The following is a 72089-nucleotide window of genomic DNA, read 5'->3' as shown; positions in this document are numbered from 1 at the left end:
TAGTTCATGTCTCTTCACTTTAAGGCTTGAATTATATTTATGATGATATTTCTATAAATTAATGGTTTTCTTGGCTGCTAGTAACTTGCATTCAGATTATTCAAATTTTGATGGCAAGCTAGCTCTTTATAAATGGTTTGATTAAATACAAGAAAACAAGGGGAAAGAAAAAGCATCATAATTTGTTTACTCATTGGTATTTTGTTTTCCTTCATCCCAAGAAAGAAGAAACCTGCTTAGGTTCTGATAATGCCATTTATCTGTCAGATGCTGCAGGCAGGAGCCAGCTGTTTCCTATAAAGATATCTTGGGAAATGGGAATGGTGCTTTCTACAATGGCAGATGCTATCTGACACCATTTCTAGAGGACAGTTCCTGTTGAAATGTTGTGGGAGGGTTTTCTAAAGAACACACAAAGATGTCAAAAATGGTTAGTGCTGATACATGCCAAAGTCAATGCAAAATAAGTAGAGAGGAAAGTGAAATCCTCTTTGAAGGAGGAAGGAAAGGTTCGGAAGATATTTAAAAGCAGGCAATGTCCACAACGTGCTGAGAGGGGGATTGGTAAAACTGTCTGGAACCGGGGCTGAAAGTTGAAACCTGTGGCCACAGGCACTGGTACCCAGATCTTAGCCAATGTTTTCATAACAGAGGTTAGGGATCTGAGCTTGGTGATGGAAGGAAGAGAAAGCAAAGCTCAGAAGTCCTCACACGCTTGGAGCTGGGTCATTTTACCTAGGTTGATCTTCCATTGGAGAAGATTAAGAATTCTCCTCACACTCAAAGAGAAATAAAACCTCCACATATAGAGTGCTGGACCTAGGCCTGGGCTCCACAGATGAGCGGCAAGTCAAATGGCAGCAGTTCCAGGGGAGGGGGCCCAGGGTGGAGGGAACTGTGAAGCTCTGGTCCATGAGAAATGATCATGGCGAAAAGGAGTTCAGGGTACACAGGACAAGCCTCCATCAAACGTTTTAAGAACTGTCAAGTAGAGTCTTGGTCTGTGAATTCCTGAAGCCTGGGCTAGAATACTTAGGAAAAAGTCACAAAGTGTATAATTCATCTGAAGATAAGCAAAACCAATATGTTGGACAAGCAAAGTGCGTGGGTATAAGCATAAACAAAAGTTGCCTTTTTCTCACAGTCTCTTTAAACCTGCTCTTTGAGAGTAGTCTTTCCCTATCCTGGATGAAACCTTGGGCGAGCCCATGACTTTCTGTTCTCTTTTAGGTAAAAGAAAGTTTTACAGCTACTTAAAGTCAAAAACATAGCCTCAAACCAGTACTTCAAGGTGACAGCGATGTCGAAGGGGATGGCCCTTCTCTGTTTCCCTGCCTCTTGTTGCTTCTCCTCCCCCAGCTTGCTCACTGTGATTTCTGACCTTTCCGGGTAGAAGCAAAGGAAGGAAGAAGAGATGAGCTGGGGCGGGGGTGGGGTGGGGTCGGGGGACGGCCGTACTTGGCTGCTCTGCTGTATGGTCTCACGTCCACAGGTCTCTCGACCTGGATGAATGTAATCTAGTCTGACAGTTGCTCCTTTCCCCTCTGACCCTAGAAATCTTCCTCCAGCTTCTCTTCTCCTGAGGCTTTAGTGCCCTTTGGGTGGCCATCTTTGGGTGGCCACCCAACGATGGCTTGCTTTTACACGTACATAACTTAGAAGTGCAGGCCCTGGCAAAGCAGCTGTTCAAGCAGTTCCTTCTCTCTTCATCCTCCCTTGCTTCCTGTGCCCACCAAGGAGAGGAGGTGAGTATCCAGCTTTCCAAGTGGACCCCCAAAGCCCCTTTCCCTCGAATTGAGATCATCGTAAGGAAGGGACTCTCCAACCTTCACCCACAGATCATTTCCAGTCTCCAACAGCATGACTCTTCTATATCCTGTATGTTGCAGATAAGTCTTCTAACTATTTCTCAGCCATAGCGGTCTGTCTCTTAATCCATTTTGGAATTTGGTGTTTATTGTCAACAGAAACCGCAATGAGAAGAGTTCCGTGTTAACACCTTATGATCCAAGGGAGGACTTTTTCACCTAAATAGTATACTATTTCTCATGCTAAGGTGGGGACCGGAGTCAGTGGGCAGTTTCCAAATGTCCAAGACTTTGGACTTGTTTTACACTTTTACGGCGGTGCCTCGGGGGCCATAGGTGGAGACAAGAGGGACATCTCGTGTGGTGCTCGGCCTCCTCCACCCTTCAAGCATCAGCTGCAGCAGCTTCACTACTATGTTCCTTACACGCTGAGTCTTTGTGTAAGATTTCATTGATTTCAGTCAAATAAAAGGTGGCTTACCCAGTAAAAGCATCTTGACTGGTGACATTCACTCATTCGCCTACTCTAAGCAAGACACCAATCTAGGCAGGTTCATCCCGATCCTAGGCGTCCAGAACTACTATCACGGTTAATCAGCAGCTTCCAATTCCAATTCCAATGAAAAACACCTCTTTTTAGTTCAGCCATTTACTCATTGGAGGAACTTGGGGGAGTAACTGAAATTCTATGTATCTCAATTTTCTCATCTGTTAAATACCTATCTGTTAGTATTGTTTTTAATCCTGTATGTCAAGTGCCTAATGCGATATTGCAATCACTGTTGGTACGCAGGAAATCACAGCTGTACAGCCTTTCAAAGCTTCCTTGGAAGATAACGTGCAATTGTCCCCCACAACCATCCTCTACTACGTCATCAGTTTGAAGAACTTTGCTCTGTGCCAAAAGGATATGATGTCCTCTCAAACCATTTCCTTCTCCTACTCTCTAAGTAAAAGGTTTAAACCTCTCAGAGAGTTTCCTTGAAGCCTTTATTATGGGTACAGGCATAAAGAGCCCATCTGGGAAGCTGTACCTAAACAGAAACCTGAGCAAACCTCATTACTGGATAGCCCCATAAATGTCCTCCCCACCTTGAATGGAGACCCGCCACAAGGCACTGGAAAGAAGCTTTATAAAAATAGAAGAATGAATAACTGTTGTGTAATTCTGCTTGGAACTTGCAGTCACCTCTAGTCTACTAACTTCCAACATCTCTCAGTGCCCACAGGGAGTAATTTTCAATATCATGATTTCCAGATGAAGAATGGATCCCGTGATGGTTAATTTTATGCATCAACTTGGCTAGGCTATGGTGCCCAGTTGTTTGGCTTAGGTGTTGTTGTGAAAGTATTTTTACATGTGACTAATATTTAATCAGTAGACTCTGAATAAAGTCCATGATGTTGTGGGCCTCACCCAATAAACTGAAGGCCTTATGAGCAAAAACTGAAGTTTCCTGAAAAAGAAGAATTTCAGTCTCAAGACTGCAACACAGAAACCCTGCCTCAATTTCCAGTCTGCCTGTCCTGCCCTGCAGATCTCAGACTCCAGTCTGCAACATCAACTTATTTGAATTTCCAAACTGCTGGCCTCCCCTATAGTTTTCAGGCTTGCCAGCCCACACAATCATGTGTGCCAATTCCTTAAAATAAATCTCTCTATATATCCCACTGGTTGTTTCTCTGAAGAACCCTGACTGATAAAGATCCCATCTTGGTACTCCTCACAGTACCCAGCACAGTGTTGAAGTGAGTTTTCTTGAATGGGGTTGGTTATTCCTTGAACATGAACTAGAGCATAAGTGGCCACAGATTGGGCTGCACTGGGGAAAGCACTACCCTGGATTTGATTCTGCCCTGCCACTTATTACTGTACTGTATCGTCTTCTGTACTCAGCCCTGCAACCTTCTTGGCAACTCAGTCACATAAAGCCCAGGTCATTCCCTCTGACACCACCTGTGGTCCCTGCCTGCACTGAGCCCTTTGTGGTAGAAGTCACAATGACTGCAGCACTGAGCCCCAGCTGACGAGACCCACGAGACTCTGTCTTTTCCAAATGGTTGCCCAGAGGGAACAGGTGATAAACTGGAAGTACAGGAAAATTAATGCCACATGGGACAGATGTTGATAAAAAGAAAGGAGCCAGCAGATAAACTGCGTGCTCACTCTCTCCATGACGGGATTTGGGATTCAGTGGTTTTGCATGGAAAGACCATGGGGTTCTTTCTCTCCAAAGAACCCCATGTGACCAAGCAGAATGCTCTGAATAAAAGCCCACAGCAAAGCACCACCTGGAATTTGCTTTCCCTCTGTCCTTGCCTCATTTCTTCTTTTCCTACATTTACGATTCACTGGAATTGTACCCCACTCCCCAACAGTGTTGGCATGTAAGTTTTGTTTAAGTTTTGTTTTTTCAAGACCTGGGTGAAGACACTAGCTGTGTGACTTTGGTAAATCACTTGACCAATCTAAGCTCCAATCCCCTCATCTGTAATGTAGAAACAGGAAGAGTATTTTCTTCAAAGATGTTTTGAGGACTGGACGAGACAATGCACAGGTCTTGGGGACACTTTTGATAAATGACAACTATAGCTTTTGCTGCCTCTTGCAGTAAACGTACAGGAGCAGCCCCACATGGGGGAGGGCTAAAGCTTTCCAGTGACGCCTGTGACTGAGCGGCCCAATCTGTCTAATTCTGGGGCCTATTACTAGGAAGACTGTTGCTGTTGCACATATAACCCAAGTTCTCTAATGACAACAGAACAGAATGCCTGTTCCCTAAGGGCAGCTGGCTCCCAAGTGAAAACCATCCCCAGCACTCCTCCTAACATCATTCATCTAGAATCCCTACTTCTGTAGGGAGGAGTAAAGGGTGGGGCATTCGGTCAGAAGAATATAGAAAAAGTTCCTTCACATGAAAACCAGGAATGGTGAAAAAGAAAAAAGAAAGAAAGGAAGGGAGGGAGGGAGGGAGGAAGGTAGGAGGGAGAGAGGGAGGGAGGAAGGAAGGAAAATCAGGAATGGTGAAGACACATTCTATCTGCTGCCATGTGCTATAGCACTTTATCATGTCCCACCTTGAATAAGGAGTTGCTGGGGTAGAGTTGGGGGGATTTCTCTAGAGGAAATGTCATTTATCCTGAAACAAGAAATAGGATGGATTTTGAATCTGAGATTTCAGGGCTAGAGTGCAGAGTTAGGGGAAGGAGCTGGCTCTAGGCTCCAGGACGTTGTAGACATGCTTTGGGGAAAATGGCTATAGGGTATATATATATATATATATATATGTATGTGTGTGTGTGTGTGTGTGTGTGTGTGTGTGTGTGTGTGTGTGTGTGTAAAATAGAGAAGCTATTGAACCAGGCATATAAAATGATTTAGAATCTGCTTTATGGGGGCAGGGAGATTCTATCACTGAGTACACCCAGAGTGGGGGATCAGGAGGCATCCTCTTCTCCTCTATACTGGGAGAACCCCCAGCTGCACCAGGGACAGGAGCAGGGGCCTGATGTCACCGCCCTTCTTCAGTGCACAGGGGTTGTGTGAGGCTCCAGGACTACCGGGCTCGGGGTGGGAGTTCACGACCAAATCACTAGGCTTCAATGTTTCAGTGATGTCATGTGGCACAGCAGCCAAAAGAATGGGAGTTTTCAACAGAACAAAAAGTGTTCTCTCTCCAGAGCCATACTAATAGAGAACTCCTTAGACTGAGGAAGTGTAACTGAGATTCTAGAAGCTACCATGATAGGAAGGAAGAAGGACACACTTGTTGTAGTTAGGATGAGGTATCAGAGTTATTTCATTTGGATACTTAAAAGATCAGATCCTTTTTTTTAAGTTCCCTGAGTTGGTAACTTAGGATGGTTTCTTATTTACACCTCAGTATTTTGGAGACAGGAAAGCATAATGATTAAGAATATATATTCTGGAGCTAAACTGCCTGGATTTAAACCCTGGTTCTGTCACTTACAAGCATTGTGACTTGTGCTTCAGTCTCCTCAAATGTGAAATCAGGCTGGTAATACTGAACTCATGGGATGTAGGGAGGAGTGAAGAAAGCTAATGTATATAGTGCCTGACACATAATAAGTGCTCACTAAATGTCAGGTAGTAATATTGCCTTTTTTTTTTTCCCTAGAGATCTTGCTTCCTCAGTGGAAACGGAGGCTCCCAAAAGGTTCCCAGAACAGGCTGAGTATGCTTACAATCAACTCTTAATGATGGAGCCCTTTCTTCAAAAGAAAGAGACTGAGATGAAAAGAAACAGAATGCCAGAATTCAGAGTTTGATATTAGTGTTTCCAGCTGAGGGTTATTTTGAAGTACGAGCAGATAGTGTCACAAAGACTTGGGAGCAGCTCAGTGATCTCCCAGAGACATCACTGGCAAGTACATTATTGAGCAGAACCTGGGTGTTTCTCCGAGATCCAGGCGGGGGCCCCAAGCTAGATTATTTTTGTTTCCATTTCTGAGGTGAAGCTGGAAGGGAGGGGAACTTGGATTCAGAGAGTAAAATGAGGGCACTGGATGGGATGATCTCTAAAGACTGTTCCAGAATTCTGCAAGGCACTGAGTCTGCGATCATGACTAAAAGAAGGGAGATTAAAAAATATTCAAGGCAGGAGAATTCAGGCAGATGCTCAGGAAAATATGTCCCTACCAAATTCCTGCTGAGCCTCAGAATACCCTTGTAAGGGAAATGATGGGACTTTCATACTCGGCGTTACGGAAAATAAAGTGAAGCACATAAAGTTGGGGGGAAAACTTACACTGGTAGAGATAAGATTTTTATCCAGCTAGTCTCTCCTCATTTCACCATGGCTTAAAGTTATGTTCTATCAAAGGAAGCTTTCAAAGAATTTGGATGGACACGCTCAACAGTGGCTATAATCAAATTATTCCTATTGTCTTTTCAAATCCCCTGTTTGAGCGATAGTTATTAGGCCTAGACTTACAAGGGTAAAATAATTCATGAAATATATTCAAGTGTGACTGTCAGAAGATCTTAGGACTAATGTAATGGTCCCACATGTCTCTAAAAAGCAGTCCAAATAGTTGTGATATGCAGTATAGTTTGTGCACTATAAGGTAATGAAGTTAGACTGTAAAACTCCATTTGATGGATAAGGATCTTAAAATGGAATTAAAGTATTGTTGCAAGAGAGGAATTCTTGTGCTTCAAGAGATGAAAGATGGGGGAAGCTTTGGCAAGTCCAGGGGTGAGACAAGCAGCTGCTGTACAAATCTCTTCGCTATTACTCTATCAGAGCAACCCTAAAGTTTCCAGTTCAGGATCTCTTGCCCTACACAAACACCAATAATTCTGCCAAGATGTTGGCTCAACATTCAATGTAAGAGCTGAAGCCTCTCAATTTGGTCCATCAGCAAAGCCTCAGATTCATCATGCTCCTTCTCTCTTAGCCATTCTGTGTCCCTAAGATGGTCTTTGTCACCCTGCTTATCATTCTTTCTTTGGAGGAAAGGAGGGAAAGGAAGAGAAACCTTATAAGGTATCAACTGAAATCTGAGATAAGATAGTAGTCTTTTCCTAGTGCTGGCTTTCTACTCATACCAAACTTCAGCATCTTAAAGCACAGCACAGTTTTAAAAAGCAAAGTAAAATTGTTCATTGTTAAGCATTAATGTTATAACTCCAGCTTGGGCAATCTTGAGGCACAGAGGACATGCCTGTTAACACAGATTCCCTTTATCTCCAGCTATCAGCCTCTTTGGGAAAGGGATTCTCATGTGAGAATGACCTCTGACAAGACCAACTATACTGGTTCCTTACCATTTTGGAAGAAGTGGTTACACCCATGCAGGTTAGCACACCAGGTAGAGAAAATATACATTAAAAACAAAAATGGGCCCCACCTCTCAGTCACTTAGTGACTCCGATTTCTTACCTGAAAATTACAAAACTGGCACGAGCCAGTGTCTCTGACTCACCAAAATGTTTGAATATTTGAAAATATGTGGATGTGGGGTACCAAGTGCACTCATCCAGAGGACTGACTCACATTTTTGGCAGCTGGGTAATGCCAAATAGCATCTCGGTCAAAGATTTCATGGAATTAAAAAAAAGTCAGCAAAAGTAATTTTTGGCGTAAACAAAACAGACCCAATTGTTTGTTATAATTTTGTGAACCCCCGGGGCTGATTTAGCTCTGACTGTGCCTTGGTTGGTTTGCTTCCAGGACACCTGTCTCACTTCCTCAACCTTTACTATAACACGTGCAGTAAAAAAAAAAAAAAAACATCTAAAAGCTGGGCTCAAATTCCAGCTTACTAGGAAAGTTTTTGGCCACCCTGAACCTCAGCTGTATCATCTGTAAAGTGGGAATGAGAATAACTTACCCTGTGGTATTGTTGTGAGGAGTAAACCCACAACACAGCTTTCCCCCTCACAGCATACCCACAATAAATAAATAGTAGCTTAATGAGGGCAAACACAGTGTGAATTAGCACCTGCAGAGGCAGAATCAGTTATCAGGAACCTGCTGTTTAAAGTCCCTCCTACTGTCCCAGGGCTTGTCAAAAGTGTGATCTCTGACCATTTGCTGCAGAAACCCTCAGGGTGCGTATAAGAGAGACTTCCGGTCTCCATCCCAGATGTGGGATGTATAAGAGAGACTTCCGGTCCCCATCCCAGATGTGGCAAATCAGAATCCCTGGGAATCACCATTTCTAACGTCTCCCTAGTCTTCAGATGATTGTTTAGCATCTTAAAATTTGAGAACCACTGAATTAGAGTGCTAGTTAAAATGTATTACTCTTTTTAGTTATTGGTTGTTAAAGAAATAGACGAGTTATAAGTTTCAATGATTTTAAAGCACTCTCTGCAGTTCCTGAGTCCTGAGGTCCACAGATCCTCTGAAAGATTAGATAATATGGTCAATTGGGGGATGTTAAAAGCTAGTCAAGGTAGTTTATAGGGAAGTTTTTTATTTTTCCTTGACTTGCTGGTCAACTGAGTAATTCTGGGCTATTATTTAGGCCCAATGGGCAGCACTTACCCAATTCCCTGGACTATTAACCACAGTTTTATATTATTTGCTCATTTAGCTTGCTTAATAAAACTCCAACTACTGGAGACGATGCCTGGTCTAAAATCCACTTACTCTTAGACTCAATAGTCCTAAAGAAACTCTTGACCCAGGATCACTGAAGTCTTGAACTTACAGTTGAACAGAGAAAAATTATTTAGCAGCCATGAGACACTGGGCTAGTGCAGATACATGTCAGCACAAAGGTGAGAGTCTGAACAGCAAACACTAGCCATTTTGGTTGGCCATGGATAAGTGTGGCCCTGGAGTCTCTGCTGAAAAAGTAAAAATAGAGTTGGCAGAGCTGTCAGGCTACCACTGTTCGTCTAGCAGTGAAACCAGGGAAGAACCATGAAGCCTGAAAAGTGAGCCAGTTTCACTGGCAAAGACTAGGAGCTCCCCCTCAGCATTAGTGGAGCCTTTATTAAATGGGCCCCACAGCTGAGTAGTGATATGGAGAATTTGGAGAAGGGCCATGAAGAGCAATCAAGATCAATCAGGCATCAGAGGAATAAATTCTTTGAGGGTCTGTCTTCCTTTAGACCACAGTGAAGGAGTCGTGGGCTGGGAGGGTGAGTGCGAGGGGGAGATTAACAGTGCATTTAGATGGCTAAGTGGTAGTTAGGAGTGAAAATATTTCTACTAAGAAGATCAAAAGAAAAAGCTTGGGGTGGACTTCAGCAGAAATTGGGCCAAAAATTGAAGACCTGGCTGTGAGGGAGAGGGTTATTCTCTTTGAGTGTGTTAGGGAAAGCTCTAATGCTGCTTTCCCACTTCAGAGCACCCTCTCTCCTCCGCCCCCCTCTTGCCTCGTCCCCTCACTCCAGTAGCTGCCACCTGTTCTTCATTTAGGGCCAAAAATATGCCAAATATGGGGCTAACTGCCTTACATTTCCATCTCATTTAATCTTCACAGACACCCTGCAAGGAGGGGAGCAGAGCGCTCATTTATAGAAGAGAAAACAGGTTCCTTGAGATTAAGCAACTTTCTCAGAGTCATACAGTCAGAAAGTGGCAGACCCCGATGTGTCTTATTCCAAATCTCTAAGCACTGTTTTACCCTGTCCACTTGCCCATAGCCCAGAAGGCTAGTGTGGCTGGAAGCAAGAGAGTGAGGCAAGGGTTGGAAATGAGGACAGAAATATGATGGGGTGGGTGTGGCCACCTGATGGTAAGTGCCCTACAAGGCCATGGAGGATGCTGGATTTTCTTCTGAATATGAAAGGAAGCCACTGGAGGGTTTTGCATGGAAAAAACACTAATCTAGGTTTTAAATAGATCTGTATTTTAGGGGAGAAGGGGCAAAAACCAGGAAAATAGTTGTGTATATACTTTAATAGTCCAGAAGTGAGAAGGTGGCTTGCACTAGGTGTGAGTGGTAAAGACGTAGGGAAGTGGGTGGATTCTGGAGACATTTCGAGAGTAAAAACAGCATGTGATGAATTGGTAAGTGATATGCCCAAGATCACATAGGTAATAAGGCTGGACTAGGCTGGAGTTGGAACAAGGCTCTATCTGACACCAAACCCTGTGATCTTTTCCTAACTATAGTGAGCCATGCCACAGGTTCCTGAGAAAGGGATTTCCTGAACCTGAGGCCAAAATGTAGATAGTTTCTAGCATGTAAAACTTACGACTCAGTTGTGTGTGAGTGTCTGTGTATGTATCCTGTATGTCCATGGTCTCTTCTCTTCACATACCAAAAAAGAGGAGAGGTGACAGCAGATTATCCAGAACACAGATAAAGAAACAATTACCACCCCTCTATCCAAACGTTCTAGCCCACTCTGATGACTACTTAGAGCAAGGTCAGCTGACGCCTAGAATAGCTACCATGGGCATGGTGAAAGGTAAATGTTATGTTTTAAGCTGTACTAGGTAGAGGATGGGAGGAGCCACTTAACAGAAATGAAGAGACCCTGTGGCCACATTTACACAGCAAAAGCCAAGTGGAAGATTGAGCAATTACTCAGTAAGTGCAGGCTGGGGAGTCAGCCAACTTGGGTAACTCCGATAAAAGCATGTGCTTTGGATGCTTTCTCTTGCCTGAATTACTCGATAATGGTCCAACTGTCTATTCTGCTTAGTTGAAGAGAACAAGAAACAGGTCCATCTGAGTCAGAGACCTTCCGTGGACCATGGTGCAGCCCAGGCTGAGGAGCCAGCAGGGGAAGGCTGCCCACAGGAGCCCGCCTCCAAGCTGGGACAATGTAGCGAGCCTTGATAAAGAGCTTGCTCTGTCAGTGCCTTCTGCGAGGTTCTACAGACCCTAAAACGAACAGTCTTTATTCTGATGTTTCTCAAAGTCTAGTCTTGAGACAAACTTGAGAAAGAATAATTGTAATAATATGTGTGAAGTATAGAGGTAGTCTTTTAGGAAATGATAGGAACACAAAGGCGGCAACTGACCTGCACTGGGATGGGCTGGGGAACAGTCGGGAAGGCTCCCTGGAGGACATGATGCCGGGGAGGTGGGAGGGTCCTGCAAGATGAAGAGTTAGTAGCTAGGAAGAGAGAAATGGAGAAGGGAGAGGGAAGGCTAATGTGAAAGCTGGTCGCATTTTTTCCTCTGGTGATAAGAGTTTACCCCAAAATAATATTCAATAGATAATATTCAGGCTTTACTATGCAGCAGACACCTTACTAAGCACTTTATAGGCATTGTCTTATTGCATCTTCACGATAACCATTTGGGAATGGCACTGTTACAATCTTATTCTGTCTTGTGTATGAGAAAACTGAGGCACAGAACAGTTCAATCACTTCCCCACAGTCACACCAGTGGGGTGTGGCAAAACCAGGACTTCAGGCTATATGACTTCAGAGTTTTTGCAATGCTTCTCCCTGTCCTGGTTTTGTCTGTAACATGGCTTCTGTAGCCCTCGGTGCTGCCCATGCAGTTTCCACACATGTCCATGACAGATCAGAATAAACTCATGCTTCTCTGAGGCCAGAAGTCTGCTCTCAGGGTAGAACTCTAGCAGGCAAATGACATGCAGAGGCAGCAACTTCGCCTTTGACCTGCCTGCTCAGCACCGCCTCAACTCTGCCCTCTTTGCTGCCTGGCACCTTGTCCCCTGCCTTATGTGAGCTCAGGATGCTCCTCAGAACCCATGAATTCCTGGCAGACTCGGGCTCCCTCCACTTAGTTTTACCACAGTCTCCTTCCTTCCATCCTAACAGGAATACAAGCCCATCGGAGGGTGGGATCTATGTCTTGGTTAGAATTTTCCTGATTCCTCTCTCACCTTCCTTCCATTACTGATCTCCTACAAGTGCCATGCTCTGCTAAGGAGTCTGTGAAGCCAGCTTTGCCCACCAAGACTCCTGAGACATGTTTTTATCATTGTCATAAAAAGCACCAGACCATGTTCCGAAAGATAAACGATTAAGAATTGCACATGGTCTCACTTGGAGGAGTTTCAACCAAAGATGAAATTTTGTGGTTCAGAACCATGCTGGCAAAGTAACAGACTTATTCCAGTGCATCTCAAAGAAATGAGCTAATAACTAGTAGTGGTTCTCTAGAGACTTTACCCTTGTTCCAGGAAATACATATTCTGAAATTGAATTTGTAGCAATGATTTCCATTTTCACATATAGCATCATCATTCCTTTAGATTTAAAAACTATTTTTGGAAACATTCACATCACCTCTGCAAGATAAATTATATATAGATTTTATCTACCCGAATCACAGAAGGTGACACCTCTACTTGCCTGAAAAGCTTTCTAAGATGAAGGAAGGATTCATGTGGACAATGAAAGATGTTTTCCATTTGAACTGAGGTTAAGAGGAAAACTTCATTTGAGAACATGGAACTCATTACCAGTATAGATGCTCCACCTCTGACTTTATTTAAAGAAATGGATAGGGCACTGTCCTTCTGGGGTTGCTTGGGGTTGGGCAGTGCTTGCCAGACTTCTGGTGCTCTAATAGCCCAGCCTCAGTTTGCCTGATCTCCTGCTACTAGTCCCACCCTACTAAATTAATAGATCATGTTTTTACCATGTCTTTTCCATTTATCATCTCACGTTAGTCTCATAAAAATCTTCCTTTTACTGTTGAGGAAAGCGGCATCCAGGGAGGCTAAGTGTCCTTGTTCTACAGTTCACTGGTGTCAGAAATTGCTAAAACCGGGTGTCCCACACCTTAAGCTAAATGGTGTAAAAAGAATATAAAATGCAAAAGGTATACAAAAAATATTTGTTGAAGGAAGAATATTTCGAGAATTTAAGAAGAGTTCTTTCGGAATTTGAAGTTATTCTAGGATGCTCAAGCATGAGTATTATGCTAATTATTTTCCTACCCACCTCATTCAATCAATGAATTCAGTGAATGTTTACTCCATTACACTGTGAATGCAATGGGAAAGCAAGTCCCTCGCAGGACTCACTATCCCTTAATTCTTAACATACTCCCTACTTTTGTCCTGTGATATCCCCCACCACACACACACACACACACACACACACACACACACGGTCCACCCCTAAACTCTGCTCTTAGCCCCCACCAAGTACAGACCCTTGGTAGATCCTTAGTAAGTACTGTTGATACAATTAGAGAGGGAGAAGGGCATTTCCTGCATGGGGCTTCACATCCTCTCAGCCTATCAAAGTCTATCTTCCTTGGAGCTGCTTATGAAACTCAAGCAATTGGGAACCACTTACAAATTTATTCTCCTGAGATCTCTACAGAGTTCTAAAAATAATCTGATGCTCTGGAGAACTCTTGCCTATTAAATCTAAAGGCCTAATTATGTTAATCAAAGTTCCCTAAATTTTAATTCCCTCGTCTGCTGAATGGGGACACGATGTACAGAAAAACATTTGAAAAGCATGAAGGGCTTTGTAAAAAAAAAAAAAAGATACCAATAAAATCATCAACAAAGCTAATAAAATATGTTATAGAGTTCCAGGTGCTAAAGTAAAATATTTGATGTCAAGTAAACGATACCTCAGCTGAACAAATGCTAAAGAATGTTCACTTAACCGTGTATGCAGAACAACTGAAGGAAGAAAGGTCATAAAAGTGGTTGCTTGTGTTTAACTTTACCCCTTTTACAAGAAACTAGATCTCTGAAATGTTAATTAAAATTTCTTATCAAGTAATAAAGCTTTAAAAATTATCTTTTTGACTATCATATTGGAAAAATAATCGATATTAATTCCACTGGCAGGTAAGATGGACAAGTGCTCTGGAAAACACCTCAAACACAGCTGGTGGAGATGTAAATTAGTATAGCATTCTGGAAACAATGAATTTCAAGAGTCTTAAAACTATTCATGCACATCTATTCCACTTCTAAGAATTCATAGTGGGGAAATAAGAATATGAATAAAAGGGTGGCTATCGAATGCTCATCATGGTGTTACCTAACATATAGTGAATGCGTCAAGTACGGAAGTTAAGAAGATGGTCTCTGGAGTCACTCTGCAGCTAGATTCAAATCCTGGCTTTGTTACGTCTCACTGATATACTGGACGTACTACTTTTAATTTCCACAATCGTAAAATAAGGGTTATAGTAACAAAAACTGTTTCATGAGCTGGTTGTGAATACTGAACAAAATATATTTAAGGCTCTCAGGACAAACTGAAAGTGCTCACAATGTTAGATTATGTTCATTATAATGAAAAATTAAAAACAATCTACATATATAATTGTTTTCTCCAAGTAATGTAGTGCTATGTATCAATTAAAATGATGTTGCAGATGAGTAGTTCGCTTTGAAAGATTATTATATTAAAGGGGAAAAGCAGGCTATAAAATAGTTTCTACTATGTGACTGAATCCAAGCAGATATTTATTAGACATTATCCAGTGTACTTGTTTTGAATTCAGGTCCATTTCTTCTCTAAAAATTTGGCTGTATTTCAAAAGAACAAAATCAAATAGTGCTAATTTCAGTTCCTTTATCTCCTGGAATGGAGATCACTGAGAATTTTTCCTGGGCTAATATACTTTTGGTACTTAGCGTATTGCAATCCAAATGACTTCTGTTCTAAATAATAAAGTAGAATCATTTCTTTCACTAACAGGTAAAGTCCTTCATGCCACAACACAGTCCCAAGATCCCATTTAGTCTCATATAGCTACTAGAGTAATTATATACATAATTAACCAAGTCAAGAAATACTATAGCTATAAGTTTTCAAATGCTTATAACAATTTTTAACAGCATGAACTATAATTCTAACAATATGTATTATGAGATATTCAAAACACATGTACTTTAAAGTAATGTGGAATTTAAGAATGACATTTGCATAATGTACAATTACTGCTAAATGTTAAAGCTACCCTGAATCTAAGAAGAATCACTTAAGGGTATAGACTTAGTGTGACTTCATTTTTAATGTCTGAATTGATGAATTCAATTGATTGCAGAGCAAGAAAGTTATCTTTACCCTCTTACAGCTCATGAATCTCTGAATGCCTAAGAGATAACTTATTTGTTACCCAGGTCTTTGCTAGTCCAACAATAAAACGTCTTCCTCCAAGCCTCACAATAGTCGTTTGATCACCCCCTAATTTCAAGCAAATAAGTACTGTGCCTACATGCTTACACTGAGTATTACTAATATATAAATAATTCAGTTTTTCCCTAATTTAAAGTTATAAATTAGGACCTCTGACTTCCACTGACAGAAATGAAAACATAGTCATATATTTGTAACACATGCAAAATTTTTTTTAGTATTTTCTTATCTATCATATTTTATTATTAACAACTTTATATGCTGGATATATAAGTCTCATTCATTTTGACAGCTTTGAACCTTTCTGTTATGGAAAGTTTACTTCAACTTTGGGCATTCATCCTTGGAACTAAAAAGGGTAGTGATGTGGTTCGTAAAATTTCTCTGAACACTCAGAGGGTGGTGAGTATAGGAAAAACACAAGAGAGAGGAGGAGGAACATTCACAATCAAGCACCTCCCAAGATAAATGGTGCCAATTATATGCAGCTGGGAAATGCTATAAGCTGCTAACAGTGCAGAGGTTGGCTAGACTACAAGTGCTTTCCTCCACATCTGGTAAAGGTAAAGCTGACCTCACCACTTTGTGCCTGGGACAGGTAAACAAAAACACAAGGAGATTAGCATCAATTTCACAAGATCGGATGGAGTGACTACTGGCTATGTTTTTTGTTTTTTGGCCAGAAGGATTCTAACTGGAGTAGAAAGTTTAAAAAAAAAACAAAACACTTTATTTCCTCCTTTCTCCCATAGTGAAACTTAGGATTGTTGCTTCTGGTTTGAGGTAGATAGTAAGTTACTGACATCCACGTGACTGCTTTCTGGTTGCTTTTATGATTACTAGAATAGAATTACAAATACTCCACTATTACTTCCAGTCCTCAGCCAGATGTGAATCCGCCAAGTTAAAGATGCAAACTTAAGATTCTTAAGAATTTTTTCTCACTACCTTTTTTTTCCCTGATTGGTATATAAAAGACAAGAAGTGAGTACTGATTCAATTCTTTAAACCCCAAAATTAGTGAGGGTGGCACTACTTACTTTTGTATTTCCGAGACAAGTGTCCACTGCTACATAGGATAAAGTCCTGAGGTTTAGATTTCAGCTCTCAGAATCACAATCCCTAAAGAGGGTTCACTAGGAAGAAAAAGTAAAGAGTCTCTGCTCTAGAAGCATTGATCACAAACTCCAAATATTTCTAGTCCTCCTTTTTCAACCCTGAAGAAAAATATTCCTATGGCCCACATTTCATTTCTGATTTGGGACACCCCAAAAGGTCATTTTGAAAAGTGCTCTGCCTTTTCTTTCATATTAATTTTATTAGATAGTTCAAAAGGGACAATCTGCCAAATTAGATATTTTCATGTATTCTTTTGTTGAGTAAGTGCAATCATCTACAAATAAGTTTTCTATTAAAATGTACTCACAACGCAGCTCAAAACAAAATGACTTTTTAAAATTAAGAATTGTTATATTTGAAAGAGGCTAACGTCAACTTACTGCTGAAAACACACACACACACACACAAAGGATTAATTGGTTGAAACTTTCACAAGAATGGAAAATGTTTAATAAACTTAGAATGATGGGCTTATTAAACTATAGTGTTATTTACAGCCATAGTTCATCAACCACAAACACAATAATGTGTTTGCATGGCATGCTACAACAGAAGCTTTATTCAGTTCATTCAGAAAACATTGGCAAAATAAATTTCAGTTGCAAATTCACAGATACAAGCTTCAAAGTATAAAGCTGTATATAACAAAAAATACAGGTAATATTTATAACAATAACTTACAGATACAAACTAATGATACACTACAATTTCACAAAGGATTGTAAACATTTTGCACACTTGTCAGTCCTTTCTTTTAGGCAAAGTGCTCTTTTGATGACAAATAAATTAACAGATACACACTCGAGTGAACTATTTCCATACAATACAAAAAAAAGTTTTGATTTGTTTTCTTCTTGTAAACATAAGTTTTACAAAAAAATGAAGAATCAATAAAAGTGTCTTGCAGGCCAACTAGAGATACATACCTGGGCAGCAAAGTGATGTTGGAAATGCTTTGGATGTTAAATAAAAAATTAACATTAATATATTTTCAATGGTATTTTATACATAATAAATGACAAGTTTATATCCTTAATCATTTCTATCCCTGAAAAAAGGAATTAGGTATGACTTATTGGCAGTTGTGTCATTGAATGGGGTAACAAGGGCTGGAGTCCAAGGGTTGTTGGTGAATGAGCTACAAAATAGAAAGAAATTTGTGGATCAGTTTTGTAGGGTAAATAAAACTGATTTAAAAAACAAACAAAAAACAATCCAAGGCAATGTTCTCTCACTACTGATTTTATAGCTGAGGGCACCAAGCTACACTCATTCCACTGACCTCAGCAGGAGCATTAGCTTATTCAGCACAGTGAGTATAGTATTAAATGAGAATCCAGGAATGGTTTACCCCAAAATCTTTACTTGGGGTCACAAGCTTTTGCCACTTTACTGTCCTCCATCCATACCCCATTCACTGCACTTTACCCTGCAGCTAGAAACACGTGAGCTTTGCCTGCATACACGTTGCTAGCTTTCATACGAAGGTGCCTCTATAGGGTGACCCCTGCCCCAAATTCTCATTTATGAATGCTGAACTGCCTCGTCCCTAAACATACATCAAAACACATTTGACTTGGGCAACACTATAGTCATTCATGTGAACACACACAACTTTAATCCTAGTGTAGGTAAATGCATCAATGGTACAGGCTCTGATTTTTTCTTTAATCAAACCTTAAAATGAACTTTCCACTCTCAGTAAGAACTATGTTGCTTCAAACCAAATGTCCCTCTAAGAGCAATTAAGAAAGCTGGACAAAATTTTTAGAAATCTATTTGAAGACATCTGAAAGATACCCAGGTAGTGAGAGCTTGCAAAGTCAAGTCCCAGAGAAGGAGAGAAATAAAATGAGGCTACATTTCCTCCACAAGTTTGGTAACAATTTTAAAAGAAAAGGAGTGTGAGAGGCTGAGACATTTAGCAAAGTTTTCAGGAGTTAGACTTTGGGTAGTGGGGAATAAATATGAAAGGTCAGGGACCACTGAAGAGAAGCCCTCGTTAAAAATGACAGACACAAAAACAAAACAAAATGTAAGATTTTCTGGGGATCCCAAAAAGCTAGTTCCAAGGAGTAGTGACCCCGAAATACACCAGTCCTTGTGAGGACTGACGCCTGATTGGATATACAATGGAGAAAAGACAGTCTCTTCAATAAGTGGTGCTGGGAAAACTGGACAGCTACATGTAAAAGAATGAAATTAGAACACTCCCTAACACCATACACAAAAATAAACTCAAAATGGATTAGAGACCTAAATGTAAGACCGGACACTATAAAACCCTTAGAGGAAAACATAGGAAGAACACGCTTTGACATAAATCACAGCAAGATCTTTTTTGATCCACCTCCTGGAGTAATGGGAATAAAACCAAAAATAAACAAATGGGACCTAATGAAACTTAAAAGCTTTTGCACAGCAAAGGAAACCATAAACAAGATGAAAAGACAACCCTCAGAATGGGAGAAAATATTTGCAAACAAATCAACGGACAAAGGATTAATCTCCAAAATATATAAAGAGCTCATGCATCTCAATATTAAAAAAACAAACAACCCAATCCAAAAATGGGCAGAAGACCTAAATAGACATTTCTCCAAACAAGACATACAGATGGCCAAGAAGCACATGAAAAGCTGCTCAACAACACTAATTATTAGAGAAATGCAAATCAAAACTACAATGAGGTATCACCTCACACCAGTTAGAATGGGCATCATCTGAAAATCAACAAACAACAAGTGCTGGAGAGGGTGTGGAGGAAAGGGAACCCTCTTGCACTGTTTGTGGGAATGTAAATTGACACAGCCACTATGGAGAACAGTATGGAGGTTCCTTAAAAAACTAAAAAAAGAATTACCATATGGCCCAGCAATCCCACTACTGGGCATATACCCAGAGAAAACCATAATTCAAAAAGACACATGCACCCCAATGTTCACTGCAGCACTATTTACAATAGCCAGGTCATGGAAGCAACCTAAATGCCCATCGACAGACAAATGGATAAAGATGTGGTACATATATACAATGGAATACTACTCAGCCGTCAAAAGGAATGAAATTGGGTCATTTGTAGAGACGTGGATGGATCTAGAGACTGTCATACAGAGTGAAGTAAGTCAGAAAGAGAAAAACAAATATCATATATTAACACATATATGTGGAACCTAGAAAAACGGTACAGATGACCGGTTTGCAGGGCAGAAATTGAGACACAGATGTAGAGAACAAACGTATGGACACCAACGGGGGAAAGCAGCAGGGGGTGGGGGTGGGGGTGTGAATTGGGAAATTGGGATTGATATGTATACACTGATGTGTATAAAATGGATGACTAATAAGAACCTGCTGTATAAAAAAATAAATAAAATAAAATTCAAAAATTCAAAAAAAAATGACACAAAACAAAACAAAATGTAAGCTTTTTTGGGGGATCCCAAAAGGCTAGTTCCAAGGAGTAGTGACCCCGAAATACACCAGCCCTTGTGAGGACTGATGCCTGATTGGATTAAGTTGATCTCCCTCTGACCTAACCACCTGCCAAAGGCAAAACTAAATCCTTTCTGGTGGAAGATATTAACCAGAGCCTCAAATCATTTATAGTTTTCATACCTAACATCTGAAGTGCAATAAAAAAACAACAAGGCAAATAAGACATGACTTGAATGAAAACAAAGAGGAAAAAACAATAGAACAGACCCACGAAATACTGGAGTTGTCAGATATGTCCTTAAGTGTAACTATAATTAATATAACAATTTTGTTAAGGAATAAAGTGATAAAATAGATAATTCTGGCACAGAAGTGGAAACTATATAAAAGAATGAAATGGAAATTCTAAAAATTGAAAACACAATAACTGAAATTAAGAACTCAGTGGATGAGTTTTACAGCCTAGACAGAGAGAGAATTAGTGAACTGGAAGACAGGTCAGAAGAATATCTAGACTGGAACATGGACGGTCAAAATGCTGGAAAATATGGACTTTTTCAATAAGGGTAGAAACCATACTTGAAGAGACAAAATCTGATCCTTTTGCATGGTGAAATACATCAAACTACCTATTCAAGAAGCATATTTAGGCACACTATACTAAAACTGAAAACCAAACATAAAGAGAAAAGCTGGGGAAAAAAAGAGATTCACTTTTAAAGGAGCAAGAATAAGACCAACAGCTGACTTCAACAATAAGTGGTATCAAGTTAGTTAACTATCTATAGTCTAAACAACAGAAACAATGGAAGCAAGAAGACAATGTAATTCATACTGCCAAAGTGCTGAAAGGAAACAGCTGCCAACCTAGATTTCCACATACAGAGGAAAAACCATTTACAACTGCATCAAAACAAAAACTTACGAATAAATCTAACAAAACATGTGCAAGATTACTAAACAGAAAACTCTAGGATATAAGAGAGCATTTGAAGATGACCTAAATAAACAGAAAGACAGACTAAGATCATGGTATGGAAGACAATATTATTAAGATAGCAGTTTCCCACAAATGGATCTAATAGATATCAAAATCTCAATTGTTTTCTCTTTTTTGGTGGAAAAATTTATGGCAATACAAATGAACAACAAAGTAGGACAAGGTTGTATTACTGGATATCAAGAATATAGGCCTAGCATTATTTAAACAATTAGGTATTGATATAAAAATAAATAGACCAATAAAACAGAACAGAGGGTACAGAAATTGACACATAAATTATATGGACACTTGATTTATGATAAGTGTGGCACAGCAAAGCCGCTGAGAAATTGGTACTTTCATAAGCATAACAAAAACTTTGCTCCGTATTTTACACCACATACAAAATTCAATTGTAGATGGACTGTAAATCTAAATGTCAAAGGTAAAACAAATTTAACAAAATTTCTAGAAGATAACATAGGAGAAATATCTTCATTATCTTTGAGTAGGAACAATTTCTTGAACAGGTCACAAGAAAAGCACTCCCCATGAAGGAAAAAAACTGATGAAATGAACTACATTAAAATTAGGAACTTGTGCTCAATAAAACATACTCTTAAGAGAGGAGAAAAAGCAAACCACTGAATAGGAGATATCTGCAACACATACAATCATCAAAAAACTTATTTATATTCAATATATAGCCAAAACTAGAACAAATCAAGGAAAAAACAAAACAGACAAGCCAACAGACCAACAAGCAAAAGACATGAATAAGCTCTTCACAAAAAGAATATACAAATGCCCAATGAAAAAATGCTCAGTCTCATCAGTGATGAGGGAAAAGCAAATGAAAATAATGAGATAACACTACACAACTAAATTGGCTAAATTAAGAAGTCACACTATACCAAGTGTTAGCAAGGATGTGAAGCACCTTGAACTCTCATGTGCTGCTGGTCTCAGTGTAAACTGGTTCAACCACTATTGGAAACTTTTTGGCAGAATCAACTAAAATTGAACATATGTGTAGCCAGGATCCTATGTTCTACTCCCAAGTATATACCAAATCAAACTGTGAATTAATGGGCACCAAAAGGCATGTACAATAAGCTCCATCACAGCATATGCATAACTGGAAATAACGCAAATGTCTATCAACCCTAAAGTGGATTGTGGTATATTCCTACAGTGGAATTCTGTATAACAATGAAAACAAACAAATCACTCATTCTTGCAACAATACAGATGAATCTCACAAACACTGTAATTGAAGGAAGTGAGACACAAGAATACATTCTGCATGGTTCGATTCATATAAAGCTCAAAAACAGGCAAAACTAGAACATGATTTTAGAGGTCAACACAATATTACTTTGGAGGAGGAGGAAAATGATTGGGAGGGGACATAAGAGAGGCTTCCAGGGTGCTAACTGCGTTTTACTACTTCATCTGGCTAGTACTTACATGGATATGTTCATTTTATTAATTCATCAAGCTGAATACTTATGTGTGCACTTTTCTATATGTATGTTTTGCTTCAATAAAAAAGTTTCTTTAACAAAACTCAGTAAACCCCAATCTAAAAATCTGGGTGTGAATACTTTCTCTGACCATAGGAAAATAAATTATTTAAATAGTTATCAGGAGAAAACAAAGAGAATGTTTTTCCTAAGTTAAAATCAAGCACTATGAGTCATTATCAATATTTGTATTTTAGCCGTAAGGTGAGTGTTAAACTTGTCCCTTAAAAGGCAGTCACCGAAATAAGAATGTTGGGTAGTTCTCCCTACTACACCCACCCCCGACAATATTTTTCAGCTCCTACTGAGGTAATAGTTAAAAATGTGAATAGTATATCAATAATATACTAGTAGAAGGTACCAGAAATTGATTGCTTGGGAGGCAGCTGTTAAATATTAGGATACCTACCATCCATGTAACTATGCAGCGCGGTTAACATTGTCCCATCTTGGGGCACATAGGCAGAATAAGCCATTTCTTCTAACATGGGTGGAGACAGCCTGGAGGGCGGGACTGCTGTGACTGGGGCAGAGGAGGAGTGATTAGGACTGACGTGTTTCTTGTGGCGTGCTCTACAGTTCTGAAACCACACCTGAGGGAGGAGAAAAGCAATGTAGCTATGTCACATCATCAGTTGAGTACATTACCAGTTCAGTTTACCAAGGAATGCAACCTCACTCTACCATATAAGCGCAGCATAAATCTAAATAAGCTTTCTAAAAAAGAATTCTGTGGACACAAGAGAAACAATTTTGCACAGTTATCAATGGTCATTTTCTTTGCCCAAATAATAATTATTTGTTGATTTACTTAAAACCTGATTCTATACTAAGCCAGCATCTTCCAAAATAAAAATGGGGTAAGGGATTCAAAATTCCAGAAAAGTTTCCTGGGTTTTACTACTGGCATTTAGGACAAAAAGGAAAACAGAAAAAGTCCTTTCATCAGAAAACTTTAAAAAATGCACTACTAAATGTATTCTCAGACACCTGCTGGACTTACTTTAAATCTTTTTTCAAATGACTAAAATCCCTACTGAGAGTTTAAAGCTTTCTACAAACCTCTTGATTCAGTTATTCCAGTCACACTGTAACCTGCTGAGTTCAATTTCTCTTAGTAAATACATAGGCTATTCTCTAAGAAGCAGGTTAAGGTTAGGCTTATAATAAGAAACAACTAGTGATATTTAAGCAGAATAAAATAACAAACACATCCACTGGTGAAACAGTTCACCGAATGTAAAGAGCTAACCAGCCTGTTGTCCACTCTACCACAGAAATAAAGGAAGCATATTCTGGGTAAGCAGAGTTTTATGTGCAGGTCAGGGTAAGTAAGGCTAGACTGCCCAGATTGCTTCCAGTATCTAAGCTACATGCATTTGAACTCCCTGCTCTTAGATAAAACTTGTCTACAGAGTGTTTCTCTATTAAAATATTATAGTATTTATTTGCTATCACTCAGAACAAGTCTGTCATAAGAAGACAGAGAAGTGGAGGGATAAAAACATTAAGGAAATTAGGGTAAGAACATTTGGGGATCAAGAAGGCTAGGGGCATAAGTCTCTACCTAGGGCTGGTAGGTAGGTACTTGATGGCACTAGGGAATCAGGGCTAAATAATGTGGAACAGAAGGAAGCTGCAAAAAAGATTTATGTGAAAAAGTTGCCCTGATATCAAAAGGCACACCTTGTCCTTGGGACTCACAAACAGAAGTCTGCAAAGTATAAACTCAAGGGGTTAAAACCAAAGGAACAGAAACCAATAATACAATGGCGTCTGAGCACGTGGCTGAGTGGTAGCACCTGAGGTATATTTCAGGAACAAGCTTAGGCATGTATCAAGGAAAAGGAGTGAGAAGTCACAGTCTTCTCCCCCTTCTTCTGGAGCGTTAGTTAGACTCTTAGGTACCTATACAGAGACTTTACCCAAAGTCTTCAATCACAGTTCCTCCTTAACAGGTGCCACTGCTGTCACCCACCCAGCCAAGAAGACACACTCACACATTCTCCAACTTGTAAGCAGGAACTGCTGCCACCTGCCTTTTCCCCTGACAGTGCCCGGAAGACAAGCACCCAGAGGACTACATATAACCTAAAACACATGGTGCTATGATTCCCAGAGTTTCTTCAAAGTATCTTATGTCTCCAATAAATTATATATTGGATGGAAACTGTTCAGTTATTTTTAAAAATCTCAGACTTTTTAAATAAAGATGAAGAAAGCATGACATAAACAGTAGAATGACTACCTTAATGTTAATTCAAATAGCTCCTTGGAAAGATCAACAGGTAATTAAGCAGAGAGAGGTTTGAAAACACAAAGTGTCATGTAACTTGCACAGCAAAATATAGTTGAAGATTCCAGACATCAGAAAACAACTTCTGACATGAGGGCTACCTAGCTTCAGGAATAAAATGCAGTCCTTTTGACTCTCCTCACTGACTTAAAATTTCCTCCTTCTGCTTTCAAACCTCTAACAAGGGTTAAAATTTCTTATGAGCAACATACTCTTTTAAAAAATTTGAGTTCTAAATTGTAAAATACATAAGCTGAAAGCAGGCCATGTAGACATTCTGCAAAAGAAAAGACTAATGCATAAGATGAATCTCTCAGAAAACCCAAAGAGTCAAATATGAGAATTTAATGTATGAAAAAGACGGAATTTTAAATTATTGGGAAATCAGTATTGGCATAATATTTAGAGGAAGCTGGCTAATAGTTTGGGAGAAAAGAAATAGAAAAATCCCTACTTTACAACATGTAACCAAAAGTCAATTCCAGATAAATTAGGGTTTAGGTGTAAATAATTGCGACCATAAATGTTTAAGGAAACAAAAGCCAATGTTGATATACTCTCTAGGTGGAGCCAAAGCTATGAGAAAAAAATATTAAGAGATTTGAATACAAAACCATGTAAAATTTCTATGTGGAAAAAATAAGTGAAAGGGAAACTGATAAACTATGAAAGTTTAACTATGATAAACAATAAACATCAGTACGATAAAGAGAAAAGAAATAACCCAATAGAAAAGAGCACTAAAAAATACAAATTTTATTTTCAAAATAAGCACACGTTAAGGTTTACTGACAATAAAAGAAATATACATGAAAACAATGACATTTTCTGACTGCCAAATTGGAAAGGATGTAAAAGAATGACAGTTTTTAGGATTTACGTGCGTTGGGGAAAGGGAAATTTCACACATAGGTCCTGGTAGAATAAATTGGTTATGAACTTTCTGCAAGGCGATTTTTGTACTATCAGTCAAAGGCCCAAAAATGTTTTATCTTTTGACTCAACAATCCCACTTTTAGAAATTTATCCTACGGACACTACCGAACAAACATGCAAGGTATACACACAATGTTGTTCACTACAGCATTTTTATGATAGTAAAAAATTGGAAATAAACTAAATAAATTGTGCTATGCTCAATATGTGTAGCAATAAAAATGATGTAGATCTTAATATGGAAAGCCAACTTCGAGCACACTGACTGGAAGAAATAGCAGTGTTTTATCATGTTTCTGTAAGATACACAATTCATAATTCACCTCTCTGAAAGGGTATGTTAACAGTGATTGTATCTGAATGCAGAGTGTGAAAAGTAAAATCATCCATCTTTTTTCTGTGATTTCAGCTCAATGACGATCTGCTCTGTTATAATGTCTCACTATGCAGACTTTAGCTAGTAAAGGTGAGACCTGTACTTACACCCTGTATAAGAACATTACTTCTACCTAATCTTTGGGTAGCCTAGTTTGCATATCAGAATCAAGGCCTAGTAATCAAATCTCTTTTCTTTAAGTTTTCTAAAGTGTGCCCAATGCTAGGAAGTAGGCTAGGCGAAGAGGTTATGACTACGATTTGAGATCACTGTAATTAATCCTTCAAAAATACTGTGACGGACTATATATTCGAATTGCTAGTACTCCTTCCTTTGCCATCTTATCAAAAATATTTAAATTCAATCCTCACATATTAAAAGCCACCATCCAACAGCATATTCTCCAAGTTCTAGTGCTTGAAATGAAGTTAACTTGCTCATAGTACTGGTGACCTAAATACCTGGAAATTACATGACAGATGTCTGTCTGCGGTCCTTATTTCTTCAAATAATAAGAAAAGCTCTCAGAAAACCCTCTGTTTTCCTTTCCTTCCAACTTCTAAATAATCTAAAACATAATAATCATGAATCTGACTTAGCTACAGCAGTCACTGTCATTGAACGTATAGAGTCTTAGATTACAAGGACCCCTCAGACCATTAAGTTTGAACTACCTCAACAAAGGAAGCTTCACTTCCAGGTACAGGGGCTCACTACCTTGATGGTAGCCTATGCCATTTTTGTAGACTTACATACTGAGAAAATTCTTGATAGTGAGTGAAATCTGTTTCTTTCCTACATTCCCTTGCAGATACCCAATCCCACTGCCTGTGGGACAGCCTTTCACATACGTTTAAAGACACCTATTCTGTTTATACTGTTTATATTCCTTCCCTTACCATCTCTGGATCTTTTTTCCAGATAAATATCCCTGTTGCTGTTAATACCAGCACATAATTTCTAGACTTTCATGACCTTAACCTTCCTGTAAAGGGAGCACTCTTTTCACATTGGTTCCCTGTTAGTCCCTTTCTAAAATTTGGCACTCTGAAACAAACACAATACCCTGGACATTTGAAAAATACTGAGGTCACGGCAGTTGCCTCTTCAGAGAGCCTCATTACACTGCACTCAACCAAATCCACTGGGAATCTAGGTCTTTGGAGAAGATACAATATCATCAGGTCTTTCCCACTGACTTCTTGGTATAAATGATTTTTTAATTATGAAATACTTCAGGCTTAATAAACTAAAGAATAAATACCTGTTTACCAATCACCCAATTTAAGAAGTAAAACATTATATGTGCAGTGTTGGACTTAACCTTTTTTCTCCCCACTGAACTTCATCTCGATAGTTACAGTCACTAGCATTATTAATTCTTTACACCTTTTTTAACCTTAAATATTATTTTAAATTATTTTCCACTTCCCTGATCTGAAGGTAGTAGAAAATCTTGACACAGTTGACCACTTCCATCTTGAACCCACCTAACTCCTCGGCCCTCCATGATGCTTCTATACCAGATTCATTCCTTGATTCTGCCTGTAATGGCCCAATTCAAACAGCTCTCTCCATAAAGTCTGTTCTTCCCTTTTTATTGTCCGTGATATCTTTTGAAAGGATCTTACCCAATTTCATGGGACTGGATCTCTCTGTTTGAGTCCTGTTCATCCTTAAAATACCTGTTTATGTGCTCAACTGCTACCATCGTTATCTGATTATCACAGCTAGAAGGGAATTCATCTCCCTCCCAACTACCAAACCCGTTATTAAAAACACCTATAATATTTCTGTCAATAGCACCATTCCCATGGATACTTTGACTTCAAATTTAAGAGTCACCTTTGATGTCTCTCTGCTTCCCCATTACAGTATCCAGGTCCTTTTCTTGTCTCTCTAGCATCCAGTACCTGCCATCAGTGTTCAGTCAATAAAACGTTTTCGGATGAATTCTAGGCCACTACCTCAGTTAAATCTCTTTTCAAAAAAAATTACTATTTTGCTGGGCATCACACCTAATGTGTCAATTTCTATGCAGCCTCTCCCAACTCTAATTCTCACATACTGTCACCAGACCTTTCTTCTTAAAATCACGTAAAATCTCTTCCTGCTCAGAAGAGAACTCTACATGTACAGCCTCTCCAAGTTCAGCTCCAATAATTCCATCACCCACAGTTTGCAAACATAAATCTTATCTGTCAACAGATTTGCTCTAACTCATCCTTCCCTAGTTTTGTTTACATCACTCCCTCTACCACGATCTTTAACAAAGGCCATAGATATCCCACCTCTTGCCCACCCCTCCCCCACTCACTCACATACACAATAATAGAAAAGTAGAAAAAAATTCTGGCCTCAAAACCAGATCTAGCTTGGAACCACAGCTGTCTTTTCAGCCCGAGGATCCTTAGGGTTGCTCTGAGCAATGAATGAATGGTCAACAAATGGAAGCCTAGACCAAGCAGGCTAATTATCAGGTTTTTAAAAAATTGATTCGAGTGTGAAGAGACCTAAAATGGCAAGCTAATGCTTTCACATTTCTTCACAAAACAAAACAATGACAACAACAAAAAACAAAACAAACCCCCCCCCACAACAATTTACACTTTTAAAGACCTAGAATAACTGGATTGTTTGTCTTCTTGATACTGAGCTCCATGAGCTGTTTGTATACTTTGGAGATTAATCCTTTGTCTGTTGTTTCATTATGCTAACACGCATATATGGAATCTTAAAAAAAAAATGGTACTGATAAACCTAGTTGCAGGGCAGGAATAAAGATGTAGACATAGAAAATGGACTTGAGGACGTGGGGTGGCAGGGCGAAGCTGGGGTGAAGTGAGAGTAGCATCGACATACATACACTATCGAATGTAAAATAGTTGGCTGGTGGGAAGCAGCAGCATAGCACAGGGAGATAGGCTTGGTGCTTTGCGATGACCTAGACGGGTGGGATAGGGAGGGTGGGAGGGAGGCTCAAGAGGGAGGGGATATGGGGACATGTGTATGCATATGGCTGATTCGCTTTGTTGTGCAACAGAAACTAACACAGTATTGTGAAGTAACTATACTCCAATAAAGATCTATTAAAAAAAAAAGCTAAACACAGAATTACCATATGATCCAGCAATTCCATTCCTAGGTATACATCTAAAGGAACCGAAAGCAAGCGTTCAAACAGATACTTGTGTGCTGATATGTATAGCAGCATTATTCATAATAGCCAAAAAGTGGAAACGACCCAAATATTCGTCCATGGACAAATAAAATGTGGTACATACACTGGAATATTATCCAACCATAAAAAGGAACGAAGTACTGATACATGTTACAACCTGGCTGAACATTATGCTAAGTGAAATAAACCAGATACCAAAAGGGGGAAAAAAAAAGACCTAGAACTTTTAACATCTCTTGATTAACCTTTAAAATAATCACCTGTATCACACGTCTGCTCAAGCCTGTCCTTTCTGCCAGTTTCTGGAGGGTCTGTGCATCTGGGTTGTTGTCCTGAGCAAATTGTGCTTGCATAACCTGTTTTTTAAAAAAGTGTAGGTGGTAAATAGCTAAAAATAAGAAGCTCAATCTTATGCATTTTGATGACAGGAGAGATAAGACATGCACAAGAAAATGGGATACTTGCATTTTATTACTTGAAAATCAATATGGGGAAGTATGTATAAAAAAAGAATGCATACTGTGTACATTTATGCACAAGTTGCTATGTTGAAATCTTAAAAAAAATCTATTTCAACATAAAAACTTGTCTCAACTATGCTGTTAAAAATAAGCTCATCTTTTCTTCCATTCTGACAACCCACAAATGCATAATAGTATAAGTCTCTTTACTATTTTTTTCCGTTTTGTTAAAAACTGCTAGCATTAAAAAACTTAAAAAAATATTTTTTTAATCTTCAGCTTCTACTGAGCAAAACAGGTTCAAGGCCCCTACCACAATTTTTATCAGTCTGCAAAAGCAGACAGTGCAACAGATGGATTCCACTTAATTGTAATGACTCCATCATTAATTGTTTTGAGCACTTGCTCTATGCAAAGGAACATCTGGGATCTTAAAAAGAGACACCCATCAGCCCATTGAATAAGAATTTCCTGAGATCTAAACATTTATAGATGGAAAAGCTCCCAAGTGATTCTGGTCTCAACTTCCTAGGAGAAGATATCCGCATGCCAATAATTAGCAACAATACAAGCTAAAGTGAGAGGTGAGGAGTGGGGGTGGGGGGGAGGGAGGAGTACCAGAATAAAAGCACACACCAAGGGCTTTGGATTCTTTCAGAAAAGGAAATCACGGAAATCAAGTGGGATATTTGAATTTTATTACTTAAAAGTCAATAGAGGGAAGTATTATAAAATATAAAGAAAGTATTATAAGAATGAGAAAGGGGAGTCTGGCACCCAACATGATTGTGCATGTCTGTGGGCATGTGATGGGGGTAATCTACCTAATGACCTAAGTCCTGCTGACCTCGACACCATTTCCAGGAGGCAAGATTAACTGCGTTCTCCACTATGCTCCTCATGTAATACTATCTTTTGCCACTGCACTTGTCACTGGGTAGCTAACTAATGTGTTAGCAAGTCGAGCTCTCCATAGCAGATAGTGAGTTTCTTGAGGGCAAAGGGACTGTCTTATTCTTCATATCCGCAGGAGTTAATCCCCCTTCCTGTCACACAGTGAAAACTTTGTGACAGAATGAACCTCGACAATGTGAGGAAAATCTGAAGATAGCGTGGAGAAAAAGACCGATGTTGTTCCAGGAAACCTTATGAAGTTTACAAATTATATAATTTTTTTCAGTTAAGTTCTTGCTGATAGTGACTCTTCCAGAATAAGGTATTCCTGGCTTCCTATCCAACTACACTTGTCCACACACTCGCTGTAAACAGCACATGTATTTTTTCTTTAAAAAAATGGGCAGAATCAGCCTAAAAGTTTATAATCTCGCCCAGCTCACTTCTTTCTTCCTCTCCTACTCCAAATGTGTTAACTTTAACATCTTCATGTACAAAGAGTTGTGTTTATACGTAGTTGAGCATGTAACATCCCAAAGAGAAAAAAGAATGAACAAATTAATTATGTCTTTGTTTTTTAATTTTTCAAGCAGAAAAGCTGAACAGATATTTGAAGATTTGTTTGTAAGGCCATTATTGATAATTTATAAAACAAAAAACAGCATGCTTTTCACAAATGCATTTCAAATTCACAAGTTTAATAATGGAAGTAAATTACATTTACTAAAGCAATTTCTCATTAAGGAATAAAGGAAAACTTAAATCAACACTGATGGTTTAAAGCTAGAATATGCTAAAGGAGAAGTAAGATGTGTTCATCAGTGTTTAGTCTCACAAAAGAACCCTTCTAATTTTAACTTGGTTTCATTACTCTCTGGTCACTAATGATGCCAAAACCTACCCTACTCCTTTTCTGAGCTCTTTTAACATGGTCAAGGAGCAAGCCTCTGTAGACACATCATTTTAAGGCCAGAATGTCTACCAGAAATGTGAGGAGTCTGCATAGTAGCAGCTGACCAACTTGATCTGAAAGCAGATTAAAGTAGGTGCTAACCCTGGCATGTTTAACATTAATAATCATTGAGCAAATACTTCCAATTACAATAAGCAAACCATAGTATTGCCAGAACTTTTAAAATACAATTTATACAAATGAGACAATATTTGAAATATTTTTGCTAACACAAAATAGCACTCTATTCTGAAAGTCAAACTACTTTTTCTTCCCATAAGCTTCTAAAGAAGAATTTGGGAAATTTGTTTGTTCCTCTCATTTTAAGTCGTATAAGTCCAAACCAGGTAGTCTATGAATAGTCTTGACTTACTGATCACCTATATTTTATTGTTTTGCTAAATTCAAGCACTACTTAAATATATTCAGCTGTCTGAAAAGTAGGACAATTTGACAATGAGGTACACTGCCTGATTTATTAGAGGTTCTGGCAACGTATAATGATTCAACTTATCCTAGATTCCTAAGCTACAAAGAACACTTGAGGACAAGGATTGTGTCTCATTTGTTTCAGCCATTCCTGGCACAGATAGATGCTAATAAATACTGAATAAATGAGAACATGCTTTGAAAGTATATAATTTCTGCTTTCATTTTAAAAAACCTATGATCCTGATATAAATTTTTAAAACATGATTCAGATCACATTTTCATATAATAATGCATGGCTTAAATAGTTTATGCACATTTGCAATTTAAAACTATAAGGCTATCTACAAGATTCAGAATCTCACTCTTGTTTTAGCTGCCACTGCCATTAAGTGGACCTTTGTTAAGGCACAGTTCTACTCATGGTCTCCTGGGAGGCCAAGCAAAATGAAAAGACCAGAGGTTTGGGGAGCAGGGTCCAAATCTCTTCTCTGCCATTCCCTTGGTGGTCTGCTCTGGGGGAGTCCCTACACTTCTTGGATGAAGCTACCTATATCAAGGAATTGTAAGAGATAAAAGAAGATAATGTAGAGAAAATATCTGGCATAAGACTTGGTATACAAAGACCTCCACAAATATTATTCCCTTTCTAGTTAATTAGTGCCTCTATCTTCCTATATGAGACTGTATATCTACCTAAAGTGGTTTCAAATTTTCAGTATCCTTTTACTAATAAATTTTTATATCAAACTAAAGCTATCAACCTTATGATTATTAAAGTTACAGCCAGGCTTTCATGGAAACCGCCCACTTTATAAACAGAACATATTTATATTAGAGATTATATTTTAACTCAGACACCTTTTAACTACTGGTATTTTGCTGCCAGATCTCCCACAGCTATTCATATCTCCTAACCTGGGGCTTTACGTGATCTTCATTACAACCAAATGAGGCACCCAGAAAAGCAAGGTTCAAACAGATATCTCTTTCAACTGCCTTATCTTTCATTTCCTACTTACTGACCATGCAGTCTATGCCTAAATTAAGAAATCAAAAACAATCTTTTGGAAATTTTTTAGAATAGATCTAGATTTTAATGCTAGATTGCTTCCAATGCCATTAAGTTCCCTTGGAATATTTGTGTCATATCAAGGCTTCTTTCTTAATCATTTTCAAAATAAAAATCCTCTCTTTTACTGCATTCATCTTAAATACTGCCAAGTATTAGAATACTATAAGTGAGTTTTCAAAATATTACCTTCATTTCTTAACATTGTATAAATATCCTTACAAGTCTGAGCTAAGATGGATACTATGTGTAAAGCACCCAGCTATATACATGGTAGGTGCTTTACAGATGTTACCTCTCCTTAACATAAAACAAATATTTCAGTCACATTAATCTTTTAGAAAATGTGATTTCTTTATCTGAAAAAAAATGCCAGAAAGAATCATTGTATGCGTAGACTTAAATATAAAGCAAGGAGTAATTATTTCATTACTTTCAAGACAATTTGTATAAACAGAACTTACGACAATTATATTAAGGGCAACTAAGCTGAAAATAATCCCTCCCTTTTCAGGGAACATAATGAACCTCTAGCATCAAATTATAGAATTACTCCCTCTACCCTCTTTAAAAACAAGAAGGGTCTACTTGATTGGAGTCAATCGGTAGACTCCTAGTTATGGTAAAGCGTTTACAATTCTTTCCTACTCAGAAAATGTACAATCTTGTCCATTAAAAGACTCAATGTGGTTTGTTAAAAAGATGAACACATTAGTGTCCCACAGACCTACACACTGAGCGTCTCTTTCTGTTAAGAGTCCCCAAATATTTTATCTTCTAGCACAATTACATGTAGTAATGTAAATGCCTGGGTTAAAGTAATTTTTATCAGGAAGTCAGAACAGATCAACATTTTGTTTCCACTTTGATGTAAATGCTAACAGACCCCAGGGAGACGAACTTGAATGACGAGTTCATATCACATCATGACTCTCAAAATATTGATAAACAATATTTAGGGCAATGTTTTCATACATCTAACAAGTTAGTTTTCACAAAAAGCACAGGCTAACCTTTTTGAAAACAAAAATGTTTTAAGACACCATAGAGATTATTTTTTGTTTGGCTTTGTTAGTTTGGGTTTGGTGGTTTTTGTGTTTTTTTTTAGGTGGGGAAGGGCTTCAAAAACTCATAAATTCATTGTCATGTCTACCTGGAGCTGATCTGCTGTAAAGCTTGTTCGAGCTCTTTTTGCTGGTTTTGGATGATTGACATCTTGCTCTGTGAGGAGGGCGCCTTCGACACTAATCCCATTACCTGCATTTAAAAAACACACCATTCATACAATAATAGGTTGTTGTATGAACAATCATACAATAATAGGTTTCTTGCATCTCTTGGCTTGGTATGAAACTGTATACATCTAGTTTGCCAAATCCCTTAAGTTTTAGAACATACTAGAAACATACTGTGGAAACAATATTCCATCTGTAGGCTTGTATATTTAGTCAAAAGTGTACCAATTTGGAAGTGCACATCTAAGGCTCATCCTTACGAAGGCAAATACAAGGAAACAAATGGTTACAAAAGCAAAACAGAACCCTAAACTCAAGGTTGCTTCCTGAGAATATGGCACAAGGCGAATACATATGCCATGGCTTTTCTTGTAAATAAACAGATGGAGACCATCACTAACAGTAGAGGGCTTAATGAGTTTCACCACAATTACACTGCACAAAGTAATGCTTTAAGACGACCTTAGGAAAAATCGTTATTGTCCCTGTGTTCACTGTCCCAAAAGATTCAAAAGTATTTTAAGTATATATTTACCATTTTCCACTTCTCTTTTTAAATTATCCAGCATGCAGTCATAATGCACTCTGCAGAGGACTTTCTCTTCCACCAAAGCAAACTCCTCTCCTGTGGAAAGTTGCCTTTTGCAAGAAAAGCAGGCAAAGCACGCCAAGTGATAGACATTCCCCTTGGCCCTCCGGACCCAGTCAGTAGAATGGATGTGCCTCCCACAGCGAGAGCAGCGAGTTCCATACCTTCTACATAAATAGAAGGGTGGGAGGTGAAGATTTTAATGCTTGGTGAGATATTCATCAGTCTAAGATTAAATTAACACATTATTTACTCATTGGATTAACCCAAGTATTTAAATCTTTTGAAAAGGAAACAGGAATCAATTATTTTTTAAAAGTCATATGGTACACAATCGAGACTTGAGATGGGATCATAATTCAAACCTGTTTATAAAATAAAACCTTCTCATTGTTACTCTAAAGGAGAAAAGGATTTTTTTTCTTTTAAAATAAATGACATAGGAGTTTCAGTATCCTTCTTGTAACAAATATCAGTGCATTTATAAATTACCTAGAGACTCAACATAACACACACACACACACACACACACACACACACACACACACTCGAGACTGAAACCTAAAAATACAAAAGCATACCATTGAAGATATAAATAATGACGTCTTAAAACCAAGTTGAGATAATTAGAAAATGCTCTAAATATTTTTTTAAAGTTAAAACATTTTAAATTGATATTATCAAAGAATGAATAGAACAGAAATTGTTCACTCTGGTGTGAGGAAACCTCAGAAACCTCAGTGAAGGAAAACTCAGAAATGTTTCCTTTGGTGAACAAACTGTTGCAATACCATCCACAAGAGAAGGGGAAATATTACCTAAAACTTTTAGACACATATCTGGACATTAAATGCAAGTTAATCTTAACAAAATGCCAGATGTAAAGATTTCTTTTTTCTCTCAGTCCTAGTGACCAGACACTCTCTGTCATATCTCCTACCACAATTGCAGTCATAACCTGGCATATCCACATTAAACTAGATAAGTATAGAGGTATTGCCAGTTTTTAAGTTAATCTGAAAAACTGTATCATAAAAATAAATTTCAGAATATAATAAAATATGAAGTATAAAAAAAAATCCTGAAGAACTAGACTTTCAATAAGTCTCTGAAACCAAACATTTCAAGGGGCTTTAAATTACCAAAAAAAAAAAAAAAAAATTAAGATTAGCATATCTTAAGTGAAAGAGGAGGCAAACTGCTACTATTTTTGAGGAAACAGAGAGAAATGAGAAATATATGAGAAATATATGAGAAATATATATTTTGGGTAATTATAAAATTCTATGACTTTATAAAATAAAGGACTCTGGATTTCATGAAGTGCTTTAAATTACCTAGCAATTTTATTCAAATCAATCACTAAACTCTCTTAAATCAGTTTTTGAAATTGAGTATAAATAACATAATTAGTATTACAAACTTCAGTATGTACTATTAACTTCCCAATTTCACAATGAACATTCTTCTTCATTTGGAAATGCAAATAGGGAAAAAATGTGATAATTTTCAAAAGTCATGCTTAAGGATGATTTCAATTTCAAGATAGAATTTAATTCTTAGTGGAGAGCTATCTTAGAAGAAACTTTACATTTAAACTATTATAAAGAGACCATGTGGAGAAAATGTTACATTTAACATCCTAGGCAAATACAGTCTCACAAAGCAAAGATCAAAGAACGGACAAAAGAAACAGGATTTTTAGGCAGAATACGTAATTAGACTTGGTGTATTTCCGATACTGGAATGGTCACTTCTTCTGAATAATATGGTTTAATCAGTTTCCAAACTGCTGGCATTTTATAGGTATATTACGAGGGGTCATTCTATAGTAAACTGGAAAAAGCACAACAAAACCTTGATTGTTCTTCCCCCATAATTACTTCATTTTTGTCTTGCTACTCCCCCTGAACAAAGGGCTTTGTTATAATAAGTCATCTTATATTTCATACTTTATATCTCTGCACAGCAAAGAAGTTCCCTGTTTTTAATACCTAAAACTTTCATTCGCCAAAGTGGAAATAATTATTTAAAATTAATTTTTGTATACTGAGTTCCTAAAACACATAAGCATGCTAATTTTATTTGTTTTAATACAAATTATACCTCAAAAATATGAAGCATTCTCATTTTGAAATCCATTGTATAAGAAAAAGTGGGCTTCAGTAAATAAAACTGGACAAGAAAGGCTATTTACAAAATTCTCTTTGTGTAATACCTTCTTGGAGTATCTACTTACTAAAAAAAAAAGTTTCGGTGTACCTGAAATAATCAAGTTTGCAGAAAATGTCTTTGTCTTTAATATAACAGCTGGTATGCCTTCCTAAGGAGGTCCTGCAGACACTACAGGAGAGACACCGAACATGCCAGCACAGGTCATTCACCTGTGAAGAAGAAGGGGTTAGGATGAAAAGCCATTCTAATACCACACACTTAAGAGTATCCTTCATTGGTTTTCTGTATCAGGCAATTTTAAAAGCTGGCCTCTTAATATTTTAACACATGCTCTGAATGTTTCTATCTAAGAGGTGTCATTTACACAAATACGCATCTAGATATATTCTCTTTTAGACCTCAACCAGAAAATCACAGCAGCATGTTATACACTTTGTGTTTAATTTTTAAAATATACTTTTGAAAAATTCAGGTTTTTTTTTTAATTGAGTGTCTATTCAGGGTTTTTTTGTTTGTTTTTGTTTTGTTTTGTTATCGAACGTATATGAACACAGGGAAAATTTTGGCCACTTTAAAGTCCTACATACTGGTTTTATATTTTTTTCCTTGACCAAATTCTTCCCACCGTGAAACATGGTAGCTAAACAATTCAAGCCACATCACTTCTCAATTTACTTTTTAGTTAAAGTGAGAAAGAAAATGGAAAAGAAGCTTTGTAAGAAATACTTACCCGTGTAAAGAAGCCAGGCAATCCATTTTACTTACAAAACAGAAATTCCTAAGGTAGATTTAAATGTTGAAATGGCCAAAGCCCTGGCTCCCGTCTAACATTAAATAATCAAAACAAAAAGCATTGGTAACCCTACTTTAATGATTTGGTTACTAGAGGAAAAAAATAAATCTATTATAAGCAGTTCTAAAAAGGTACCCAACTATTTGCCATTTATACTTCAGGAAGTAAGACATTAAATGCTTTGATTTAATTTAATAAATCACAGCACTTTATATTCTATATAGGAGCATGAAACATTGTCAAATCAGGGGACAAATCATAAATAGCCTTACCTTAAACTGTTGCTATCATAGTATAAGCGGCACACCTTTAGCCTTCAAAAACGAAGATGTGTATTGAATTCAATTTGCCTGTAATGCAGGCTCCTAAATTTTGCTCTTGTTAAATGGACACAAGAACTAGGCTTATGCTTAATTAAATTTCATTTAAAACAACGGCAATGATGCAAAAACACCAGTTATACTCTACAAATGGATCTAATGCCTAATATAAGAATTAGGAAATTGGAAAAACGGGAAATTGTGAAATACGGCTTTTCCTAAACTATTTCATAATAAAGACTACCTTGTCCAATGATTCTATCATATTAGCGTTACTGTTCAACATATTTTTCTGTGATATGAAATATAAAGGGTCCTTCGAAGCTGAAGAAAGTTTCACTGGCTTCTAATTACAGTTATGTGTCTCTTTCCAAAGCACTAATGAGAGTATCATTTTAGTGAAATTTTAAGTTTTGGTCTTGCTATAAAAGAACTACATGCTCACCATACAAGAAAACAGGGAAAATAGCAATAGGAAACAATAGGGAAAAAAATCTGAGGAAATCGAAATAAAAAAAATTAACAATGGTGAATGCTGTCCTATTAATTAGAGATGCATTTTCTTTCTATTTTTTCCCTCAAACAGGCCCAATTAAGTTAAAGTGTAGAAATACAGGTTTCCTTTAGTATTCCACTGTTTAAGGCCTTCTGCATTTTGATGTTATCCAGGCTCTTTTTTTTTTTTTTTTAAGCAAGGCTAGATGCAGGCTTCAGGGCAAGAGTCATGGCCATTCTCTAGTTCCCTAAAGCCAGATGTAACGCCTGGTTTGCCACCCTTCCTCAAAGTTTACTTAAAAAAAAAAATCTCCTTCATCTTCCATTTCTTTTCCAGAGATGAAAGTAAGGTGAACAGAGAAAATTCTGGCGACTATAAACCTTTCCTGATGGCTACATTGATCCAGTCTCTGTATGTATACGTATATAGGACCAAGCCAGAAAAAAATCACTCAAATGACAGGACACTGAAGTATTAGATGGGGCAACAGATGCATCTAACTCCTCTCATGTTTTATGTTCTAACTCCATTTAACTTGCCTCACAATATGGTGTTTTTCTATATTAAACAGTTATACCCTCAAATATTCTATTAGGTCTAACAATTATTTTTTCACCAGTGACTCAAATTGAATTCAAACTTATCTGGAAGAATAAGCACACAAAATGGGGGCAAAAAAGTTAAGAACTCAGTTTTTAATCATAAAGTGTCAAACTTTTGTTAGAACTAGTTTCCTACATAATAAGCAGCAGCTAGTTTTCTTGTACATATACTAATATGTACAAAAAGGGGTGGACTAAGACTGTATGTAGAAGACTTCATTGAGAGGACTCTGGTCCTACTACAAAGGAAAGCTTTAAAAGACTCTTCAGATAACTTACATTATTTTATACAATACACATATATAACATAAACATATGTTAACATATAAAAGATGAACACTAAAAATGATTTTATCTATTCCAGAGGATATGTTGAGTCACTTTATAATAACTTTTTTCTTTATCCTTTCTGCTGTGTAGTGGATCCATTATAGATCCATCAAGAAACATTCTTAAAGATTAAGCTAATTACTGAGAGGGCTCATTGAAAATAAGAAACTAGGTTTGATCCAAAAGATGGTTTTTAAATATCCAAAAAGGCTCAGGTGTGGAAACACTGGAATGGGAATCTTAAAAATGCAGATTTAAAGAGAAAGCCAGCTTTAAGAATCAACCACCAATTAAGTAAATTAGTCACTTTTTAAACGTTTTCACCAAAACTCCTTTTGGTGCTTTATCTGGGTTGTATCTACAGGGTATCATTCCAACTCCCCAGATGAAGCAGCTTTGTATGTTAAGGGAGAAATTTAAAGAAACTCACTAATTTGCTTTCTGAATTCATATTCTCCATAATGACTTCTTTTGAAAAACTGGGGTGGGGGGAGGTGAGGAGAATAGAAAGTGAACTGGTTTGCTACTAAGTCAGTGTAGGAGAGATCATTATTTTAAATAGTGGTTTTAAAAAGCTATTGAAGTTGAAATTCCATGGTATTCGAATTAAGACACAAGGGACTATGATCCTTCATGCAATGACATGGGTAACTAGCCTGCCAGAATTTGTACTCCAAAACTCCCCCACGATATCTTGAGAGAAGTAAAACAAATCAAGACAGTCAACTCTCAAACCACCACTTGAAGCACTTCATCCCAAGTATTTTTCTTTCTTTCTGTTTTGTATAAATTTACATCAATTTCCATTTGTTTCCACTAAGCAATGAAGATGACATTAACAAAAAAAAATCATTCGGTGGCCCTGAAGTATTAAACCTTAATGAGAGGAGGAAGATACTGAAAACGGTTTTCATTTAAATGCTACTACGAACTTTTACTCTGGAAAAGCCTCAGGTTAGTGTAAATGAACATAAGACTGTAAAATATCTATCCAGAAAAGACCCTTTAAGGCACTTGACAGTGGTTCTCACCAAAGGAGACACTGAAAAGGGGAAATCGATCAACATATACAGACCTAGAGTCCTCATAAGCAGGCAGACGTGTGGGTGTTATTGGGGGTGGAGGGACCATAACCCGAGGCTCAGTAAAAATAATCGGGCAGGACCCTGTTTCCAGAATGGGTAAGCATTTCCCCACTTCTGTTCCTCTACAAGTAGGTGGCTAACTCCAGCACATCCACCCAGGGTATCGGCACGTCTAGACCAGGATGGGTCACACGTAAGCAGTTTTGCAACAGCGGGTATTCTAAGATTTCTTCTCCCACTCTTTCCCACCGCATGAGTTGCCCCTGACTGGGCCATAGTGCTGAGAAAGTCTACAATCTCCAGCGAGAACTTGAGTGGAAAAGAGAGGGAAAGTAAACTTTTCTCTTCTCCCAGAGCTCCCGGGGAACCCCGCTGCCCCTGGGCCTCGCGGCTCCGCCCTACCTTGAGAAGGTACTTGTCCACGATCTCCAGGCCGCAGCTGTTGCACACACACTTGCCAGGGGGGCAGACGGAGCCCGAGGCCATGGACCGGGGCGAGGACGACGGGGACAGTGGGGCCGAGGAGGAGCACGAGTCCTCGTCCCCCACTCCCTCGGGGCTCACCTGCAGGAAGCCACGAGGCGCGGTCTCAGGCGGTTCTAGACCCCTCCTTCTCTCCCCATGCCACAGACCCACGGGGGCTCCCTCACAGCCTCCCCTCCCTTACCCCAAACCACCCCTAGTTTCTGAGGTCCCGCTTCTCGCCCTCTCCCCCCGCGTCCATGCTCCCACCACGCCCCCGCCAGGGCTGCAGACCACTGACCTCAAGGACCTGGGGCGCCTGGCGGCCCTGCGCAGCCCGCCACACTGGCTCAGCTTCCCCCCCCCCGCCCCAGAACCCCTCTCCACCCGCTCCCCGAGGGCCCAACTGCGCCCGGGGAGGAGCGCGGGGACAGCAGCCCTTCGTCCTTGGGCTGCCTCCCCACGGCCCGGCTCAACGCCACCCGGGTCCCTACCCACTCACCAGTCCCTCTTCCCCGGCGCCTTTCCGAGTCCTCCCGGCCGCCAGGGCTGCAGTCCGCCCGCACTCCTCCGACATGAGCCCCTGGCACTGAGGAGGTGAGGGCGGGGAAGTGGGGAGGAACAGAGACGAGAAGTTCAGAGCCGGCACGTGCGGCCCAGAGCTTCAGCTTCTCCGCACGCGGGGCGGACTAATGAAGGCCCACGGCGCTCCGGGCCGCACGTGCAGCCGTCTGGGCGCCTGGGCCCGCGCGCGCCTGGCAAGCCGACGCCGACGCAGCCTCCCTTGCAGGCAGCGGGCGGCGGCGGCGGCGGCGGCGGCGGCGCAGCCTCAGCACGCGACTAGGCGGCCACCGGAGCACCAAGGGCTCGCCCGGCGCGCTGCCGCGCTCTCGGGGCTCCGGGTCCCCGCGCTCACCGTAGCACGTCGGTTCCCCGCCCCCCTGCCGGGGGTAACAAGTTAATAACAATCATCCCGGCACAAAGCAGTTTCTTTCTAGACGTCAATCACAGCGGAGCAGGGATCACCCGGCTAAAGGGGGTGCATGGGGGTGGGGTGAAGTGGGAGAGAAGAAAAGAGGATTTGAGGAGGGGGTGGGGGTAGGAACTTGATTTCTTTAATAGCCTCAATTAAAAGAGCAAGACACATATATATTTTTAAAAGGGGGCTTTTTGAATTGGATAGCCCGAAAGGTGAAGAGGTTTAATAGGATACTTGAAAGCTAATTACGGCGGGATTTAAGAAGCCTGGTGTTTGTTCCGATGACAATTTGAATGAAAATGCTTCAGATTAAACCGAGCCAGCAGCTCTTTCGTAAACTTACAGCAATTAGAGCTGCGAGTGATTTATACTCGTTTCTTTAAGGTGTAAATTGCCACTTATTGCTCGGTAAGTCAACATTTGAGCTACTAAAGGATTATTTTTAGCTAGCGCAAAAAGCGGGTCGAATAATGGAAAATATCCAGCTGAATTTAATTTGTGTCATTAAAAAAAAAAAAACCTCACCCAACCTCGGTCAAAATGTTTTAAAGCAACAACGCGCATTACTCAAGTGTTTCCAAGCCTTTGTAGGAGTTTTGTTCTTAAACGAAAACGCAGCCGCTCTGGTCTTTTTCTGCCTTCGTTTACGGAAACTCTAGCTTGGGGGGCGGGGGGGGGGGGGCCCAGAACTCGAACGGCCCACACTTCTGCATTTCTGTCTCTTCGCCTCCCTCTTTCCCTCACTCTGGTAGCACCAGAAGAGATACTGTCAGAGCCCCCCGGTCCCTCGGGCTCTCCGCCGGGACCCTCGGGTGCGCTCCCTACTCGGGACCCAGCGCCGCAGACACAAAGAGTTTAGGCAGAAGAGCCCCGAGTTCGCCGAGTGTTCCCCGCCAGCGTCGGCGCGAAGACAAAGTCAGCAGTGCCCAGTGTGGGTCCGGCGGAGGCGCTCAAACAGGCTGCAGATGACTTTCAAACCTAAAACGCGAGATACGCCGCGGCTCCTGCCTCCAGAGTGAGGTGAGAGTTTGTCAGTTTCCCCCCATCTACTCGAAGAATGGTGTGACTCGAGAGCCCTGGGGTTGGCTTCTTTCGGTCTTTTAAAGTAAAATGGCCTTCGTAGCTCGCCCTAGGATCCAGAGGCCTTCCTGGAAACACGTCTGCTTCTATTTCGCTGTGGGGCCGCGGCAGCGCGGACCGCCCTACAGCCGGTGGAGCTCCTTAGGGCCGGCAAGCATCCGCCGGCGGCTGGGAGCGGGAAGCCGCGCCTCTGTTCCTTCCCACCCCACAGCCGCCTGGACCTCCCGACTCACTCTCCCCACCGCCCTTTCACCACTGCAAACACAACAAAAGCACGACTCACATGTACCCGAGAGCGCCTTAGGCTTGAGGCTTCGTCTCCCAAATTACGGTCTCCATGGCCTCAGGTTAAGTGAGCTTGTGGGGAGGGGAGGCAATGATTACTGACTAACGCTACTACGTAAGAAAAAAAAAAAAAAACTGCCAGGTTTGAAGATGAGGCCGTTACAGGTAATTTCTGAACCTCATTTAGGAGCGCAAACAGCTCGCAGGAAACTGCGATTCAGCTGGTCTGGCCAGGCGTCGGGTCGCTCACCTTCTCGGGAGGAACTGCCAGCTCCGGCACGTCCTTTTCTTCTAGTTTACACACAAACATCTGCTCGCTTTTCCAATACATGGCACTGCTAGGGCTGCTTATCACATACCAACTCCAGAGGGTCAGAGGCTGTCCGTGTCTGCCGATCTGGCCCGCCTCCCCAGCCCCAGCGCACTAATAAAAGCTGACACCGAGAAGAGAAAGAATGCTACAAGTCTTCGTCCAAAGAGGCCGCTGTGACCGTAAGCACTCTGATGGACTGCTCTTAAGATTGTTTCCCAACTTCATTGAGGTCTGTCCCTCTAGGAAAAGGAAAAAAAGAGTTTTGTTTTTCCAGAGGGTGGAACCTTACATGAAGGGAGGGAAGAGGGTGTGGGGGAAAAGTCTTTTCCTGGAGGAATAGCCTCACCTCATTAAGAAACACCCGCCTTCTCTACAAGTCAAGATCTTTATCAGGACAAGCCAACTTACTCCAGATTTAGTATTAAAGAAGAAGAAGAAGAAAAAACAAAAAACCAAAACATTGGGAATGGCCTGTTAACTTTTGACTTAAAAAAAAAAAACTCCTCTCTGCATTTGCCGTGGCTTTTTGATTCTCACTCCCCAACCAAAACCTAAACAAAGATTCAGGTTACATCTCTTTCTGCAGCAAGCTGAAGGGGAAGCGGAGGTCTGGGTGACTTGAATGTTTCAGTCATTCTCCTGAAACGAGCAGCTCCCCTGTCTAGCTGAGGACAGAGACGGCTCCCTGGAAACCTGGGGGCTGACTTATCTAGAGGTTCCCACTCCCTTTATGAAAAGTTTTCTTATTTAGATAAAGAAGGAACATCTGAGCAACACAAAAGCTTATGATTTGCGACTAGATTTGAAATCAAGGCTACAAGAAAGACAAAAAGTATGTTGCTAATAGTATTGCTCTTTCATCTCATCCTAGGCAAAATTTAAGCCATAGAAGCGGCCAGCTCCTGCCTCATATTTTGGCGGCGGGTTTGTTGGGGGGGGGAAGGGGGGTGAGAGTGGGGTCTCAGAATACCGTAATTTTGATTAGGATTGGAGGGTGTGTTTAAATAATTTATTTATGGTATAGATTTTACTTCATTATGTAGTGTACAAAGAGGAATTTGGTAAGGCTAACAATTTTTATTTCCAATTTTCCCTTTGAGAAAACAAAGCAAGCTTCTGAAACAGTAATATAAGAATATTTAGGAGTCTCTGTTTCTTAATGGCCTTTAACAAAATCATATGATGTTGCTTCGATAAGATATATATGTTTATAATATTATCTCCTTGCCTTATTGTCTAGAAGAGGAAGATCGAAGTGCTCCCGCCCAGACGCGTCAGCAGCAGGCTAGAGGAAGGGCAGTGGGCAAACACAGGTAGACTTTACTGTGATGAAGTGAGCCCATGTAACAGCCTGGGACCAAGCAACGACTGCAAATTTAGTTTTTCTTCCATTACATTTTTCTCCCATAAACACGAGGGTCTCTAGAGCATTTTCCTAACGCCATTGTTTACGCACAGCTGCGCCCACTTTAATATTAGCTATCCCCCTGCAGGTCCTCTCTGGGAGCTCTCGCTTAAATTTACGCAGTCGGGGGGGGGGGGGGGGGGGGGACGCTATGATTAATCTGTGCCCTCTTACAGAATTGAAGGCTTGGAGTGGACCGACTTCTCGAAAAGCTAACCTGTGCTTGGAGAACAGAAAGACTTGTGTTTCTCATCAAGTGCAAAAATTAGTATTTTTTGAAAAATCCACATAATGCATTTTCCATGAAATAGCATCGGTCTCGAGATGGCTCTTCTGAATGGAAAGAGTCGTGTAGAATGTTGACTACCAGGCCGTGTATAGAGCAGGAATGAAAGTGGAATTAAAAATAAAGACCCAATTCGGAGATTTAGTTACAGTTTCTATGCGTGAGGGTCTGCAAAATGAATCTGGGGTACTGTTTGGCTGCTATCCGGGAGAATAAGTCGCGCGGGTCATTTGGAGATCCGGGGAGAGCTGGAGTTGTTTTTGGAAGTAGGGCGGGGGCGCGGGCGTTTATGCGGTCTTTCCAGCCCCCCCACCCCCGCCTAATCAGGCGGCTCTCAGTCAGGTTTTCAAAATACTAATCTTGATCTAAGAGCTCCTATCGCTGCATAAGTGGAGGAAATGATTCATTTTTAGAGGCTTCTGGGCTTGGGGAAGAAGAATGGTAGGCAGACATAAGAAGACCTAAAAGACTGGTCTGGTGGCCGCTTTACTCCTGGCGCCCGGCACTACGCGGACTTTTCCCGCGGGGTAATTACGCGCACCCAGCCTTGCTCAGTAGGCCTGCAGGTGATGAGTTTCTGAGTCCCAGGCGGTGTAGGCCTTTGGCTGGAGGTCGTTTGTGGAGGCGGGAGGAGGAGGAGGATGCGCAGGTGTTTGCTATGAATGTCAGGGCTGAGCTTCCCTCTCGTCCTCGACCCAACCACCCTGTGACCCCTTGCCAAGGGCAAGCATACCGAGGGGTCATTCCTGCACAGTGGCCCCAACTCCTCGGAGCTCGCGTCACACCTCTTACCCAGGCTCCTCCTCGGCTCCGGAAAAGGAAGGGTTCGCCTGATGCTTTGCAGACTACCTCTTCCTACGTTAGGTGCTTGTGCTAAAAGTCAGGACTCTTTTTGTCTTTGTAATGACGGTTTTTAGCTCGAACTCCAACTGAGACCAATTTTGGTCGAACAAGGACAGACCAAAAAAACATCATCATGTGTGTCTGCAGGTGGGTGAGGATTCGCCGCGTTGGGGCGGTTCCTACCTACTAACTTGAAATTTCTGGAATGCCACCGCTCCTTAAATGAAAATCTGAGACCTCAAGCCCACCCAGGGGGCAACCAACACCTCTGGAGGGCAGGGCTCTTTGCAAGGGTGGGAGAAAGAAAGCCAGAGACTTGGGAGTGCATCCTGTCCCGGGCTTTGCGGTGCCCAGCTAGTTGGGAGGCGCAGGGTGTCTCCCTAAAGCCCGAGGGGGTCAGGGAAGGGGTCTGGGTAGAGTCAGGCCTTGATTGGAGGTCCAGGGCTGGAGAGCTGGAACACCAACCCGCTCTGACCCCCGCAGCTTCCACTCACCGCGAAGAGCTGCCTAATTGGGCTACGAGCAGCTGCGAAATTTGTAATCGCCTAATAAACCTTCCACCTCGGTAATTCTTATCCAGAGGCATAAAACTGATATTTTCACACTCGGCTTGCACCACAGGAACCGTTTATAAACATCCTTCATCAGTGGGATGAAATTAAGCCTGCATTGACAAGAGGTCTCTGGAACTCGATATTGAAAAGCAATAGATCCGAATTAGCAAATTATTACTTTAAGTAGGGAAAGTCCCCACAAACTTGACTGTTGAACCCATTGCCTCTGAGCTCCTCGCAGTGAGTAACCACATGTTTGACGGAACTTAACCTGGAGTTTCCGCGGTACTCAAGCAATCTTCGGGATCTCGCTTCCTGAATCCGCGCCCGCCCCGGCTCCCAGCCCTCCCACCAGCCTTTGAGGACGCGCTCGAGTCAGACCTGTGTAGACTTGGGAGAGACGCTACTGGGGCCCGGTCGAAAACGCTGTCAAACGAGACGTGTCCAGGACTCCTGGGCCTGCAGGCGCAAAGCCAGCGCCAGCTCTTGGGGCCCTGCACTTTCCCGAGCCGGCGGCTCTCGCTGACCGCACCCCTCCCACCAGGTACCCGCGCCGGGGGTCGGCCAGAGGACTGTCGGAGCGTGGAGGTGGGGAAGACCTCTGCGCCGGTAAGAAGACACAGCTTGTGGGTGATTCTTGCAGTGACCTCTTTACCCGTAAGCGGGAAAGCTCTCAGCCAAGAGTCCTCTGAAACTGCGGAGGTCACACTTGGTTCGGGGTATCCTTTGATTTTTGCCCATCTCGTCTAACCATTATTAATATTGATCTGGAAAGGGACGGAAAGAAGTAGCTTCCAGAGGTTTGCCCCCCTCCCCGACACACACACAAATTTGCCCAGCTCAGAAGCCCCCTTAGAGATCGCGGAGTGGGAAATACGCTCACCTTGGGACTTACCGGTCCCAGGCTCCTTTTCAGACCTCGTCACCCAGTTTCCGAGGAAAAGGGAAGGGCACGTTTATTCATGCCAGCGGAGGTCTCCCAAGGGTGGCGAGGGCCTCCGTCTGGGACCCACCAGTCTCTCCCCCACTGCGGGCCGAGGCTGGAGGGGCTTCCCGGCGAGGCTAGCGTGCTCGGCGCGGGACAGCTGGAGTGCACGGCGCTCAGACCCAGCCTCCGCTCTCCGGCCCCGCCGGGAATCTGTTCCGCTATATGCTGTCGGATGCGCCCGCTGGGGCCAGTTGTCACCAGCAGTTCTAGAAACCCAATAACCGAAAACCGAGTCCTGCTTCCAAGAGGGTTGTACGTGTAGATTCGGTGTTCCTTGTCAGGCGGTGCGCTCGACCCCCTCCTCCCCCTTTCCCTCCTGAGCTCAAGTAAACTCGCCAGGTCCGCTGCGGCAGGAGAGAGCGGAAGTGTTTCTCGCCTGATAGGACGGATGGTAAGAGAGAGGGAATTAGAAGCCATATACAGCCCGAAATTAGGCAGGGCGCAGTCTGGGACGCTCTCGGGCTAAATGCTACTGCGCAAAGCGCAGAAGTCCACTACACTCTTTACTCGTTGTGACATTTCCAAGCCGACAATCTCGCCTTAAGCACGCTTGTGGTTTGGAGCTGCTGATTTTATATGCATTTTATCGTTCAGAATGAGCAACAGGGTAGGACCAGCGGAAACCCGATTCTAACCTATTTCTACAGACCTCTGCCCACGCAACTCTGTAAGTGCCAAACTACGAGTTGGAGAGAAACAACAACTCACTAATTCCCTTCTCCCCGGCGTTTTCCTACACATCCTAGGCCACCAAGCTGTCTAGCTTGGAGCTCACTAATCTAGAAAGAGGACAGAAACCAATCCCCGCAGGCTTCCCGTCCTCCACTCCCCGCCCCCGCCTCGTTTCCCAGGGATCCCTGAGAGTTAACTAAAACCCAGCAAGGGAGGCAGGAGAGCCAAACTTGATCCGAGTGCAAAAACGTGGGCGCCTGACGGTGTTTTTTGGGTGGAGTGGGGAGGGGTAGTGGTGGCAGGGAGCTGTGTGAGCCTACCATTCGCAAGCGTCGATCCGGTTTTGATACGAGAACTTGCAGCTCCGGTGGTTAGCCAGTGTGAGTGCACACATAAAAGCCCACGCAACCTCAGTGTCGAGGTTTCTCCCCCGGCAACACTTCCATGTCCCATTGTTGCTTATCAGATGTATCTTGTAAAATGATAACTTTTAAAAAGCCTGAGGAATAATCTTGAGCCATAATTTTTCAACTTAAATAACTTTTTATATGGATTTCTGCCACGGGAGATTGGTTCTTGTAATTGTGGCAGTGTTTTCTTCCTCTCCTCCCCTTCTCCCTTCCTCCTTCCCTGCCTGCCTGCTTGCCTGCCTTCATGGGAGATCAGGGTTTAAGAGCTAGGCAATGTGTTATACTAAGAGCACGGTTTTTGAAGTTAGTCAAACCTGTACTGGATTTTCGAGTAATTTATTTAACTGTACTGGATTTTCGAGTAATTTATTTAACAACTTAACAACTTGGTTTTCTCATCAGTAAAATGGGGATGACAGAACTAATGATGTTGAATGTGTACACCGACAGACACAGTAGATTCTCGATGAATGCAATCTTCTTTCTCTCCTCCGCATCTTCCTTCGCCACCCTACAGATGTCCGGAAGCAGAGGCGTCACCAAAGGCTTCATTCCCCAGGTGAAGGGGACAGGCCATGATCCTCAGCACCGACCTTGATTCCAGTTGACCATTTCGAGTAGTTCACCTGATCTGGTCGCCAATGCCGGAGGAGCCTCTCAGTGATGCAGGGCCTCTGGAGAAGAACGCACAGTTGCGAGCCACCTCTAACCATGGCATCTCGGCCTGAGGACGCACCCGAACAACTTTTCCTCCCACTGCTTTATTTGGGGGTTAATCTGGCACATTTAAATGCTTGGCACCCTGCCTTCTGTCAGTTTGTGCAAACTTCTGAGTATTGTGAAAGTGGCAGTACTCATAGCTGTTGCTTTTTGTCAAACGCCCCACTGGCGCCGAGGAGCATAATCGTACTTCAGTAACTTGCCTAAGGCCATTTTACCAGGCTGAGTCAGAATTCGAACCCAGACGCCGGATGCTAAGGCCCGACTTTCCTTCTTTTTTGAAAGCCCGCGTCTTAACCATTCCGCTATGTTGTCCTCTTTGGGGTGAGTTCAGAAAAGGACAATTTCATTCAATGGATTCATTTACCCCAACTGCACATGGTTTTTTACGTAGTCCAGTTGACCTGGGTTGCGGCTTCAGTGCAGGTGGTCCACCTGCCAGCCCCTTGCCCCTGCCCGCTTCCGGCTGAGTTGCAGTTAGCGGGCAACTGCCTGGAGTCGGGTATCCGGCGGGAAAGAGCTCCCTCTCCCCCACCTTTATTCTGCAGTACCGAGGTTTAAAAGCATAGAATGGTTTGGAGTGTCTAATAAGCCAACTACAAAGGGGAAAAAAGTCGAGATTTTAAATCGGTGGTAAAATCTTTCTCCTTTTCTTTGCAAACTACAGAATCCGATGACTAATCATCAGCGGGTGGATCAAAACCCGGATTGAACAAGTGACCACAGCTCTCCGTACCTCCTGCGGTGCAAAGGCCGGCGCCCACTTCCGGAACTTTCCTTTGGACTTCCACTAAAGAGGAGTCTGCAGAAGCCTCGGTGCCCAGCTCCGGCTGTGCAAAGGTCATCTCGCCGCACCCTCTATCACTACTCTGGAGAAGTCCTTAGAAATAGTTTTCCCCGAAACAAACAGGTGAATAAAGTCGACCCCAACAGATCTTTCACAGCTCCAGGCTTCAGGCACTCCAGAGGCAGGAACCATGTGCTGTTCTGACTCTCTGGAACCTAGTTCAGTGTCTGGCACCAGGCAATAAAGGATGGCTTTTTGAATGGGAAAAAAAGTATGTGCTGGCAGGTACAGAGGGTTTCACGCCTTTCTCTGTATTGGTAGTTCTAGCTTCCTATTTCTTTACATTGGCACCTTCTTGCCGAGGACCCAAAGTCTTTTAATCCCTTAAATCGAAGCGAGGAAGGGCACAGATATTCTGAACATTTAAATTGAGGGAATTGCCGGGCTCCACTTTTCTTCTAGGGAGAGGGTCTTATAATGGTTCATTTTGCACCTTAACTGTCCTTCAGACCTCAGTGTTTGCAATTGGAAGCCTACTCTGAGTGCCTCAGAGACCATCCAGGTCTGAACCTCAGTTATAGAGGAGGATGCTAACGGGATTAGGAATTGGAACATATTGGACCCCAGAAGCCCGGGTAAGCCTCCATGGACTCACTCTGACTGCACACATGGAAATGCTGTGTGTGTTGGCCTGACATAAGTTGACATAAGTTTTGGCTTGCCCCAGGGCAAAAAGGGAGCCTGCGGTGGACAGTCAGGATGGGAGCTGAGGTCACTGAGAGCCAGATGCGGATGCACCTGCCCCGTGGTGTTGAATTTACTGTGACACCAAGAGGAAAGCACTAGGGCTTTATCTTGAAGACTGGGGTCTCTTGGTAGATGCACCAAGAAGGTTTGCAAACTCAGCCACAGCCGCTGCAGGCAAAGAAACATGGGGGGGGGGAATCCCTTTAAAAGAGTGTAATCCCTTCTCATTTCTTTCAAACAGCCGCCCCTTCCCCTGGAGGGACTCAGAGCAGCGTTTTTTAAAAGGGCACCTACACTTTGCACTACCTTTCAGGAATAACGCCTTGACCTGCTCAGCACTTAGTTTGCCTTTACTATTGCTTTTGAGTTTCAAAGTCATGCAAAACAATAAGCAGCCGTTTCTGGTGAAGGTTTAAATAAATACAATGCCTTTTCAAGGTTTCTTCTTCCTCCTCCTTTCAAAATACTTCTGCCCTAATAATTAATTTTAGGGATATTATGGGAGAAACCTCTCACATTATAAAATATACATGGACTGATCTGGAAGTCTGTCTTTTAAAGGTAAGGGTGCAAAAAAATTAGGCAGTTAATAAACTAAGCCACAATTCCTGATTCTTTACACGGTCCCCCATCCCCAGCCAGGCCGAGATATCTTTTTTTCCTAAAAAGGCTTTGTATTTTTAGAGACGAATATGTGCATGTGTGTAGATACTCTTCTATAATAAGAAATACCATTTACTGTTTAGCTTCACCTAGATTTCACATGTTGTCACGTATATTCCTCACAATCATCAAGGAGGTAGATATTATTATGCCCAGTTCACAGGCGGCAAGCCTAAAGCTCAGAGAGGAGACTCAAGTTCTCAAGGCAAATTAGCAAGAGTCGGGATGCGAACCGATTCCAAGGTCTTAACCATTGTACTATATATAAAGGATATTTGGTGAGCCTGGCAGAGTATGAAGCCAAGTGCCCCCTTCTGGCTGGTTGGAAGTGTGGCTCCTCCCTTGCTTCTGGAGTCCCAGAAGCCTGAATTCTCTTAGGAGCTGGCAGGGGGAGAGGGGGACTGCAAGGCTTGAGGAGCCCGACTGCCGCCGCTGTCAGTTACTTAGGGCTCAGAAGCGTGCGTGGAGCCCGAGGGGAGAGGAGAGGAAGGGCTAGAGGGGCGGGAAGCTGCCGGGGGAGGGGAAGGAGGTAGATCTCATGCTGGGCGAACACTTTCTCATCGCCAGGTCGTAAATATTGTTGCATTTCCTTGGTAACCCCCAAGCCCAAGGCGCAGGCCTGCAGGCAGCCTCCTGAGGGGGCTGAGGCCCTGCCCTGCCGGCACCGGCCTGGGCCTGCTCGGCCGGCGCCTGCCTTCGGAGGCGACCTCCCCAGAACGGCCCTGGAGCCCTGCAGGTCCTCGCGGCGTTCGGGTCGTGGTCCCCAGCCTGTTGGCCTTGGTCAGAGGCCGGCGGCGGCCCCGGGGCAGGCCGGGAACGTTCCGGTCGCGCGGTGCACCCCGGGAGGCTCCGAGGCGGCGCAAGCAGGGAGGGCGACGAGGGCGAGCACCCCAGCGACGTGCCCCGGTTCCAAAGCAGGCGGGGACCCTGCGTGAACCCCCACATCACTAATCCAAGCTCCGGGAGAAGGCGGGAGGAGGGTGGCCCCCGCTCCGAGCGCCCAAATGCCCACCCCAGGCCAGGCTCTGAAGTCAGGCTGGTCGCCTTGGTGGGTTTGACCACCGCCCTCCTCGCGCCCTTTTCCGTGGGCGACCATAGGGCGGAAGCTTTGGTTTCAAATGCGAAACATTCGTCTCCTGGAATCATGTCTGGTTTCCCGAAAAAGTCAGCGCCTGGAGGAGACCCAAGGCCTTCTGCCCCTCAGCTGTATCTGCCCGTAAATAGGTAGGTAGTTCTTATTCAACCCTTCCAGCCCCCAGAGGGCACACCTTAGCATCCCACAGAAAGCTGTTACAGAGGAGGAGAAACCTAAAATCCAAGTCTGCAACAAACCAGGCCTTGGAGCGAGGCCCGACTAGGTCAGAACAACGTGTGCCTTTACTGATCAGTAAAGTGGACAGGCTCGAAATACCCCGGTCGGGAATGCAGTGTGGCTCGGGACAGACGACCAGAGAGTCGCGTCGTGGACTGGTTTTCCTCCAGGCATGGCGTCTACGCAGGCAGGCCAAGGCCCTGGTGATCTAGGCCCTAGGACTTTGAACCTGACCTGCGTTTGGGAGGGGCAGGTTCTGGCCTCAGGGAGGGCGTTTCTAGGAATTCGAGTTTCTTCTACTTGGTCTTAGTTTCTGTGCCAGCCATAGACACTTGGCCCTTGGTACTTTTAATACTGCTGTGCCATGCTTGGGCAAATACTTGTAATGAGCAGGCACTTGTGTATAGCTCTGATAAAAGGTGTGTGTGTGTGTGTGTGAGAGACAGAGAAGAGAGGGAGAGAGGGAGGGAGGGGGAGAGAGAGGGAGGGGGAGAGAGAGGGAGGGGGAGAGGGAGAGGGAGGTGGGGGGGGAGAGAGATTTTTCTGGGCTGATGAGAATATTTGCAGTTCCAAATGATGGATAGGGACTCTTAGATCCTCTAAATTTCCTAGGTTAATGCAAAAACCTATTTCCTTTTTATATGATCACTTTTTAAAAACATGCATGAGAGATTATATTCTTAATTTCGGCCACCCTGTTAGAGGTTTAATACCAACCATAAGAGGAAGCCAAAGGGAAAATATTTGTATGCCTACCTTGGTCTGGAAAAATATCAGTAGCATTTCTTATTTGACAAGGAAATGCGTTTGCTCACTCTTTTTCTTTCCCTTTCTTTTTCAGTTGGCATAGGGATCGTTTTTATTATATATCCCATGTTTATTGTTTCTGTTTGGTACTTTGGTCATTTGCAGCACATCTGTTTCTGATATTGGTCTTGTGTTAAGCACACACTATTGTGTTGGTAAGATTTTACACCATCTGTTTAAGAAAATTCTTGCCAGTGCTATTTGATGCCCAGTTGAACTTTAGCCAAACTTCTTCATTTTATAATGTTCTCTCAGTCCTGAGCATATATATAATAAACTTTAATGAAATTATGCTTTTATAGTTGCTGACACACATCAGAAACACATATGCCCAGGTCAACAGCAGTTTAGCTAATGTTAGATAGGAGGAACAATATTAAGGTAGTAAAGATGTTGAAAAAGAAAAATATTTAGAAATAAAACTATTAAATTTAGATCAAATGATCATCCAAATAAACAACTGCTACACACACGCACACACACACATACACACACACATACACACACACAAGAATCTTGATGTGGCTATTGGGAGTTAATGTGTATTTCTGATGATTTATGTATTTCTTCATTATATATATTAAACTTGGCAATTTGTATTTTTGACGTTATTCCCAAGGGTGTAACAACTGGTTTAAAATGTAATAAAGTAGAATAACATTATAATGTGACCATATAAAATACATACTAAATTATATTAAGTACATAAAGATAAACAATAATTGAGCCTAACTAAAATTATATATCTATATATACATATAGATACTTTATCATGAGGTCACTCATAAAGGTTTTTCACTGTATTATCAAAAGGTAACAGGCAATGTTGCCCACATCTGACCTCTTTAAAAGTAGAGCTGCTATTTAGGGAATTCCCTGGTTGTCCAGTGGTTAGGACTCCGCACTCTTACTGCCAACGGCCCTGGGTGTGACCAAAAAAGTAGAGCTATTTATGACAATTCAAAAAAAATTAAAGTATCTATATTTGATGGCTAAGCATATATATCTAATAGTGGCATAAGACTGGAATTGGCTTGAAAAAGTGAATACTGGCTGTATGTTTTCAAATATCTTTTCTAGAATGCAACACTCCTATTGATACATAGACCTATTTTGTTTACACCCAATGTGTATACCCCAGTGTAAAGCCTTAAAAATGGTAATTCTACATGATACTTCAGTTAAAAGCACAGAAATATAAAGCTTGACACTTGGGTTAATAAACTTCTGACATTCATTCCTGAAAATCAGCATTCTTCAATTGACAAAGACATTTCCTTTGATTGAGTTATGACAAAAACAGATTGTCACAGTCTTTCAGTTGTTACCTGGACAGACTGCTTTTATGGTAGATGGTATGATGAAAGATGTGTCCATTAGATAACTGCTTAGGGGGCTATAGTCTCTTTCTATTTGTTTCTTTAGGAAAACAAATCTTTGTTTTGGTATATTTAATTTCTAAATAAAATGTATCCTTAATAATGTGGGTAACTGACATTATTTAATCAAGAGTTGGAATTCAGTACTGTGTTCCTGTGAGATAAATCTGGTTATAGAACTGGAACCAGTCTCATAACATTTCTGTCTATATATACTTCTAAAAATTTTTTTATCAAGATCTACATTTTCCTTAAACTGTTAATTTAGATGTGTCAAATTTAACCTATAAATTTCTTTTTAATAACTGATATTACAAAAAGTCAAACCTTATGAATCTTCACATGTCTGGCTCCAATTAATCTGCTTAGACTATTTAATGGAAAAAATAACAAACCTAATTTTGTCAATCTGCAGTTCTGCACAAATATTCTGTGTGCCTCTTTAAGGTCAAATGCCTTTTCCTATACATATTTAATGCATAATTATCCTCATGTAAAACCTCGGATTAGAAGAATAATTAACTAGATGCATTTTCTTAAAAGATTATTTTTCGGTTACATCAGTATAAAAATGGGATGTATAAAAGTGGGATGGTCTCAAAATGATGTCAGTGATTATTGAAAGAAAACTATATACATCTTTGGGGTTCAATTCATTAAGCATCTACAAAGTACCAGGTGCTGTGGATACAAAGAAGAGTAAGACATGGGTCGTCCTTGCTCTCAGAAAATTCCCAATCCATTAAAAAGACTGACAAAAATAGAACTAGCTCATCCCTGCAATTCTATAATGATTTCTGTCTATTCCTTGGGCTTTGAATTGGTAAAGTGTCAGATGAGCTTATCATAGTACTTTCTACAGGTTTTTAAAATTTTAAAAAAATTTATAGAATTTATATGGAATGAAAGTCAATAAAAGCAGACTACCACCAGAATGCTATATGGTTCTCAGAGAACCAAGACTTTTGGTACTTTTTCAGGTGTGGGAAGGGGACAGCATTTACTTGCTGTTCCTGAAACATCTGCTCAATTATTTTGAGTCTTACATCATAGTTATTCTTCAGTCTGTTGTAGAATCTGTTGAAAAAGTAGTAGTGGGACGCCGTACTGGAGCTAGAAAAAATTTTAGGTTTGTTTAATTCCAAAATCTGGAACAGCTCTTTTCCTCTTGCCTTCTCCCTCTCCCCTACAAAATAATTTTAAATATCACTGAAAAATTTTATAGGTGATTGGGAGGGGAGAGAAAGATTCTACAAAGACTATCATTTAAGGCAATGGATGATCGAGGTCAATATTGGCTATTTTTTTCCAACATATATTTGCTAACTTTGGGAATTAATTATCCCAAAACTACAAGACTGAGCTTATTTTTCATACAAACAATTTGGGATTAAGTGTTTAGCAGATTTTTTAAAAAAGTTGAATGTTTTTGTTTACAGAAAGTTTTGTTGGGAATTTAGAGTAAAAAAATGTAGATGTAAAATTTCTTCAGCACTTCAAAGAATTACAGCCAAGTTAATTTTAATTACTCTAATACTTTTAGAGATTAAAGTATAATTTTCTTCTTTTATTATACATTGATGAAAAATATCAGGAGAGAAAGGAGCAATCATTTGATTGAATTAATTGAATGCCTTTTACCCTTGAGGAAACATTGCATTTTAATTGTCTTCTGTCTAATCATGGTTTTTGGAGTAAGTCTACATTATGTTTTCCTTTTAGAGGATATTGCATCTCATTTGCCTCATCATAATCACAGATTTATTTATGTGATCAGTTGATTCCTACTGGCTGTTGTACATTTCATTTCTGATTCTCTGCATTTTCCTCAACTCCTTGCTTCTTAGGAAGGCAAAATGATGATGTGAAAACTTTTACAGTTGGAATCTGCTGACCTGTATGTCAGTTTTAGCCCCTTCTCTTTTTAGTTAGTTGTGTGATGACCTTGGGGAAATCACTTAACTTTCTAAGTCCCAGTTTCTGCATTTTTTGGGGGGAGATAGGGGGTCATCAGAATAAGTCATCATTGAAAATCTTTCTAGCTTTTAATGGTAAATCACTGTTCACAGAGTTTTAAGAACTTTTCTTAAACCAGTTTTGAAATCTTAGTTATGACAGTCCTCCAGAAAGAAATTTTTCTTCAGTTTATATTCCTGTTTAAGAGTATCATCACGTCATAGTTTATTTACTGAAATCAAGTTGAAGCTGAACTCTGGTCTCTAACCAGCATCGGTTCCTTCCACAAAGCTAGATTAAATTATCTTAAGAGAAGTTAACTCTGACTCCAGCCCAGAGTATGGATCCAAGTTTAGCAGAATGAGAAATCCCCAAACAGCCTTCTAATTATTCTGCTTCTTTTCCCTCAACCTTTAAAACCTACCTTAAATGCTGCTTTCTCCTTGAGCATTTCCATTCAAGTTGGAGGTGATTTCTCTTTTCGTTGAGCAGCCACATTCATCGAGTTGGGCAGTTGCTTGGCTATATAGTGTCCATTGTAGGCACAGCTGAATGTGATTCTCCTAATGCTATAGCTCTGGCATCCTATTTTTGTTGATTCATCCTTAGGTTTGGTGTTAAATAAACCCCAGTAATGATGAAGATGAGGCAGAGCTAGAAACTGGTAATGTGATCTGATAGGTCATTTGTTAATGAGCTCAACATATTTAACTGGTGTCTTTTAATTCTAACAGACCTCTCACCCATCATGAGTGTGACATGTATTTTTTGGTTTGTTTTCTGGTAGTCATAATGACTTTGGACTGAAATGGACATCTTAAATTCAGGTCTCCTTAGTGGATATTTGCAGGGTAGTGGACTAAAGTCAAGGATGAAGATTGTGGCCATGGAAGAGACTAAAGGGAACTAGGACACTGTATGCTTGGTTTGGAGAGTGATGGTATTTTACTTTCCAAAATATAAATTTTATTAAAAAGTTATCCAATGTATTTCCTGACATTAATTACATTGATAAAAAACATTGGCATGGCTAACATTTTTTTTAGGTGGTGGACAACGCAAGAGCAGCTGGGTAGAACTGAAGTCCCATCATCCTGTCTGGCTGAGATCCATAGCCCATTTCACAACTGCAGGGGATTACTTCCATTCTCCCCAAGGTATAGTTTATTTCCATGTAGAATAATTCCATATATATATATTTTTTTCAACTCATAAAGAATTGTGTATGAATTGATCTAATTGATTATCAATATCCATTGCCAAATATTAACAGGTGAGAGGAATAAACATTGCAGTTGCCTTACTGACATCTATTTTATTCCATTGTGCAGTAGCTGTGTAGTTTGATTAGGATTGGCTCTAACCCTAGGTCCAGGAGTGGCAAACTAATGGAGGTAAACCAGTTGTCACTGTGATTTTTAAAAATTGAATTATAATTAATCTAAAATGTTATATTAGTTTCAGGTGTGCAACCTTACTGTGATTAATTCAGGGATGGTTACAGAAACTTAAGCTCCATGAAGATATGTAATCTGTTTTGTTCATGGCTGTATTCCCAGTGCCAAGAATAGTACCTGACATACAGTAGATGATCAATGAATATATGTTGAAAGAATAAAGGAAGCAAATTCTCTGATCAAAATGACCCTTGGGAGTTTTGTTTGATCCTCAGAATGTTGGAGAGTCCCTATTTTCCATAGATATAAACTAGGAAGCCTGTAGCAAATGTATCCATCTTGTGGCCATGAAAGAAATGCCCAAAGATGAAACTGACATATGGAGGAGAGAGGAGGGCAAAACTGAGAAAATGAGTGAGAAAAAGAGCCTCTGTGTTAACCTGTACTTCTACTTTACCTCTATGGTTTAAACTACCTTGAATTAGATATTTTTGATTTGACCAAGAGCGTCCTAAATGATATATGGAGAACAGTTGAAGGTATATAACAAAGACCAGTTAGCACATTCATTAGCTCTTTTCCTGTACACACTGATTCTTGAGGCTAAGAGTTTAAAGACTTGAATACAAAACTACCATCAGACAATCTGACTGAATTAGAGTTTTTGGTAAAAACTCCAAGATATGTGAAATCTAAACAGTTTTCATGTTGTGGTTGAGCCAGACCACCTTTAACAAATCAACAAATAATTTTAAAAATATAATTCAGTTTTTCTAGATCCAGAGGCTTAGTGAGTATTAGGTAATACATAGAAAACTGGATATGTGCCTTTTAGGTAAATTTTGTTATGTGCTTTTTACCTTCCCTAAATTTGATATAATAAAAGCACATGTATTAAGAACACAGTGGTATACATAGTGCTAAATAAAACACTTGTGAAGTGGTTTTAATCTAACTATAATATAGAATATAGCTTATATATCAGAAATAAGGCATCTCTCATCTACCTCTTTGTTATATATTAAAGATCTATTTTTAAAATTCTTAAATTTATAGTAGAATTGTAGCCTTAGGCTTGCCTCCAAAACATAATTACTAATTTTTAACACAAATCTATAGTGATTTGAGCTTAACCTGAAGCTGTCTATAGTTTTCATTCCATATGAGAGAATATTAATAAGAACTAAAAATTTAAACTTTGAAAGCTGTGCTCTGGAATGCTATCTGAAAACTAAGGAGGGTATTGGGAGAGAGGTGTTGGGGCTTATAATAGCCATACAATGATTACCTTTCATGATCTGTTCTGCACATTCTGATTTAAATACCTTACCTTTGTGCTTGGCTGGTATTTTGTACATTTCTCTATCTGCTACCTTGTATCCAGATGGCCTTATCTGATTCTCTTACTAGCTTGAAAACTTTTTGAGGGCAGTGACCATGTCTTATGGAACTTGATAATCCTGGTGTCTAAATAGTGGCTATACTGTGTTTGTTGAACAAATGAATAGATCAGTGAATAAATGAATGGCTGTTCTTTTTGATGGGATCTCAATGCAAATAAATTTAGTGACCCAGTAGTAATATGAATGTATGAAGAGGCTCAATAAAATACAATAGGGAGTGGTAGGCCTGTGACATACCTTGCTTATGCACATTCAGATTAATTTTGGTTTTAAAAAAGTTGAGTGTCAAGACACAAAGATTGCTAGTTTGGGATTCCTGCATTAGGTCTTTAAAAAAAAAAATCTGAAGTTAGAGTGAAAAGAATCAGCCATGCTACTTAGTAGCCTTGTGACCTTTCTATGTCTCTTTTTTATTTAGAAAATGAAGGTAGTAATGACTTTGACTAACTTAAAGGGTCATTGTGATCATCAAATGAGATAGTGTATCAGAGATGTCTACAACTTTAGGTAACCTCTTGAATTTCTAGAGCATAAATTGTGGAGCATGTTCTAAATGCAAACAAACAAAAAAAGCCACATTAGGCTAAGGGCTCATTAGCACTTAGGGATTATATGAGAAAATCTGATAACGGTTTCTGTTGCAATTCATATCTAAACTGAAGTGACTTGATTTTGGTAGATAGTGTACAACCTAGGGATTTAGAACTGCTTGGGGCTTTCTAAAGAATTTATAAGGTGCGGTCCAAAAAGACTTGCTGCTAAGAGAAGACACACTGGGAAGTCTTGGTGGAATGGCAGATGAAACAGACACTGCTTGAACTAAAGTTATGAACCTACAGACTACATTGCTCCTCTCAAATTTGTACTGATTGTTGGTCTTCCCTTCTAGTCGTCAGGAAAGCAAAGTCTAAAGCCCTAAATGTGGGGAAGGAAAAAGCTGTGGCACTAAGGTTCTTCTTCCCTCAAGAGGAAGAATAAGTAGATGGAACTCGTTTTTAAAAACATACAGAGTATATAGATAATCTAAGTGATAAGCAGAGCAGTAGTAGACCTTTTCTTCTGTCAGCAAGAGAATGGAAAATATGGCTTGTGGATATTCACTCAAGTATTTATTGAGCACCTGTTATGTGCCAAGCACTGTGACAGGCACTGGGGCACACTGATGAACAGAACAGACACAGTCTTTCCTGATCCCTTGATGCTTCCAGGCAGTTGGCTGATATAGACATTTAACAACTTATTCTACAAATAATTTTTCCCACAGATGGGAGTAGATGATACTGCAAAATATTTATGAACCAGTTTTCTAATGTAGAATAATATAATTCTTTCATTTTTCCTCCTCAAACTAATTTTCATACATTCTCCAAAATAAATCTTAAAGTGCTTCTTTGTTTATCTTCCTCAAGGTTACCACTAAGTCTGATTATTTAAGGATGTAGAATTTAATTCAACACTGAAAGTAGACATGGGCAAATTCTCCAAAACCTCAAACTAAATAAAACAAATAATTGAAAAGCAAAAGAATTAAGAACAAAACCAAGTTGTGATAGTTTTTTTTTTTTTTAATTTTATTTATTTTATTTTTTGCTGTGCTGGGTCTTTGTTGCTGCACACAGGCTTTTCTCTGGTTGCAGCGAGCGGGGACTACTCGTTGCGGTGCACGGGCTTGTCATTGCAGTGGCTTCTCTTGTTGCGGAGCACAGGCTCTAGGCGCGCGGGCTTCAGTAGTTGTGGCACGTGGGCTCTAGAGCACAGGCTCAGTAGTTGTGGTGCATGGGCTTAGTCGCTCCGTGGCATGTGGGATCTTCCTGGACCAGGGCTCGAACCCTTGTCCCCTGCATTAGCAGGTGGATTCTTAACCACTGAGCCACCAGGAGAGCCCATGATAGTTTAACTGTAAACATTTTTGAAAACTTTTTAATTTAAATGAATCTTACTGGGTGTTTTAAAGGAAAAAGTTAAAGGAAAAAGTTTATTAAAACATATTTCTCCTTATTACTTATCCTTATTTATCTCATTAGTAGTAAGTAATCAATAAATATTTGTTGCATAAATGAGTAAATTCATGGTCAGACTCTGAAGGATGTAGAAATACAGTGAGAAAAAAATGATATTTTACTTCCCTCCTACAGGCTATGACCTTATGAAGCTGATGACTGTAGTTTTAATTAAAAAAAAAAAAACCAACAAACAACAATATAAAACAACCTGGTAGTCTATGTGGCAGGAAGAATTAAAAAAAACAAAAAATAAAATAAAAAAACCAAAACAACTCCAAGGCAAATAAACACTATTAGAAGTTGCTGGCTTCAGAGTTAGTTGTAAATCCCAGAATGCCTGATCTTAAGTATTTACTACCTATCTCACTTTCTGCACAAACGTGCTATTTACAAAACTGTATTGCAAAGAGGTTTTCCACATCTGTCAATTATTTCTAGCTACTAGCTAATCTTGTAGTTTAGATCAGAGAAAATTAAATAATCAAACTGGCTTGCTTATCATGATGCAGCTGAAGCTTCCATTTTTAGGAAAGTCTTTTGTACTTCTGAGTAACCATCAAATCACCAATTCCACTATTTTTTACTTTACAAAATATTTTTAAGCTGTTGGGTATGTAACTCAGTCATTAATTCAGTGTTTTAATTTTAATCCTGATAAAGGATTTATATATATTTTTTTGCTACAGTTTCTCCTAAATGCTTTTGAGAATTTGCTTTGAGGTATTGCCTTTTTTCTCTATATTGAGTTACTGTTCACTTGGCTGCTTTTTTTGCTCTCCAACTTGTAGATTTACATGGGGCCAGATATTCCTGATAGATTACTTTTTTCTGGTTCCTAAGAAATAAAGAATATATTAAAATAAATTTTGATGTTATTAAATTTTGATGTAAAGGGAGAAAAATTATGGATATTTGTATTTTAAAGTAAAGCATAGTAGTCTCTTATTTTTGTGAATGTCTCTTAAAATGCACATCTGCCCTAAACAGAACCAAGAGGAAATTAAAAACTACAACTTTAAAGCTTTTGAAAATGATGAAATTCAGGGGGTACATATTTGTTAACCAGAAATTCAGAATGAGTCAGACTTAAGCCTTGCGAGTTGAAATTTTCTACTTTATGTTCCATTCATCTAGACCTTTTTCACTGTTTTAATTGTGTGGGTGTGGGTGTTTTAAAAACTTTACAATAAATGTCTCTGTCTTCAGGTATTTGCCCTTCTTTCGCTTAGACTCTGGTTGTGAGTCTTTAATGGTGAGATTAAGTGGGAAGGTATGTAGTTCTCCTCTAGCATGGGGACTGAGTTCTAGAGCACACATTTAGGGTGGAGGACTCTCCTGGACTTACGCGGCACTTTCTGCTTTTGTTTTTGTTTTGGTTCAGGTTTTTTTTTTACAATTTGCTTATGTAAGGCTTACCAGTTGGCAAACTCTTAGGTTCTTGGATGGTCAGCAGTTGTGATGGCAATAGGTAATTGACCAAAGGCATATGTATTAGTATTTCTAAAGACTTCCCAGAATATTGGTGGATTTTAAAGTAAGCTATTAATATACAGTACATGAAGTTTTAAACATGTTCACTGCTGACCCTTTTAAGTTAGGATTCTAGTATCTTTTCTTTTTCCTCTTAGTAAAACTGTAAGTATAGGAAAGTCCTTTGTTACAAATTGAGCATTTTACAAGTAAATACTATATTTGACACACTTAAAATGTTCACAGGTAACTAATTATTTCATATCTTTTAAGTTCAATGAAAATGTGATGGGTAAAGTACCATTATTTGTCTTCCAGCCAGTGCTACTGTTAGGTCTACCTAGGATATTATAGTTTAATCAGCATTTTGTCTTTAGAAAGAATTGCTAGGCATCTGGGGGGAAGGGAAAATAAAGTAAAAACACTTTCATACTCAAGTTTAACCTATTTTGGCTGCCTGGCTATTGTATCTGTTGCTAAATGCGACTGGTTTGTTTTTTGTTTTTGTTTTTTAAGAGAACGCCAAGCCAAAAGTCTCAGCAAGATTTAAATTACAAGTAAAACACCTCAAATTTTAGAGCATTTCTTTCTTACTCTTCTCTTTGGAGAACAAAAAAATATTTAAAATAATACTGTTGATAAAACATCTTAAATTATCAAAGAGAAATGCTAAATAGATATTTATGAGTGACTAAAATAATTTCAGGAATAACCAAAATTTCATTTAAATTACACAAATGACGAATTGATTTTTTCTTCCATTTGGAAAAAATATTTCAAAACAATCGCATTGTAGAAAATGTTATAGTATTTTTAGAAGATTGGTCAGTAATATCTTGAATATATTATCTATGAATGTATAAAAGTAATTCATCAGAATTAGAGTGTAAATAAGGTGGATTTTAATAGACTCTTAGTTCCAAGTACATCATTTTTATCCTTTATTTTTGATAAAGAATTTGGAAAGTGAACCTTTATTCAACGTTAAATAGCAAGGAGTTTCAGTATTTTTGTTTGTTTGTTTTACTAACACCTTGATTCTCCATGTTAAACTGCTCTTATGGTGAAGGGAAATACAGTATTAAGGCAGCAAAGATTAACTTCTGTTATGGATCTAGCAAAGTAAAATATTTTTCTGGGAAAAATAATATTAAAACAAATACTTTTTAAAAATTGTGATATATAGTTTTGAATATTTTCTGTGTAGACCGCTGAAATAATTACTAAAATGAAATTGAAAAAAAAAGAAAGACTGTAGAAATTATGAGTTTATTTCCCTCCTGATAAGCTACATATTAAACAGTCTTTGTATTAAAGAAGTAATACTTTTAAATTTAAGCTTTTCTTACAGTAACAATAAATAATAAAATACTAGTATATATTTTATAAATTTATTTATTTATTTTTGGCTGTGTTGGGTCTTCGTTTCTGTGTGAGGGCTTTCTCCAGTTGCGGCGAGCGGGGACCACTCTTTATCGCGGTGTGCGGGCCTCTCACTGTCGTGGTCTCTCCCGTTGTGGAGCACAGGCTTCAGACGCGCAGGCTCAGTAGTTGTGGCTCACGGGCCTAGCCGCTCCGTGGCATGTGGGATCTTCCAGACCAGGGCTCGAACCCATGTCCCCTGCATTGGCAGGCAGATTCTTAACCACTGTGCCACCAGGGAAGCCCCAATACTAGTATATATTTTACAAACTATTAAAATATACAGTTTTATTCCTCATAATTAATATACTTAAACATAATTAAGTTGCATATTACGTAATATTTAACATATGGGGGAATTATAAATATAGTTGACATTTATAATCCTTTGTTAATTATATTTGTATCTGTTAACAGAATAATATAATGCATATTCATTAAGATTATAGGTCTTTATAAACATATTGGAATTAAAATTTCAGGTTACAATTTAGGCATTAGTTTTATATGAATTTGTCTGTGTGACCACAAATAAGAAATGAATCTGTTCCAAAATGTTGAAAGCCAATGTCAAAGCAAAAAAAAAAAGACAACAAAAAAAGAACAAAAAACTTGAAGGCATTTTGAAATAATTGATGTGTTCAATCAAACTACAAAGACACTGCAATGAAGAGCCTAGGTTATTTTGTTTTCTTTTGCTTTTCATAAGGTATGCCAGCACTGGATACATTTTTACATTTTATAATTTGAAATAATGAGTTATGTTTAGACAAAGTAACAGAGCATTCAGAGTTGGCAACTTTACTTTTTATTTTCTTAGCTGCATTCCATCTGTTTTGTCAAAGGCATGGTTCCAGCAGTTTCATGATGTCCAAATCATTATACACAAAGCTTTTCTATGTGTATGTGAATCAGGGTAGATTTGTTTTATGTTTGACTTACTTTGGAGAAAAGAACAGGAATGATCGTGAGGTCCTTAGATGATTCAGAAATGCTTGAAGAGAAAGCCATACATGGATCCTTGGTTATAATAATTTTTAAAAAAGTGTAACTTTGAGCCAAAATATTTGTTATTTATGAACTATTTGATTCCATGAATTTTAATAGTAGATATGATGACTTCATGGCTTCATTTTAAGGACTATTAACAGTTTCCCCCAATAGAAGTGAACATGTAGTGCTATGTTAAGCAGAGTTTTTTTTTTTTTTCCTCATGAAGGTAAATCAGAAAAAAATGTTTGGGGACTAATTAAAAATTATTTTATGTTTTTAACTATAATTATGGTATATGTACTCATTATAATAAAATTAAAATATTAAACATACAAATACAAAACCCGATACATCTCACGCGCAGACTGTTACATTTTAAAATGATAGAAGATTGTTTTTCACTTTGTTGGATCTCATGGAAAAAGTGTATATTCTTAAAATGCATTTTGTTGATTTCATTGTTAATGAGAAAAATGGCTCTGCTTTCAGCCAGTAAAATTTAACATGTGAGCATATTTGTGTGGAACAACATGGAAGTTTTCCAATCTTTTATGAAAGAAATTAGAGAGAGCCATATCTTGAAGTTAGGTTCCATGAGTGTTGACCTTTTACCATTTCCCTACCTTCAGTTTATTACTGATAGAGAATATTTGAGTTAGCTTTAATTTGCATCATATTTTTTCAACCAGGAAAAAATCTAAATAATTTAGAATTGCTTTATTTCTGAAAATAATCTGGATTGTTTGGGCAAGGTTTTACCTAATGCATTCTAATATGTATGCTTGGTTAAACTTTTATGAGTAAAACATTTATGGGTAGTGGTACTTCTTATGTAGAAATTCTTTTTCATCAGCCAGCTTGGCTAGCAATAAATTGAAAGTAATATATTTTACTTATAAAAATGAATGATCCAAATTCCTTTCTTAAGTAGGTTTTTAAGTGTATTTTTTACTCCAAATTTGCTAAACTCCCCAAAGCATCAAAATAAGAGGGCATAAATAATAACTTAATTTGGTTAGCTTTTTATAATTTACAAAATAATTTTCAAAATATATAATTAAATTAAAGGTATTCTAAAAGACTTTGTGGAGCTAGAAAGACATTCCTTTATTTGAGAATTTTGTTTAATCATCATAAATGCCTATATTGACCTAATATCCATGTCTGTTATTTAAATAACTTTCTTTTATAATCTTGAGTGAATTTTTTAAAATAAATTTATTTATTTTAGGCTGCGTTGGGTCTTTGTTGCTGCGTGCAGGCTTTCTCTAGTTGTGGCGAGCGGGGGCTACTCTTCGTTGCGGTGTGCGGGCTTCTCATTGCGGTGGCTTCTCTTGTTGCAGAGCAGAGGCTCTAGACACATGGGTTTCAGTAGTTGTGGCACATGGGCTCAGTAGTTGTGGCTTGTGGGCTCTATAGCACAGGCTCAGTAGTTGTGGCACACAGGCTTAGTTGCTCCGCGGTATGTGGGATCTTCCCGGACCAGGGATTGAACCCGTGTCCCCTGCATTGGCGGGTGGATTCTCAACCACTGCACCACCAGGGAAGTCCCTTGAGTGAATTAAATAGTATTTTTTGAAATCTGTTCCCTACTATTAATGTAATGGATGGAGGAGCTTTGCCAAATTTATTTAGATTATTCTCCATTAAAAGAAAAATCATTGTTTGAAAACTTGTTTGCTTATTTTGGTCTTTCATAATTAAGGATGCTGTAGAGACCTGAAGTTGATGCTGTACACTGTTTCTTATCTTCTGGAAATGCTTTTATGCTCAATTGGCCGTAAAAGAAATCCTTATATGAATTTCCAGATCTAATAGTATCTCTGTATGTTCACAGGTTTTCTTAAGTGAAAACCCCATGTGAATTACCATTATCATTTTATAGTCATCCCTAGTCTTTAAAGTGACAAAAGGTAGGTAGTGCACTTAACCTACTTTCAGAAAAACCTTTTAAATTTAAACTCTGCTAATTTAGAGTTGATAATCGTGTAAGTGGAAGTTAGCCTTTCTTAAGGGAGAGTACTCATGAGTAATTTATACAGTATTATTTTAGTAATATTTAAAATATTTCAGTGAATTTTTTGATGTACTATGATATGTTAAACAAAGTTTGTCTTGTGTACTATTTAAACAATAAGTTTTCTAACAGGATGAAATAAATTTGCAATGAATGTGACAAAGAATTGATAACTTTGTTCAGTAAAGAGCTCATAAAACTCTATAAAAAAAATAAGTCTCATAAATAAATGGGCAAAAAATGACTGTTTTGTAATAGAGGAAATACAAATGGTTGAGAAACATGAAAAAAATTTCAACCTCAAATATATCTGAAAAATACAAATAATAGAGTAATGAGGTTATTTATTACTCAAATTAGATTAGCAAATCGTAAAGGTATGTTATGCTGGTAAGGGTGAAGGTCATCTATACTCTTGCTGGAAGTAAAAATTGATTCAGCTTTTAACAATATGTAGCAAAAAAGCTTTATAAAATGTTTATAATGAAGTATTTTCCTTTTTATAGTCTGTGCAAAGGAAATAATATAAAAATTCTCACTAAGGTTTATACACTAGGATGTTTATCTCAGCCTTTTGTATATAAAGGAAAATTGTAAACAATCTAAATTCTCAGGGACATGGTTAGGTAAATTATGCTTCATTCAAACGATGGAACATAATGCAGTCATTAATAATAAATAAAAATGATTTTATTGTCTTATGAAAACACTTCTGATATGTTAGATGAGAAAAACTGGATGCAAAAGTAAATATACAAGATGATTTACATTATAATGAAAGAAAAAAGACTGGGCAGAAATATGACAGAATGTAGTTGCACAAGGAGGAAAGTTACGGGTATTTTTTTCCTACTGCTTTTTTATTTACTACTACTAACCAATGAGAATTACCTTACTTTTAAACTAGGGAGGAGGGACCATATCCTTTGCCTCAGCTATCTCATATCTAGAAATCTATTCTGAGGAAATAATCCTAAATATTGACTTAGATTTGTGCAAAAAAGTACAACTTTTTGTTGTTATTAATAGCATGCTATTTGAATCAAGCAAGATAGTCAAAATAGATGAATCATTAAGATGTGGTATATTTATATAATGGAATATTATATAGTTATTAAAGTTGTTTTTTGGAAGAAATTTTCACATGAGAAAATTTTATGATGTAATTAAGTAAAATAAGATGTCATGTATAAAGTATGATCTCAACTATATGCAAAATAACATTTGGAGAGAAAACCAGAATCGAATGAAATATGTCAAAATGTTGGTGATTTTTATTTTTTTCTTTAAATGTTTCTGCATATTCCAAATTTTTTCAAAATGTATCTCCAATTACTTTTTCAGTTAGGAATACATAAGAGTTGGAATTTTTAATCAGCAAGTTTTCAAAAGATTTAGCTTGGGTGAAATTTGTTATCCTGAAAGTAATTATTTAAATAATAACTTGTATATTACTTATAACTTAAGTAATATCTTGCAAAGTAATAACTTGCAAAATAGTAACAGCTTTTAAGTTTCAAATCAGACTTTTACCAGTAGAGAAAACTATTTTCTCTTAGCCTAAATTGGGGAGGTAATCTTGTAGAAGCATGTAATTTCATTAGTAACAAATAAGTGGTGGTCTATTAGAATTTTGTTACCTGAGTCACACTGTTGAAAAACATACTCAAAGAAAAGTGGAAAACCAAATCAGGAAGGCTAGCACATGTGCCTGTCAGCATGGTTTCATGCTTCTCACTAAATCAAAGTTTCACAGTATCACGGATAACTTTTTAAAATAGTCATGACTATCATAGATGAATCTTATTTTGCGTAAAAGTGCAGTCTCATGGGGGAAGGTGTAGAAGGTGGCTGTTTCACTGTCCTAGCTCCATGACCAAGGGGAGCTATTGATGGCGCCTACTGTGGTGTCAAAGGTACAGCAAATCCTATTTTCAAACAATACAGGATAGTGTTGGACCCTCCCTGGTAAAGGTTAGGAAGATAGACCCACCTGACTGGGTACCATAGATTGTAGCTAGTTACAGAGTCTAAAAAATTTAGAGATCCTTATCAAAGAGTAATTATTTCTACCCATATAACATGCCGGGGATGGCTGACAAGATCAACATTTCACAGCGTGTTCACATTCCTATGGCTATAGAATCATCAGAAGTATTATTGTGGGGACTTCCCTGGTACAGTGGTTAAGAATCCACCTGCCAATGCAGGGGACACAGGTTTGAGCCCTGGTCCGGGAAGATCCCACATGCCGAGGAGCAACTAAGCCCAAGCGCCGTAGCTACTGAGCCTGCGCGCCACAACTACTGAAGCCCCTGTGCCTAGAGCCTGTGCTCCACAACAAGAGAAAGCCCGCGAGCAGCAACGAAGACCCAACGCAGCCAAAAATAAATAAATAAATTTATTAAAAAAAAAAAGTATTATCTTGGAATGTCAAGCACATTAATAAACATGTAATTTTCAGAATACATCGGTGGTCATTATAAAGAACTAAGACACTTGTGCTTTTTAAAAAAATGATTTAAAAGAGAAATTTGGGCAAAAAGTAAATAAAATAGTTTTTGCTTCATTTCAAAAATCCATTTCAAATGAAAATATATAGTACCATAATAAGCATGAGGTATCTACTCATAAATAAGACATCTTAATTTGAAAGTACTAGAATTAGCTGTTCCTACTTATTTCTTCCTTAGTCACTGTTTATAGATGAATAAATGTATGCTATAAACATATGTTCATTTAAAATATATATTGATGTAAAATCAGTTCAGGTAATCACAAGCCCTATCTTCCTATCTCATCTCAGAAGCATACAATAAAATTTAAACTACCCAAGTTACCAAAATCAACTTTATTTCTTTTTAAAGAAATAACAGATCTTGAAAAGAAACATGGTTTCTGATAGTGGGGAACCAAGATTTTGAGAGTTCATAAATATCTAATGCGGGAACTTGTAAAAGAAATATCTGTTATTACATATCACACTAAATTTTTTTCTCAAATTTAGTTCCATTTTCTTTCTTTCTACAAAAAAAGAGGCCTGAATCAATTTAAAAAATCCCATCCGCAACCTCCAAAAGCAAAAAACAAAAAAAAAAAACCCAATTTTGTTCATATGATATTTCCCTTGAGGTCTTAATCGGTTTAGTCTGTAGGATTTCCTTTTTGGGTGACATTATCAGAAGAAATTACCCTGTACCATTACCTTTGGTCAATGAGGTTTGACAGGCTTTCCTTCTCTCTCATCTGCATCTAAGTGGAGGTTGCAAGCAATTCCCTGAGACAGGAAGGTGTCGTCTAGACGTGACCCTTTGAAGTTTCTTTTGCTTCCATCTTCAGCTCACTGAAATTTCATTTTGGAGGGTCATCAACCTTAAACACTTAGAGCCTGTGGATGATGCTGCTTTATTTATTATAACCATTTACTGTACTACTCTGTACTGGAGAAAAAGTCAGGCTACCTATGGAATTTGCCTGGAATTCATTCAGTATCACCCTTGGTGGCCCTTACTTGGGCAGTGGCTTCAGGCCAGGGAGGAATACAGGGAGAAGCTGGGAAGAAAACTTTGCAAATTGGGAAGGTCCAAGGGAGTGTATCTCAGTCATGCAACAGTAATTTTCGATTCGTTTTGTTTTTCTGAGGAACAGAGCATTCATTGCAAATTCGCAGTTTAAAACTGGTAATAATCAATAAAGAATGGTGCTCCAGCCAATTTCTTAACTAATTTTAAAAGCTTGCATTGTTTTTGTTTTCTTACATTACCTCCATAAAGCAATATAGTTGAATTCTCTTGATACTAGCACATTGGGCAAAGTTTCAAAAGAGTGGAAATTTTTCACTTTAGGAAAAATGCTCATTTCCTACAATGTACCCCAATTTCCAATGGATGCAATGGATTGTGGATAAGGGGTTACATAGTCTTTAGCATAGTCCTTTACTTGTTCATTGTGAGTACAACATTAAAGAAATGGTAACCTTAATAAACCCTGAGACTCCTTTAGACTTTTACCTAGAAACTAATAACAACTTCCAGAAGTCAGTCTTACAGCCAAACAGTACTTATTGGGAGGGGTGGGGGAGATGGGGGCTGAATGAGGGTTGCATAGTA

At 39.5% G+C, this 72089-nt stretch overlaps 1 protein-coding gene across 2 annotated transcripts; it reads right to left on the bottom strand.

Moving 5' to 3' along the window:
- Positions 1–16879: 16879 nt before the first annotated feature.
- Positions 16880–43910, bottom strand: LHX8 (LIM homeobox 8). Of its 2 annotated transcripts, none has more exons than XM_027114523.1 (9): positions 43432–43648; positions 41592–41678; positions 41030–41191; positions 37089–37210; positions 34773–34993; positions 34156–34259; positions 29455–29550; positions 22815–22998; positions 16880–17597 (listed from the first exon to the last, which is right to left on the bottom strand). In XM_027114523.1, exons 2-9 carry the CDS (start codon positions 41664–41666, stop codon positions 17521–17523), a joined length of 1041 nt encoding a protein of 346 aa, XP_026970324.1. In that variant the 5' UTR covers positions 41667–41678; positions 43432–43648; the 3' UTR covers positions 16880–17520. The 2 variants fall into 2 exon arrangements, with proteins under 2 accessions (XP_026970324.1, XP_026970323.1); XM_027114522.1 differs by lacking the exon at positions 43432–43648 and adding an exon at positions 43684–43910 and having other exon boundaries at positions 16994–17597.
- Between the last annotated feature and the right edge of the window lie 28179 nt (positions 43911–72089).

This window comes from Aethalodelphis obliquidens, unplaced genomic scaffold (genome assembly GCF_003676395.1).
Source record: "Aethalodelphis obliquidens isolate GAN/ISIS:26980383/991018 unplaced genomic scaffold, ASM367639v1 scaffold13, whole genome shotgun sequence".
Lineage (NCBI taxonomy): Eukaryota > Metazoa > Chordata > Mammalia > Artiodactyla > Delphinidae > Aethalodelphis > Aethalodelphis obliquidens.
This window is presented reverse-complemented; position numbering and strand designations above follow the sequence as displayed.

Bases quoted from the DNA above. Each gene is read 5' to 3' on its own strand.
- LHX8 (XM_027114522.1), bottom strand. From the start codon at position 43,764: ATGTATTGGAAAAGCGAGCAGATGTTTGTGTGTAAACTAGAAGAAAAG. The intron at 37,211-41,029 runs GTAGGGCGGAGC...TCTTCTTCACAG, and splicing joins TGGACAAGTACCTTCTCAAG to GTGAATGACCTGTGCTGGCA. The intron at 34,994-37,088 runs GTACACCGAAAC...CTATTTATGTAG, and splicing joins TGCAAACTTGATTATTTCAG to AAGGTATGGAACTCGCTGCT.